This window comes from Zeus faber (genome assembly GCF_960531495.2).
Source record: "Zeus faber genome assembly, chromosome: 21".
Lineage (NCBI taxonomy): Eukaryota > Metazoa > Chordata > Actinopteri > Zeiformes > Zeidae > Zeus > Zeus faber.
In genome coordinates this window covers 9777284-9846793 of record NC_137208.1, presented here as the reverse complement: position 1 = coordinate 9846793, position 69510 = coordinate 9777284, and the positions used below count along the sequence as shown (strand labels likewise).

The 69510-nt window shown below is 49.1% G+C and overlaps 1 protein-coding gene across 1 annotated transcript; it reads right to left on the bottom strand.

The window, feature by feature from the left end:
* Nucleotides 1–27834: 27834 nt before the first annotated feature.
* On the bottom strand, nucleotides 27835–52467 carry mdfic (MyoD family inhibitor domain containing). The gene is made up of 5 exons (XM_080022015.1): nucleotides 52287–52467; nucleotides 51819–51997; nucleotides 48586–48711; nucleotides 35410–35781; nucleotides 27835–29910 (listed from the first exon to the last, which is right to left on the bottom strand). Exons 2-5 carry the CDS (start codon nucleotides 51916–51918, stop codon nucleotides 29660–29662), a joined length of 849 nt encoding a protein of 282 aa, XP_079878141.1. The 5' UTR covers nucleotides 51919–51997; nucleotides 52287–52467; the 3' UTR covers nucleotides 27835–29659.
* Between the last annotated feature and the right edge of the window lie 17043 nt (nucleotides 52468–69510).

The following is a 69510-nucleotide window of genomic DNA, read 5'->3' as shown; positions in this document are numbered from 1 at the left end:
TGGACTACTAATGAGTGAAAAAGCAAATTTATGGTGTGCGGTTATATCCTGGTTATATAATACAGTGTGAATGAATGAACATGTTTGAGGACCAGTGGTCCAAATACACGTTACAATGAATTAATGAATGAAAAAATATGTAAGTATCTAAGTTATCAGACGCTGACCTGACCTCTAAACCATATATCAAGTAAAACAAACACGCTGACATCTCTCTTCAAAATTTAATGCAAGACTTTTTGCAGTTTCAATATAAAAAAAAGAAAAAGGGAAAAGGCCCTCTGCAAAATAATTTTTTTTTGCATTCCACTGTAAAGGTCGAGGTTCTTATCTAATAAGATTAGATAAGATACGATAAAACTTTATTAATGCCTGTGGGGAAATTCCGGAGCTTCAGGATCAATCTGTAGTGAAAAGGAACAGTTCTACGTTAAAAGCATAGCTGATGTAACAGCCTCTGGGGCAGACGAGGGGGCGTGGTTAAGCCACTTTCTGCAGGTGGCGGTGGCGCCGGCTTCTTCCTGCCGCGGCGCAGCTCTACTGGGTCCGCCCATTCAAACTCATTGGCGCTCATTGGTCGGATCCGGCTGGGAGAGCTTTCTTTTGTGTTGTCTGTCTTGCAGTGGGGATTGCGTGATACAAGATGCTGAAACGGCTGCGGGCTAGACCGCGGCCAAGGTGAAACCCGGACACTGATTATTGATTTAATTTTATGTTCTCAATTTGGCCTGCGAGCCTTTTTTTTATGATTATTAATAAAACTCTCGCCATGTCGGCACCCCACTGCCAGAAAGACTCTGTCTCCCTCCCTAAACCCGTACCTGTGGGTAGAGACACCTACAAGTGGTGCCTGAACAGGGACTCCTCCGCTTGCAGCTGGAGCGCCTCATTGCCAGTGTGAGCTCCCAGGAGGACATGACGGACCCGCCGCGGGCGGTAAAACTTCCAGGCCCAGGACCCACACCGGCTCTGCCAGGTCCCCAGACTGCCCCGGTGCCATGGAGAAGAATCTCTGGGGGTCCGCTGCATCCGGCCCCAGGACCAACCTGGGAGTTGCCAGGTCCCCAACCTGTCCCGGCGCACCGAAGGAGGATGTCCTGGGCTCCGCTGCATCCGCCTCCAGGACCCACATGTGATTTGGCGGGACCCCAGCCCCTCCCGATGGCCTGGAGGGGAACGGCTGGGGCTCCGCTGCACTCCTGGGTGCGGCAGGACGCCCCTTTTCTTTCCTGCACGCTTCCCCTCCTGCCGACCTGGGGGAGGGCGGACGCCTACCAGCCGGGTCTTGAGGTGGTGGGGATGCTGCTTTCTCTGCTGTCCCCTCAATGTCCCCCGGTTGCTCCCAGGGCGGTGCTGCCATGGGCCCACAGACAGTTGCTCAAACGCCTGGGCAGGGGTGCTGTCACTGCGAGTGACCCGACCATGATCGGCTGAACTGCCCCATGATGGAGGTTGGACATGTGGTTCAGCTGTAGATCCCTCCCGGTCGGGAGGGATCTACAGGCACTTGGTTTGACAAAGGGCATTGGTGGAGGCGTCATGGGTGGAGATTTGTTGTGTGCATAGGGATATTCACAAATATCCAATGGTGCGGATTGAAATTTGTAAGAAGGGGAAAAAGCATAAGGTGGAGGCTGCGGTAAGGTCCCACCTGGTTTTGGGTACGGATCAGCCATTGTTTGACACTTTAATAAGGGAGGCTGGGTTGGGTTGGGTGCGGCGACTCTGAGGGGTCATAAGTGGTTGCTAAGGGGTCGGGAGCAGAGGAGTCCCCGCTGGGGTCTTCCAGTGGTCCTGTAGTCCCAGTGGTGTCCTCTACAGATGATTTTCTGCTACAGCAGTCATGGGATGATACCCTATACATGGCCTTTGAGCGGGTAGTTAAAATCAATGGCAAATTGGTTCATCCAGACAGCTTGCTTAGACCTTATTTCTCTGTTTTTAGGGAGAGGTTATATCGAGTGAAATCCTTTTCCAGGCGGCTCACCATAAGCCCAATGGGTCGGTCCACTTCTGTGTAGATTACCGAAAGGCGAACCAAGTGTCAAAATTCGATGCATATACGATGCCCCGGGTCGACAAACCCTTTGACCGGTTAGGCGCAGCTAAATTTTTAGCAGCAATTTCAGATTCCCTTGTCGCCAGAGTCCAAGGAAAAATTGACTTTCTCCGCTGCACAGAGGTTATACCAATTTGTATCGCTTCCGTTTGGATTGTTCGGGGCCCCAGCCACCCTTCAGAGACTCATGGACCGGGTCCTGCATCCACACGCAGCATATGCCGCCTTGCATGTATAGCATCGTGGAAATGGAGTGCCTGGCCATCAAGGGGGCAGTCAGCACTCTCCGGTACTAGCTCCCGGGCCGCCCTTTCACCCTCCTATGTTCTGACCACATTCCGCTGCAGTGGCGCCAGCGCATGAAGGATACCAACGTGCGGATGATCCGTTGTTACCTGGCTCTTCAGCCCTTTAAGTAGTGACCCCACTTCCTCTCTTGCTTCCTCTCGGAGGGGGGGGGGGTCTGCAGATGACGGCGCCGGCTTCTTCCCGCCGCCACACAGCTGTACAGGGTCCGCCTGATCAGCCTCATTAGCGCCGATTGGTCGGACCCGGCTGGGAGGGCTTTCATATGCTTGTTTGTCTTGCAGTGGGGATCGAGTAATGCGGGACGCTGAAACGCCTGCGTGCCACGCTGGGTACCGAGGAGAGACCGGGACGCTGATTATTCCTTTTATTTGATGTTCTCGTTTTGGCCAGCGACCCTTTTCGTTTGTGATTATTTATAAAGCTCTCGTCGATGTCGGCGTCCTACTGCCTGTCTCCCTCCCTAAGCCCCTACCTGTTTCACCCCTGACCCCTCCCCTATCTTTGTACACATGTACTCTTTGGCTCCCCGGGCCAAAAAGTACATGTGTCTAGTCGGGTCAAGTCCCCCCCCCGAGACCCACCCCCTCCCTCGCCAACGGGGGTTCGGTCTGGACGTGACATGACGTAGCACGCCGCCCGGTCTTCGTCTCCAGCGCCGGCTTCCTCCTGCGTGTGTCACTCTGCTGAGTGGTCCCAGGTGGCGGGGATATTTTTACGTCTAGACCCCTCTCGCTCTCACTGTTTCTAGCTCTCTCTCTCTCTCATCCCCCTCCCCTGCTTGTTGCTTAGAGGAGTAAACAGGCTTTCCCTCCCCCGAAGCTGTAAAATCGTCGTTAGCCGCCGATCACGGCGCAAAAATACCAAATCCTTCCAAACGTTCTCAGAGTTTCTCAGTGTCGTCCGCAGCAGACGTATCGTCACGCGGTGCTTGTGATTTCTCCCGATAATGCGGTTTTCCAGCGTGCAATCATCGTTTCGGAAATGCAAAAGGGCACCCGGGACTATGGGAGGACTATAGATTATAGACTATAGATAGGATTATAGAGTCGTACAACTGAAGCCTGTGCATTTGGATTTTTCCGAGATACTCTGCACGTTAAGTGGAAAAGAAACAATATTGTGTTACATAATATAAGGGGCCATTATAAGGCATGTAATATTTCCTACTCACACACACACACACACACACACACACACACACACACACGCACACACGCACACACGCACACGCGCTCTACACAGGCAGGAATGTTTCCCATATGTTCTGGATTCTTCCACGGCCGCAAGGACAACACCCACCGGGAGATAACTGCTTCCCGTGGGGAAAACAAACAGCAGCAGATGATGCAGAGAGCGGCCCGGAGGGCCCCGGTTCCGAGGATCTGAAGAGCGCCGACACCAGCGCTTGACACAACACAGGGCCGCAACGACGGCCCGCCATGCGCAGTAAATAACTCCCCCTTCACTCCAACCCTCCTTCCTGCCAAACAACTCATTTTGACAGGATCGGCCGATCAAAGCATCATAGGAATGTCTTAATATCCAGCGATGGAAAGCAATATAAAGCTGGAGTAGTTTGGTCCAGGAGTAAAATACATTGATCTGTACTTTACTTCGGCGTATTCGGTTTTGGAGACTTTTCCACCCTTTAACTTTTACTTTTAACTCTACTGCATGTCACATTAGTTTTAGGATTTATATCTACAATATATATATATCAAAAGAATATCCCACATGAAAAAAAACAGACACAGAATGTCCTATAGGAAAAATATGACCTGAAAAAATAGGATAGTAAAAAATTATATATTTATACTGTGAATTTCGTCAATTATAATATGTATCATGTATATATGTATATGATATGTATTAACACTCGTCTTCAGAAAAAAGCTCCACTTAATGACATATTATAGACACTGGATACAAAAACATTTCCATATACTTTTACCTTTTATACTTTACGTACACTTAAGAGCAAGTACTTATGTATTTTGACAAAAGAAAAAGTGAAATTAAAATGCCAATGTGGTACTTCCACTCTACCTCCAGTCATTATGACTCGGGGTAATTTGTATTTGTACCCCAGTGAAAGGTCCCAGTTCTTCTTCCACCTCTGCTAATATTATTGTCGTGTTCAGTGATACAGGGGGGGAAAAAAAATGTTAAAAAGGGAAGTTGCTCATCCTGAGCGGTGCTGAAACCCAAGGTGCGGGACATTAAAGAGAACATTTTAGATGCTCGGCATAGACTGAAGATTACTCACACGGGGAAAAAAAACTAAACGTGGTCCGTCTTACACAACGACGGACAGATCCGTCCGATGGCGAACGACTGAGGAGCGCTTCAAAGAGCCGGAGACGCCGACGACAGACAAAAAAAAAAAAAAAAAAAAAAGTATTAATTAAAATGAACAAAATAACCATCGTTTAAAAACGAACATGTAAAATTAACACGCGTTTTGTCGCTGATTTCCACGACGTTTGATCCGGCCCCCCTTCCCCAACGCGTCCCCCGCGCGGCGACCAAAGCCGCCCGATTGCATACAAGCGCTTACGTAACGGCGCGGGATTAAAACACATTTCCCTTTTCTCCTCGTGAAAATGCGCGTCACATTTTTTTTTTTTTTCCCTGACAGTGCCACGGGCCGCATTTCAACTAGCGGCGTACTGTGGCGTGTCTTTGAACAACCAAACAACTCAAGTGAAGTGCCTGCGGTCCTCTAAGCACTTGATCCTTAAAGCTTCATTGGCCAAGAGACGGGAAAGGAGGGAAGAGGAGGAGGAAAATAAAGAAAAGGAAAGAAAAAAAAAAATAATGCAAATCCGCTCCTCACCGCGCCCGTTCAAAATAAGTCGAGAAAATAAATAAGAAGAACGCGTTTTTGTGAAACGTTTTCAAAATGGCGGACTCAAAACTGCACTTTGCAAAAGATGCGAGGACAACTGTGAGGGAAGGGGCGGCGGGCGGTGGTGGTGTCGGAGAGATGAAGGCGGGAGGAGGGAGGGAGGGGGGGGGGAAGGATGGAGGGATGTTTTTCGGCGTGGCGCTGGGGACTCCGTGCGTGGCGGCGGCGGCGGCATCTTGTTTAGGAAGGGAGTGCATTAGCAGCCGCTGACACCGCCCGCCTCCCCTCGCTCCGCGCTCCGGTTTTCCTGTTGTCAGGGAAGAGTGTCCCGAGGCAAAAACAGCAGCCACCATCACCCCCATTACACCCCTCCTCCACCTCCCTCCTCCTCCAGCTCCCTCCTCCCTCTTTATGCGGTGATACGCCGGGGTTTAATTTTCCATCAGCAAAGCATGAAATCAGGAGAGAACGCCGCACAACAAGCGTCGCTGCGTGGGCCCCGCTTCGCCCACGCACACACTGAGGCGTACGCACGCACGCACACACGCACGCACGCACGCACGCACACACACACACACGCACACACACACACACCCACACACACACACGTACTGGTATCAGAGTGAGGTCTGAGGAAATACACCCTGTAAGTGAGGACCCCTGTTCCTGGTGCACTTCTAAACCAAAAAAATTATAGTAAAACAAACACACGCACGCGCACACACACACACCAGAGATATACTGAAATATAGAGACAAATGTACAGCACAAACACACAGACACACACATACACACTACAGAAATACACTGAAATATAGAGACAAATGTGCAGCACACACACACACACACACACACACACACACACACACACACGCACACACACACACACACACACACACACACACACACACACACACACGCCCTGGCCTCTAAATAAACTCTCGTTAAGAAAGTGCGCTTGATGCGGAGCCGGCGTGACAATTGAAGGATTACAGATGAAGAGGCCGAGCGATCAGCTGGGAGGCGGACCTCTGCGGCGGGCTTTACACCTTTAACAACCATGTAAGCTTGATGGAATTACCCGGCGTGACAAACATCAAACGTTCCGAGATGTGTTATTACACCCGGCTCATCCAGAACGCGGCAGAATCAAAGTCATGTGTTAATTGGCTGTTGGACGCGGTTTGTGTACGCCGCGAAAGGCGAGACAGGATGTCGGAGAAGGTTGCGGAGGATGTGGTGTTTTTTTCTTTTTCCCCCCACTCGGCCCAAACGGGAAATAAGTTGAGTTGCGTCATATCCACTGTGATTACAAGCCTGTGGACGTTCATCCGGGACACACTGCGTGGATGTGTGCGTTCATGCATGCGTGCAACATGTCAGTGCTTTTACACTTGGTTTGTTTGTTTTATTTTTTTTGTATGTTTCGTCCGGTTTGCTTCGGTTTTTGGTATATATCCAATTTTCATTCTATTGTCTCATTTTTATGACTTTATTTATGATGGTCTATTTGTTCTGATGTGAGCTTCTGAAACAGCAATTTCCTTCCGGGAATGAAAAAAGTACCCATCCATCCATCCATCCATCCATCCATCCATCCATCAATCCATCTGTCTAGCCGTCATCCATCAATCCAATGATCCATCATCAATCTTCCCATCCATCCAGTCATCCAGCCATCCATCTACCATCAATCCAACCATCCATCATCCATCCATCAATCTAACAATCTATCTATCTATCCATCTATCACCCATCCATCCATCAATCCACCCATCCATCTATCATTCATCCATCTATCATCCATCCATCTATCATCCACCCATCCATCTATCATCCATCTATCTATCATCCATCCATCCGTCCATCTATCTATTTATTCAACTGGGGTACGAGAAAAAACTACCGATCGTCAGACAGACGGAGCAATTCCTTTATCATGTCTCTCTTTGTGAGGCATCAAAACAAGACCATGGAAGTGTGGCATGAAAATAAGCCTCTTCCAGAGGCTCCGACTGTCTGTGTTTTCAGAAATGATGACAACTGTCGACCAAGCAGAGACACTGAGCAGATGTTATCAAACACCGACTATATGGCTTGAGCCAACCCTTGCACCCACTGTGAGGAACAGAGCACGCACGCACGCACGCACGCACGCACGCACGCACGCACGCACGCACGCACGCACGCACACACACACACAATAACTCCGCTTTCCCCTCAACTGAAAAACAAGGCGTTTTATTAGGACACTTACAAACACTAGCAAGAGTGGAAAACTGATTCTTACCACACTAGGACACACAGACACACACACACTCCCCTCATAAGCCCCACGTACATGCACACGCACACACGCACACACACAAACACACACACACACACACACACACACACACACACACACACACACAAACTCCCTCACAACACACACATACACACACACACACACACAGAAAAAAAGAAGAAAAAGATCTCACAGTGCTGACTGACAAAGAAGCCCTGCAATATGGATGACAAGAACAAAGCTTCCCATAACAAACTCCAGTCATATTGAGACGATTTCCTTTTCAATAATGAATCGCCATCAGCATCAGGCGTCAACACGAGCTCTGTGCCAGTGTGTATGTATGTACGCGTGTGTGCTTGCGTGCGCGGGGGCGCGTGCGCGTGTGTGTGTGTGTGTGTGTGTGCACGTGCGCGGGAGAAACACAAAATATATCAGCACTCGGCGAGAACAAAACTTCTATATTTAATCTGCGCTGAGAACAAGCACGCATGCAAAGTCAAAAACAAAATGGGGATGGCGACGCCGGGGCTTTGTGCGGCATGCAAATTGCATCCGGATGCTTGTGAGCTTGTCCTACACATCTTTGTGATTGACAGGATTTTTAAAATGTGTAGATTATAAATATTTATAATTGACTTAATATTGGCTGCATTCTCTCTGTTTGGTTGAACTTGTGCGGGGTGGAAAAAGAGGCAAAAGGAAGAGGGGAAAAAAATGCTTTAATTTCCCAAAGTGCACAATACCACAACCCAGTATATCTGGAGCTCTGTCTCTCTTCACATAAATAACTCTTGCATGTGTTTGTGTGTGTGTGTGTGCGTGCGCGTGTGCGTGCGCGCGTATGTCTAGCAGCCCATTTCTGTCAGGGAGGCTAATGAGCGCTGCTTTATTTGAATTTTGCGTGGATGTGCTGCCACTCCGGTTGCGGGGGCCTCTTTGGCTGCGCTCTGAGAGGTCGCATTGAAGTCAGCGGTGCCCACTCTTCCTGCCTTATGAAAGATGGCAGTCAGAAAACACTGGGCTGGATCCTCCCAAAAAAAAAAAAAATAAAAATTTACCCCAATAAAGGCACGAGGAGAGAGCCCAATCACGGCTGGGACGGCGGCCCAGGCGGGCTGGGGGAGAGGCAGGGGTTGGGTTTTTTGCGAGGGCAGAGACTTGGCGGCCGCTGCGTCGGCGCTGGTTTCCCAATACGAAATGTGAGGTTGGAAATCACGGGACGCGAGCACGCGACCGCACGCGCACAGGCCTCCGAGCGTGCCAGTACCCACCCACCCACACACACACACACACACACACACACACACACACACACACACACACACACACACACACACACACACACACACACACACACACACACACACACACACACACACACACACACACACACACACTATAGGTGCCCCTGTGAACAAGTTAGCAGTAATGTGCTGTTTGGAATACCAGTGGCCTGGTGCCCTTCCTGTCTCCATTCACTACGTTCCACGGGGTTTGTTCCATTCACAGGCACCGCCGCTGCTCAGAGAGGACCGTCGGCCCATTTTTTTCCTCGAAGCGGTCTGGGACCTGAGCCGATCACAATACCTCCACTATGAGGAAGGATGTGGAGCAGGGGTGGCGTCGGGGTCGGAGGGGGGAAAGGCAAAGGGAAAGAACGGCACAGTGGCCGTCCCCAAACGGCATCCGGATCGTCACAATCGACACTTTTGCCTCCATTTGTTTTCCCCTGGTAAAGGGTCGTAGCGGGGGGGGGGGGGACACTCAAAAACACACAAACCTGCTCTCACACATTCGCTCTCACACCATTCACACCTATGACAGTAAAGGACCATGTCGACTCAACTTAAAGTGTCACCTTTGCCTTGGCTTGGCTAAGTTATCGAAATGTCGGGTTTTCAATTTCGCCAGCTTCAATAAATCTTGTCGAGACGACATTGCAGTTGATATGACCCAACTACCACAAAAAAAACAGAAAAAAAATTGTGAGACTACTAGAATTATTTGGAGTCTGTCGTTTTGACACGATATACTGTAGTTCATTTAACCAACTTATCCTCGCATGTTCCGGAGGACGTTGGCTGAACTTAAAGAACAGATTTTCCGAAAATGAACTAATTCGAAACAACGAGGAAACGTACGGGGTTACGTTTCGCTGCACCCATGCACAGATCAGCTGGCCGCACTCATCATTTGGACCCGTGGGTTGACAGCCATTAATATCCGCACGGCTGAAGTGGAATTTTGGTTTCTAAACACGGATTTTGCGCCGGAACGTCGGACAACAGCCTTTGCGGGCTCGGAACATCCCCTTTCACGCGCAAAAACGCATGGCGCGATGAGCCCGTCTCGCTGTGTCTCTGGAGGCGGGGTGGGGTGGGGTGGGGTGGGGGGGGGGCCAAGGAGAACGCGCAAACCCCGACGCAGACAGACGGGCGAGACGGGGTTGGGACGCGGGTCCGGCGAGGCTGGCGGCGCAGGGAGCAATAAAGACGGTGAGAAGATGAGGGGATCAAAGACGCCACGGTCCAGCGGCGTGGGCCCCGCGCGCCGTGGTCAGCCGGAGGACGGTCGGGCGGAGCCACCGCAACCAGACGCGGAGAGCGAACCTCTCAGAAATTGAAATGGCTTCGGCCCTTTGATTGAATTGCACCAGGTGAGCTCACCGCGCCGCAACGCTCCGGCTCCGTCTCTCTCTATCTCCCTCTGTATTTTAGAACGCTCCCCCTTTCAGCTCCACATCAAAAAGGCCATCGGCGCTGCAAAGGCCGGCCCGTGCACCATGTGATCCCATCTGGTTCGGGAGCTGCCCCTGCCCAGTGTCCAGACGCGGCAACTGCCCGCCGCGGCCGCCTCATCAATTTTACCCTTTGATTTCATCATTGAGTGGAATGGAAGGGAGGGGGCGGGGGCCATACAAAAGTTATATTTTGTTTCAAAACTGATTATTAAATGAAAATTAAAAAATAAAAAAATAAGTTTTCAAAAGTGAAACAACCTAGAAATCCAAAGCCCAAATTGTGATCGAATCTGAGGGGGGCCAATCAAGTTTCCAAAGTTATGCGAGGGAGGGAAAGGACTTATTTCCCCCTGTTTTTTTTTTGTTTTTTTTTCTTCCCGGCACAGCCGCGCCAAACAAACACAAGGATTTATTTTCAGTCCCAATAATGCAAATCTACAATCCCACAGAGCATTAGGATTTAAAGTGAGCATGAAACACAAACCCTTCAAGCAGATTAAATTCCAAATCAAGCAGGCCATGTAAATGATGTGGTGACAGGGGGCCCAGTGCAATTAGTATGGCTGGCTAGTGTTAAAGCAATTAGGCAAAACAGACGGCTGGAGCACCAGGGCCAAGCATAGAGAGGCAGGAAGGACAGTCATTTCCATATTGTTCTCCAGGACATATGTGTGTGTGTGTGTGTGTGTGTGTCTGTGTGTGTGTGTGTGTGTGTGTGTTTGTTGCATATTATTGGCGTGCTTGCCTCCGTACGTACCCGGTTCCGGTCAAGGTTGCCGTCGCTCGCCAGTCGTCCGTGCGTTTCTCAGAGGGAAACAGGAGGTTAATGGGAACTCATGTTTGTTTACCGAAAGCCAGCGCACTTCATTTTGGGAGACATAAAAAAAAAAAAAAAGAACGACATGTACGACGTGGGGATCCGTGTGTAAAAGAAAAATTAAAAAATTATGCAAAAATGAAAGAAAACAGGGAGAGGAAAGAAAAAAGGGGTCTCAAGTTGCTTGGGGAGAAATCACAAAAAAAACAAAACATTTACTGGTAAACAAGCCCAGAGCGGAAACACTGTGAAGCACGGTGGAGGGGAGGGGAACACACACACACACACACACACACACACACACACTCACACACGCACGCACGCACAAAGAAAGAAAGAAAAAAAAAAAATCACACATTTGGGCAAATCTCTCAGGTGGTGCCATCAAAAGCGTTGTCGGCTCATACACACACAGACTTGGCAGAAAGGACCACCTGGAGACAAGAAGTGACATTCGTTTGAGCGTAAATTACCCAAACAAGCATGCCGGAGAATGGCATTTAGTTCCCTGATGGTTCCCAGTGGGAAACGGTAGTGGATCCCTCCAATTCAAACAGGGAGCGGCGATATACCAACACCGCTAAACACAAACACGTGTGGCGTAGTAAGTTCTTTTTTTTTTTTTTTTTTTTGTAGGATGAGATGTGTGCGGGGGGAAACAAGTTGTCTCTGGAGCTGGTGGGGTTCCAGGAGGAATGGAAAGCGCTCGGAATTTGGATGAGGGCTTCAAACTAGGCCTTCGCTGTTTTTTTGTTTTGTTTTTTTTTTCGAAATGGGTCTTTGATTACATTTTTTTTATTTTTTTTTATTCAATTTTTTCTTTCTCCACCAAATGAGGATATTGGGCCACATCTGCAACGTACCTGAGGCTTTGTTTGATTTCTTATAGCCTAGCTGAGTAGAGGTAAATAGCGATCGGAGGGCGTTTTAAAGCACTTGGATGCAGCGAAAAAAAAAAGAGTCTCATATAAATAAATCTCATATTTGACACTATATTTCGGTGGCGGCTTGATAAAAAAATAAAAACGGCTGAAAAGCGTCATGCTGTGTGATGCTGTGCTCTTCCGGCTCCGCCTCTCCCGGCGAGAACGCACAAAGTATCCGAGCCGTCTCGCGTGAGCAGGAAAGAAAATATGGAACCGACCCGGATCGTTCACGCAACGTCCGTACTCCCGCCCGACGCGTGTCGTTGAAATCATCAGTAACCGGCGGTCGGTCACAAAAACGTCCGACTCAGGAGAAAAGCGTCTTGGGAACGCTGTGACCCAAACCACTTCCCGCCTGATTAATTTCGCCCCGGCCCCTTTGTCCTTCTCCCTTTTCTCAGTAGTCTTCTGAGGTGCGTTACCGCAATTGATCCAAATTCACTCCGGGTGGAATGCCGTGACACTGCGCTAATGAGACCCCTGTTCGGGCCGCCATCTTGGATGTTTCGCCCGTGTAGTACAATCTATCGGAGCATGCAGCGCCATCTGGCTCCACGTGGCCCGCGGGCTCCCCGGGAACCGCGTCGCGGAAGGAGTCGACGAGCGAGTCATGCAGGGTGGGCTCCGCAGAAAGCCGAATTACAATTAGGGGAGACGGAGCCGCCGGAGGCCGTTTGTTTCTAAATGAACGGTGGGAGACGCGGAGTTGCGGGTGGGGGGGGACGGGCGGAGACGCCGCAGAAAGTTGAGCGGAGTTCTCGCTCACCTCACGCGGCGGGGTGGGGTCGGGGATCGATTCCCGCCCGGGCGGGTCGTCGACCGATCGGCGGGGGGGGGGGGGGCCTTTCTGTGCGGAGTTCGCGTGTTCTTCCCGTGTTCACATGGGGCCCCTCCGTCATTAAAAAAAGAAGCACCCGGATTGACGATGAATGAGGGGCCGCCCACTGGTCCTGTCGGCCCCTGGAGGAAGGGCATCAAGGCCAGGTGTGTGTGTGTGTGTGTGTAAGACAAATAAATGATACTTCTTCATCTCTTGCCGACCCGTTTTCCTGTTCTACAGCTGTATTACACATTTTAAAAGTGTAGTGAGCGTCATTCATTCATGATCAATTTCATGAAGCAATTGATGATCATTTACCATACATGAGGCCACAATTTTACTTTTATTTAAATTTTCATTTTATTTTATAAATTAGAACATCGCAATTGAAAGATAAAACTCCGGACTCCCATCGCCTTCCCTCCGTGGTGGGTTTATGCTCCCATCCAGGCCAAGGTTTGGCTTTCCCATGCGGGGCTTCGACAGGTACAGAACCTCTTCTTTCCCCAGCCATTGGGTTGTTTTTTTTTTTAAATGTGTACAGCTTCATATTCATATTATTTCCACATTTTGATGTAGACAAAAATATCTCGATTTATTTTTTTCCGATTTTCTCGCAGCCTGGGACAACAAACGGAAATCGAGGAACACCATCACTCCTGTTTTGGAGTCAAAGGAAACGCTGCGAAAATGATGTTGGCGCGACCGCTGTAACCTAGTGACACCGAGCCAGGGAAACAATGAGTGTGCGTGCGCGCGTGCGTACACCAATACCCAACGAAGGGAATGATGACGTCATGGCAATAATTCCATTGAAGCGTCGCAATGAACCGATATAAAAAAATAAATCGAGCTGGGTAAATGGGATTTTGCTCGCACAATGGTCGTTTGCAGAGGCATTGTGACCCTGAATACATGGACGTCTAGACACTGCATCTCTCCAACCTCAACCTACTCCGTGTTTGTGATTGCTCAGCGGGCGGGAGGGGACCGACGCGATCAAACAAGGCACCGCCCGAATCTACGTCTGCACAACTTACATATATAACCCCGCCGCCACCGCAACGCACCGCTTTCAGACGCCGTTCTTAAATAGAGTCTGCTTTACCAATCAAGAGCGGTTGAATAGGATCCCGAACTTGATTCGTCCGCGGCTCTATTGTTGGTTACTTCGGCGAGCGTAACCTCCGCTCCCAAATTCATTTGGACTTTGAGCCTGAGCGTTCCAATTGGGAAACGTAAACATTACGGCTCCCGGGACGGAAAAAGCGCATGTTTGAGCATAAACGACATGATCAACCGAGAGCGGGGCGGTCTTATTTTGTGGCCTCCGTGACCATTTCACGACGAGCGCTTCCCCTTTTTCAGGGGGAGCTTTTGTTTTTTTGTTTTTTTTGTTGTTTTTTTGTTTTTTTTTGGTTGTATTTCGGTGGCTCGGTTAAGCCCCGGGTGGAGCTGGTTACTCCACTCATACACACTTCAATCCCTCCGCCCGCCTGCCCCCGGCCGCCTGTCCAGCTGAATAAGAAAGCAACCCGTTCACCCCTCCGCCCGGGCTTTGATGTCACCAAGCCGACTGGAAAAGTACAACATTATGCACCGCAAACGGGCCAAAAAAGCAGGGGGGAGTAAACTTGCGGCAGAACAAGTTCCAGCGGACGGGGGCCCCGATTCGTCAAACACAGTTTGTTTAAAGTACACAAATGTGTGGCGCGCCGCCACTCTCCCCTTAATTTCCAAACCCGTCGTCAACAAGGCACGGGGTTTCAAAACAAAGGAGCGACTAACAAAGCTTCCAACTGAGAATTGACTCTATCCTTAGTTCCTATTTACATACTGACAAAATGCACTGGCGGCAATTTGCATAATGTTTTTTCCGGTAGCCACGGCGCTCAGGGGAGCTGCATCGTAACATATTGGCGCCTAATGAACGCCGGGAAAAAAAAATTGATTCATTTTTTTTTTTTCTCACCGAGTAAATTAAGAAATGCATTATAGCTGTTGAAGCAATCTTGGGGGAAATCGGTGCCCTTCCTCCGCTAAACTACGCTTGATAAGTAATAAATTACATGTGACACTTATTTGCTTTTAATTCACGGTAATTCCGCCCAATTAATGGATCACTGCAGTTGTGAGGGCGACCGCTGGAGGTTTCATTATTTATCGGGGGTTCGCCGAGCGTGCCGCGGGAGAGGGGATGTTGTCGTATTTATTTATAGGATTATTTGTTGAGTGCACGGAGGAGTGTTCTGGTCGGAGCCAGTCGATTGCGACTGTTTCCCATGAATTAATAACCTGTTTTAAATTGCACTTTTATCTGATTAAATTTGACATTTTGTCGTGGTCTTTCTGTGGGTTAGAAACAAAAAAAAAGATCCTAAGTGTGCGGCAAAGTGGCGGCACGACCGAGTGTCGCGCCGGGTTTGCGTCCTCACGACCTATGCGGGCGCGCGCTCCCGAGTCTTCCATTTGTTTTTCCGATTTTTATACAATGTATTTTACGCCTCGTGTGAAAACTTTTGAGCTGCTCTTGAGTGTAACAAGCAGCGCAAGTCAACACGTCGGTGTGTTTGTGCACAAGTGACAAACTGAGGACGCCGAAACGGGGGACGGTGAAAGAGACCCGATTCTGCATGGATTCACAGCCTCTCAAGGCTAACATAAACAAATTCAAACAGGGTCAGGAGCACGCGCACACGCACACACACACACACACACACACACACACACACTTCCTCCCCTTCCTCCCCTCCCAAGCCGGGTGAGTCATTGTTTACGGGGCCTCGCTCCGCTGTCCTATCAGCCGGCTCTGACACCGGTTTTCCATTTGATCACAGGTCGTGCATGCGGTGACATGACAGCCAGGGCGGGTCCTGAACTTCCTCTCTGCTGCGCCTCCCGGGGGCCCGTTTCTCCGGCTCCGTACAGGAATCCGACGCCGACGCTGGCTCGCGCTCCCTGATAAAGATAAGAGCTCAAGAGCGCGACGTCAAGTCGGAACCATGGAGCGTGGCACGCGTGGTACCCCCCCCCCCGAACCCGGCCCGGTCGGGAGCTGAGACGGGCGGAGAAGGAGCGGCGCGGTTTCTCTCTCCCTCTCTCTCGCACCAAAAACACCGTTTCCTTCGTTTAAAACTTCCCTAGCGGCTGAAAACCCAACTGAATGCATCGAGGAAAAAACCCCACAAACACACACACGCACACACACACACACACACACACACACACCCTCGCACACACCTTACCGGGAGAGCGAACTGAATCCCAGGCAACGGCAGAATGTTCCCGGAGCAAAAGAATTGGCGACGACGGTGGAAAAAGTTACCGTTGAATAAGGCTTTTGTTTTGCCAGCGTGTAGCGGAGATTAGACCTTTCATTCCTTCCCTCATGACCTGCAGCGGGAGACATTCCGGCTTCGGCAGCGAGCGCAGCCGAACGTTGCACTAAGACGGTTAAAACCCGCAAGGACAATAATGACAGTGGTTCTGTAGTCAAACTAAGTCTTTTTCCAATTTTTGTTTTTCGGCCCTTGTTTTATGCTGCGTTTTATTCCATGTTCCATTTGAGAGAGGCCCACGGCGGCAGCCCTGAGGTAGCGCCGCAACTCACGATCATTTTCGTTATCGATTATTTTCTCGATTAATTGATTGGTCCGTCGATAATTTTCTCGATTAATCCATTAGTTCTTTTGTCCATAAAAGGTCAAAAAATGCTGAAAAATGTCGATCACTGTTTCACACAAAGCCCGACGCGACGTTCGCGAAATGTCTTGTTTTGTCCAAAAACCCAAAGATATTTAATTGAATTTACTGTCATACAGGACTTAAGAAACCAGAAAATATTCACATTTAAGAAGCTGGAATCAGGGAATATGGACACTTCTCAAAAAAATGACTCAAAACGACTAATCGACTATCAAAATAGTTGGCGATTCATTTAATAGTTGGCAACTGATTAATCGACTAATTGTTGCAGCTCGCGACCTCATCCAAACGGGTTTGAACGACTCGCTCTCGTCCCAGCCAGGTATTCTCTCGTCATAATGACTCGCTGTCTCGTACGAACCGCTTAAACCTCGACAGGTTTCGCCCCCCGGCGACTCCGCCCCACCCGCATAACTGTAAAAACAAAAAAACAAACCAAAAAAATGTGGCGGTGAAAAGGACGCGTTGGCCTTGTGAGCCGCCGACCTGGAGCTTTCGGGGGAAATTAGTCGACTGTTCAAAGTATCTTCCCAATCAGCAACTTGACCACCCCCGCCCCCCACCCAACCCCCCGAACCCCAATCTTTCCTTCTGAGGCGCCCCCCAAAATAACCCCCCCCCCCCCTCCCCCGTCGTGGAGAAATTAAAAAGCTTTGCCAGCGACGGTTTTTCCAAGTAAATTACAGAAAACAAAATCTCGCCGATTAGTCAATTAATTGGCACATTAGCCCGGGACTTAATTAAAAGATAGCGTGGCGTGCGGCCTTTAAGGATATACCACGGAGCGACAGGAGTGTTTAAACAGCAGATTGAACAAATGGCACTTATTAAAAAAACTTGACTGGGAGTCACTTGACACCTCGCGTCTCGGCTGCACCTTCAGCTACATAAACAGAGTGTCAGCTCCCCCGGGGGGGTGGGGGGGGGCGCTACGCAAATCTGGGACGAGGACGAGAGGAAGCGCCGCGCGTCGCACGCCGTCACCGGCCTCCGACGCCAGAGACGCCACGAAGCACCCGCAGGGCTTAGAAGGCGCGGCGACCCATGCACGCACGCACGCACACACACACACACACACACACACACACAATAAACAGCTCGTCTTTCACGCTCCTCTACAGCGCTGCAGGATTTTGGGGAATGTTAATATTAATGGTTCATGAGGGGAAGTGTTTCTGAGAGCAAAATGAAGGCTTGTTGAAGGCTTGAGCACACAAATTTATACTGGGAGGTTAGGTTTCCGAGCTGAATGCTTTCTTTTATGAGCACAGGTGTGTGTGTGTGTGTGTGTGTGTGCGTGCGTGCGTGCGTTGCGTGCGGTAACACTTTTGGTTTTTATTTGTCTTGCAAAAAAAGAGGAAGCAGCCACTTGGACCACGCCGCACACAGCCCTGTCATTTCCCCGAAATTGAACAAAGACAGGACCTTAACCCACCAAAAGACCAAAACGACCTCAAAGAGACAACAAAAAGTGTGTGTGTGTGTGTGTGTGTGTGTGTGTGTGTGTGTGTGTGTGTGTGTGTCCGGACACCTGTAGTGACAATCTGCCTCGCGGCGTAACCACAGCGACAGAACGTAAACATGGGGGGCGATACAGTGTGTGGTTTAAATGGTAGCTTTCGGATTTTTACAGTGTGTCCGTGCGTGTGTGTGTGTGTGTGTGTGCGCGTGTGTGTGTGTGTGTGTGTGTCACCCTTAATTAAATCTTTTGTTCTTCTTTCAGGATGAAGAATTGGGGGGGGGGAAGAAAGAAAAGAGAAAAAAAAGATGGCGGCAAGCGTGCAAAAGGCGGTTATTGTGTGTGGGCGCCAAGTTGGGAGCGAGGTGCACTAAAACATCACAGTTCACCGCTCGTGTTGCCGCCTCAGCGTTATGTTTCCGCCCAGAACAATGCGACAGCTGACAGCTCTCACCCGCGAATCATCACGCTAAACTGAATTATTCCTGCCACGTGTTAATTTATTAACAACCTGTGCATGCTCTAATGTAGCCCCGCATTTGCATATACATTTTTAACCTGCGAGCCAAATCGTCATGAATATTCTTTTTTTCGCGGGGGGGTGGGCTGAGAATATTTCAAGCCGCCTTTTGTTGCAGAGCGTTTGAATTCTGAAGGGTGGGGTTGGCGGGGGGCACACACATAAATCTCGCACATGTCCGCAGGGCACGTCTTCTTTAAGGGTAGATATCAGCCCTTCATCACCTTGCAACATATGAGCCGTGGCATCTGCGATCTGAAAAAACCTTCGTCCTCCACCCGTCGCTCCCCACCCCCCCCCCCGTCAAAGAGGCACCTAGCACGGCTTTGAGGGGAGCCGCCTTGTTTAGAATGGCTCCTCAGGACTCGGCGTTAAATAAGGGGCGAGATATGGAATATTAACGCCCCCGCCCCCGCCCCCTGGTGAACTATTCATAATTTGGGGTTTGAAACAACGGATGTTTTTATATGTACACACTCCTCGGTGGATCGGACGCGAAACGCCAGCTGAAGGTAGAAGCGACGACGTGCGGCGCGGCTAGGGGTGTTTCGGAGGATGCATTTTGGAAAAACCCCTGCGGCTGCAAAAAACCCCTTTCAGATTGCACGCACACAGGCACGCACGCACACACACACACACACACACACGCACACACACACACACACACCTGTAAAATTCCCCCGGTGCCGGAAATTCCCCCACGGTGTGTGTGTACAAAACACTCCGCTCCGGTGCCGGGCGTACTTCTATTTAAACCAAACGCACGTGCGCCGTAATAAGCCACGACCCCGGAATCCCTGACGTCCAATCACGAGCCGAAACGGAAAAACCGCGACCAAACAAGGCGTTCCTGCGGAAAACAACAAAACCTCAACGAAAAAACGCCATCACCCTCCATTGTTCCAGGACAGAAACGTTGCTTTGATATCTCCGTCGCCCGCTTAATATTCCTTTTTAATTCCCTCCAATATTTAATAAGAATTTGTTCTCCTTCATGTAGACACGTTTCGGCTGTAGCTCCACTCCCGAAGGTCGGACCCGTCTCTGGGTGTCTTCCTCCCCATAATGTCAATATCATTCGTATTAAGAGCTTCTTCAGAAATAATGGGTTTTAAGGATATTGCACGAGTGTAGAAAATAACTAAATCAAATATATATATTTTTATAAATATATTTGGTTCTAACCCAGCGTGGGAACATAAATCACAGTGAACAGTGAAGAAACTCCAGATCACTCTCTTACAGACCACGGAAACATCCCCCCGGCCTCGCCACGCTGCCATAACAGCAGCGGCGAAACGGATGTTGGGAAAAAAACAAACAAAACAAAAACAAAAACAAAAAAACACGAAACCGTTGACCGGCTGGTCGCGCCGAGACCGAGCGGAGGTCGCGATGTAAATTGTAAATGATCCCTGGGATGATGCACACGTTAGTTTAGGCTGCAGCACCTCGCTCCCCTGAGGATGTGAACAGGTGTCGCCGACACCGGCGCGCGCGCGCACGCGCGCACGCGCACACACACACACACGCACACACACACACACACACACGCACACACACACACACACGCACGCACACACACACACACACACACACACACACACACACACACACACACACACACACACACACACACACACACACACACACACACACACACACACACACACACCTGTAAAATTCCCCCGGTGCCGGAAATTCCCCCACGGTGTGTGTGTACAAAACAATCCGCTCCGGTGCCTGGTTACACCGTGGCGTTGAGTATTATCCGTGGCAAACAAAAGTGTCAAAGCTGGGCGAGTGCGCGCGTGCAGTAAACAAAGATGCAACTGGAGATGGGTTTATTTGTGAAAAATCAAACAATCAAGGGAGGACGGCTGACAGGGAAACAAACACATAAAGAGGTAGTGTGGGGATTCATCACCGCTGTGCCGTGATAAATGTCTTTTATCATAGATAAGACTATATTAGTAAATAGAGGAAAGGTGTGTGTGTGTGTGTATATACATACATACATACATACACACACACACATATACTGTATATACATGTAAGATGTCATCATACTACTAAGTACTAATAAAAACAAGCTACTAATAGTTAATAATAAGGTAATAGAATAGAACTGCAATAATAACAATAATAATTCCTCCCTCTCCTTTCCACCTCATTTACTGGCACAACTATGACAGGAAGAGGCCACGTGACCAGTTGTGGTTCCAGTTTTCCTGGACTTAATTAACTCTGTTTTGTCGACGCATGTTGTTGTCTCATTTTTTTCTGATTATGTTTTTCCGTGCACATGTTGTTTGTTTCTATGTTTATGTTTTTCCATGTACATTCTACATGTATTTGTCTCACCCCCTGGTGATTCTCCCCCTCTTGGAGTAGTGATCAGTTGTTTATGGACCCAAACATGATAAATATAGTTCTCCAAAGAGGGGGGATGGTGGTGGTTCTCTATAAACAAAAAGCTGCGCTCTCGTCATCCTACAGGTCGTCCACAGGACAGAGTTGTTGCAGCAGTTCTTGATGATTTCAGAACAAAGAGTTTCATTGCAGGTTCAGAACTTGAACTCCACTTGAGGACTAACCCTGTCCTAGATGGAATGGCACAAATACTCTGTGTTGTACGCGCAGCATGCTGCCAGCACAGGTTAAAAAAAATAAAGAAATAAATAATAATCACACTAATAATAAAAATAATAAGAAGAAGAAGAATAATAATATTTTTTTGAAATGACATCATTCAATAAGTACATTTTGGTGTGTATTTTTTGGTCCATTGCACTGCTGCCTCACAGCAAGAAGGTCCTGGGGTTCGATTCCCGCCTGGGGCGCTGTTGGTCCCAGGTCCCCGGGCGCGTCGACGAATGCTGCCCACTTGCTCCTGGCTGCCCCCCCGGAGGAAGGACAAGCCAGGATGGGTTAAATGCAGAGGCCTCATTTCACCGGCCACATGACTGACATTTCACCGGCCACCACCATGTGTGTCATTTCACCGGCCACCATCCAAAGCGTGTGCATGTGTGTGTGTGTGTGCATGTGTTGTAGTGTGGTGTGTTGCGTGATAATTAAAGATTCTTCTTCTAGTACTTTACCAGCTGTATATCATTGTAACAGCCAGTTAGACCTAGGAATAAGAATTTAGAGATTTAATTATTACATTATTATCATAATAATAATAATACAATTATTATTATTATTATTATTATTATTAATACATTTATTATTATTATTATTATTATTATTATTATTAATACAATTATTATTATTATTATTATTATTATTATTATTATTATTATGGGAGCACCACTCATAATAAAATATCAACCTCTTGAAGAAACCCTCCAAGTCAATGTGAGATTAATAATAATACCACTGTTAATAATGACACTGTTATCTGTGTGATTGTTGTACGCTCCGGTGTCGTTAGTGCCTGTATCCACTTGCCTGTGTTTTTGTTTCTAGGAGCCTTTGTGTACATGCATGTGTGTGTGTGTTTGTTTGCGCACGCCTGCGTGTGTACGTGTGTGTGTGTGTGCGTGTGTGTGTGTGTGTGTGTGCGCGCGGCTTTGCCTGTCAGTCATGTTAACTCAATGTGAAGAGGCTGCTCCGAGCGGAAAGTTGAGTCCTACATTTCTGCCGGAGTGGTGGGTGTTATTAAGACCTCCATCCCGCCTGTGTTTGCTTTCTGCATGGAGGGAGGTAAGCTACTGGGCACCCGGCTTCCCTCTGGCTCCCGGGGCGGGTGGAGGTCGGGAATGAATACGCATGCAACGGTGGCTTTGCATTGGCCCATTGCAAACAAAGCTCTAAAGACGACTGTTGGTGTTCATGCGTATTCTCCAAGCCTAATTCCTTTGGCCGTGAGACGCTCAATATTTACTAAACCGCAGCTTGTGTGGGTAAACCTGCACACCCCGGCACCGTCTCAATAACGGCACATTTCGCCTGCATGATTATGCACATTCATATCTCCAAGTCTTGGCAGTCAAGCGACTCTTCAGGATGCAGTTACTCTGATTATAGTGACGGAAAAGAAGGAGGAAATACCAAACAAAACAAACTGCTCACCTGTGTCGTGCATAGGGGGAAGCACTGGAAAGTCTGGAAAATATTCAAACAAAGAAGAGAGTGAAGCCCACTGTCCAAACCTGCAGTTAAAATACATTTCATAAATGTATTGATTTTATCAGCCAAGAGACCTTCATCGGGCAAATATTTGCCTCTTTATTCAACAAATGTATTTTCATTTCAAGACATTTAAACGGCGTAGGGGAGTCCCTTCTTTGTTTGGATGTACAGTAAATCGGATTAAACGGAGAAAAAAAAACTTCACTTCTCCGTTCTAAATTTCTAAAACAATCAGTTGACTCATTGGCTTCCCTCGCACCGGGCACGACTACACACGCGGTGGCGAACGTTCAGACGCGCAAAACAGCGCCGGCCGTGGCTGCCAAGCAGCCTGCCAATCACCGGCGAGAGGCAGACAACCGCAGGCCCGTCGGGGGCCCCGGTTCGTTTAAGTGATGTTAAGAACAAACAATCAAAAGCGCCGCTCGGGAGACCGCAACACGTCCACATCAGCAAATTACATGTAGCAATGGTGACATCTAATTTAGGAGCGTGTACGAGCAAATAAACAGGCATCTCTGGTCCTCACGTCCCTCTCAATTTGCTTCTCCCACGGTCCGCCGCCCTTCAGGCGCAGCGCGAGGGAGGGGGGGGGGAAATAGAAAAATACGAAAACTTTAGGGCAACGTCTTGTTTAGAGGCTCCGAACTCCGGTCTCCATTGCCCTATACGGCCCCGAAAAACCTCCAGCCACGAACACCGGAATCCGTTTCTGTGCGGCTACCAACACGAAAACAACAACCCCTTTAGAGCAGCGGTTCTCGACGCGGGGTGCCAGAACACACTGCGGTCCTTGAAGCGGTTCCAGGGGGGCCCCCAGCACAAAAAAGATTAACAGTCAAACTTGAACATTCTTTAAAAGACGTCAGCGCTGTTAAAGAAGGTACAATGATGAGTGTTTTGATCAGAGTTTCACTGTTATCTCTAACTGTAGTATAGACAGGCACGGCAGCTTGGACCCATTTATATCTAACATTACAAATGTTCTCAGGTTGGGGTCCCAGGGACAAATGGAGTAAAACGGTCCATGGTCCGACTTGATTTCACCATGATAGGAAAAAGGTTGAGAATCACTGCTGGAAAAAAATGCAAAATGTGGTGATACTGTATGAGTTATATCCAGTCGACAAAAGAGGCACTTTTACATTGCAGATCTGACTTTGACCACAAAATGTTGAAATTAAGCCCCGGATTTATGCATGTTATGGGTGTGTAAATCGCGCTCCGGCAAACCCCAACGCTGCTCCGGCAGATCTCACAAAAAGCAACCGACAACCCCGGCTTTACCATCCTCTCCGTAACTCACGACCTTAAGTGTCGGGCTACGTCCTCGTGACCCCAGGCGGGTCGCAGGCGAGGAGAACCTTCGAGGAGAAGATTTCTTTATTTGACGTTTCTCAGCACTCTCAACAAAGGGTGTCCTCTGCATTTGACCCATCCTAGACACCGTAGGGGGCAGCCGCAGTGCAGCGCCCGGGGATCAACCTCAGCTCTTCTTGCCGGTGCCTGGGTCAGGGGCACCCACAGGGGTATTAACCCCAGGGAACCAGAGCACCCGGGGTGGAAACCAACGCAAAAACCCCACCCGGAGAGGGCCGGAGGCGGCCGGGGGTTCGAACCCCACGACCTTCTTTGCTGTGAGGCCACGGGGTTGGCCACCGTGCACCGCGTGACATCTTCAAAAATAAATAAAAAAAAACAAGTTCCGCCAGTTCAAACGAATTGTCTATAATGGTTTTACTGTGAGGAAATCGGTGGTGTTACAAACGCACTCCGAAGTTCTCCACAAAAAAGGCGAAGAGAGAAGAAAGGAAGTGATGTGAGAACGCCGAAACGTGTCATCTCCGCTTCTGCTCTCATCTCGCCCCCTCCCCGGCACCCACCCGACCCCCACCCCCACCCCCACCTCCACCTCCACCCAGCCCCATTCACCCGCTTCTCGGCAGTTGTTGTCAGCTTCGTCTTCTCGGGGCGCAAACTTTGAGCCCCGCCGCGCCCGACCCTGCCGCCCCGGTCTGAGGCTTCTGTCTGGTGCCGTCGCTACCCCCTCCCCGCACGGCCTTTGCATCTTTGCAATCGTCATGGCGACGCCTCCAGGTAACAAGGAGATTAGATGCAGTCGGAGGCCCGGGCGGCGCCTTCGCAAAAAGGGGGGGGTGGGGTGTTTTTAAATATTTAAAGTATCAGCACAATGACAACGTTTCCCCTTTAAGTAGACGAGAGGAACAAAGAATACAAATCTGTTACCTGGAAATCATTTACATGTGACTGTTATTGACACAGTTTTCGAACATGAAAATATGCGGTTCGCGGTGAGGAGGAACGTCGGGAAAGAAAAAAAAAACACCAAAACCCCCCCCCCCCCAAAAAAAAAGACAACGCAACGCCATTTGATTGATAAGCCACGTGCCGCACACATGAAAGTGAGCGTCCCAACATTGCTTTTTTGCTTTTTCCGCACAACGGGGATATTTCACCCCTCCGTTAGAAGCATTCCATCACCGTTAGCGAGCTGTCATCACACTTCATTCCCGTCAAGAGATATCAATCCTTTGCCAGAGAGAGGGGAAAAGAAAAACTCAAATAAAATACAAATTTAAACAAAAAAAACGAGCAAACAAACAACGCAGGGCTCAGGTCGGCGGGCTTCCGCGGCGTCTTGTCAAAGTCAATTAGACTCTGCAGGTAATGACCTTATTTGCATTGTAAACCAGGCCCGCGTGTGAGAAGGCTAATGGGGCCACTACCTGAAGAGATTAATTGAAAGTGACATCACTTGAACCCTTTTCTTTTTTTTTTCCCCTCTCTCTTCTTACTCCACCGTATCCCTGTGAAAGATCTTCCCCGTCTGATTTTAATGACATGCCACGAGGACAAACAGGGAGGGTCAGGCCCGGCGGAACTTTTTGACATAAGTAAAAAAGGGGAAGAAGAGACGTGACGGGGAGCCCGATGAGCGCACGGCGTCGGCGGTTCTTATACCTGTATGTTCTTCCTTGAGACAACTTGACTGCAAAACAATGCAAATTGGGGGAGCGATATCTTTTTTAGGGCCGCAATTAAATTGATTGATTAAAGTGAAAAGACTGATTGCGGACCTATGCAACTTGAACCAAATGAACCACACGCATAATGAACCCCTCCACCGCTTTAGTGAATTTAAGATATTTACTTTGATTATTCAATAAAGAAATACAGATATTATCTTTCACATATGATTCAATATATGTTTATCTGTATATTTAAAATAAACACGCCCAGGCTAATTACCCGGCGGTGACTGCTATTATAAATGATTTGGTTCTGCTTCACAACACAAAAGCGCGGCGCACCTCAATGTCAAGCGAAACAGACCAACAGCGCATTCAAAAAATAATAATTTTTTAAAATCGCTGTTAGGCATTAATGCACCCTGCGGTGTAATTCGGCACATTAATTACTCACACAGGCCTCCCTCTCGCGTGAAAAAAATACAGCGACCGAAACATCCGCCGCCCCATTCGAGGCGGGAGCCAACGCCGCGTTTGTCCCCGCGGTCCGAGGGGGGCGGGGAGATGCTTCCCAAATGGGAAAGTGTTTCATCCCCGGACCGCCGAGCGGGGTTGGATGGAGGACGGACGGACGAGTGCGTATACGGAGGGGCGGACGGATGAAAAGAAGAGGAGCGGGCGGTCACAGCCGCAGCCCTAATGACTCATTTTATATTGTAAGAGAAATGACCTTGGGATCAGAGAGAGGGGTGGGGGGGGGGGGCGCGGGGGGCCGAGCTCCTCGCCAGACGGGCAAATAGAAACAATGGAGCCGCTCTAATTGTGACATTAGGACCGGGGCGGGGCGGCGGGGGATTGATTGGAGCGGCGGGAAAGGTGGACGACTTTGTGAAAAGGTCACCGCACACTTCACCTGGAGTTTGAGGACGGCCCCCCCCCCCGCCCCCTCCATAAAAGTGGGAAGAGAAAAAAAAAACAACAAAAAAAAAAAAAAACCCCAAAAGCAAAAAGAAAATCTCCCAAAACTCAGTGATTAGAGCGCCTCTGGTCAGTGATAGATAAATATATTTTTTTACCCCCCCCCCCCCCCCTCTTCCGCTGAACGCATTAGTGAAATCAGACGGTAATTTCTTGGGGGCCAGAGGTGTATCCAGGCAGAAAACGATAAAAAGAAAAAGATGGAAAAGAGAAGCGGAGGAGGGGGAGGGGGGCGGGGGGTGGTGTGAAGGTGTCTGGTCCTCTCTGTCGGGGGGCCGGCGTGGAGGTTAATTGAGGGGTTAAGAGGGGCGGCGGCTGAAGGTCAGGCCGCAGTTTGAGCCGGCGGGGGGGCTCTTTGGTTCCCCCCGTCAGCGCCGTCCGCGTCAGAGCCGCTAACGCGAGAACCTTCTCTACGATTTATGACGATGATGAGGAAGATGACGGATGGGAGACAACAAATGAAGTGCCTGGCAGAGCTACTTGGAAGATATATATATATATATATATATATATATATATATATATATATATATATATATACATACATACATACATACACACACATATTTATATATAATATTTTTTTTTTTTTGCACACCACAGACGGCCGTTCCACCACAACGGGAAAGCTCAGGCTCCTTTCCCATCCTCAGCCGCCGGACGCCACTCACCGATCAACAAGTCAATGTTGATAGATTTTCCCCCTTTCAAGTTTTCGGAATGAAAGTAGCACCCAATTAATGTCCGTGAACACGAACAGTTTATTTTCTTTTGCCCGAGGATTTTAAATGAGGCAAATAACATGAAATCGTTTTGTTTCTTTTGTTGTTTTAACAATTTTAAGCTGCAATTGATTTGTTGCCCCCCCCCCACAATGAAATTTCAGGAATTGGTAAATATTGCAAGACAAAGGAAAAAAAAAAGTGTGTGAAGTGAAGAAAGCCATTCTGCTTATCACAGAAACAACGGTTAATATTTTTGTGTTCATTTTGGTGCGCGCGGGCGCGCACGCACACGCACACACGCACACGCACACGCACACACACACACACACACACACACACACCATTTGATGCATAAAAGACGCAGGCTCTTGCAAACTGTGTATCCCAGAATATTTAACTTGCTGTATTGATTGTCGCGATGGCAAAACTGCGATCACCAATAGGGAGCGGGCACAATCCAAAATGAATTTCTTTTTCTCTTTGTGCCCGTTCACAGAGGGTCGCCGGCGACGCTGTGATGACATCACTGAGGAGGCGTTTTGCTTCTTGGGTCATACTTTATTTTCAAGGATGATATTTTTCCCCGCCGCAGCGATGCAGATAGGGAACGACAGAGTTTGTGGAATGCGTCATGGGAGAGAGGTATAGGGATAGGTAGGTAGAAGGGAGACTGGGTCAAGTACAGTGGAGTATAAAATTTTTTTTTTTTTTTTTAAACGCACAAAACAATACAGTATAAGAGAATTAGCCCCGTGTAACACGCCCCGTTCTAACAGAGGAATCCTTCACATTATCTGCACAGAAACGTTTGGCATGAACTCATGGCAAAGGCAAGTCATGGGCGGCGGCGGCAGTGGCGGCGGCGGCGTCCATCCGGCACACAATAACAATCTGCCGCTGAGATGAGCCGGACGGACTTGACGGCGCGTCGTCTTTGATGGCGCTTGAAAGAAACAGCGCAAATGAAGGCCGGAATTATGCATCATCCCTTAAACAACATCAAAGCCGAGCGGATCCCGGAGACGCGGGGACGCAACTCCTCTCAGCGCTGGTGAATCACCGCAAACTCAAATCGCCCGATACGCAGAATTAAGGAATGAGAGGGTAGAGAAGGAGGGAGGGGAGCTTTCCCCTTCATTAGTTTATGATTTTTGGGGCCCCGACAGTTTGCGATTCCGTTTTGTACTGTGAGTCATTGCGCTTGATACCGCAAAGCCGCTTATAACAGCAGCCGGGGTTTTCGCCGTTTTTTTTTCTCCCCCCCGTAACTCCCTATCGAGGCCTTCGCCAAAAGTGCAGTTTTAACATGTCACACATGAACGGCAGAGATGCGTCGCGTCCGGGAGAAAACGGCGCCGCGGAGGAACACCGCACCGCCCGTCGCTGACGAAGCCACGTCGCGGACACTTAATACTGGGAAACTGCTGCTACGTCATATCCTGAACACCTCAAAGAGCCCCCCCCAAAAAAAGGTGAAGCCCGTGTTAATTACAGAGGGCATCTTTACCGCACTTCCAGTAAAAAACAAAAAACAAAAAAAAAAAACCCCGTTCCAGTTGATTCCAGAGCTGGAGAGATGACTCTTTGGTAAAAAAAATAATAATAAAAAAAAAAAATACGTTCATACACTTAAAGATTTAGCAAATAACCAAGGCGAATAGTTATCGCCGATGTTGTGCAGTCCGGTCGATTACAAAAGTCAAATTCCAATTCACAACATTGTTGAAGACAAGAGGAAAACCACGTTGTGCTTTGATCCATGGAAATCCCCTTTGTCCCCCGGTGCAGAAAGGTAGCAGACGACGGGCGACGATCCCTTACTCAAATTCACAACGTTATTATTATTATTATTATTAATATATATATTTTTTTTTTAAACAGTAGATTATGCGTTATTGAAAAATCTGAGGAAAGTGTGTTGCGGAACGACAGTTCGCGAGTGAGAACCCGCGAAGTATCACATATTAAACCTTAACAGTGTCATGGAGTACAGCCTAAAACATCACGCCGGAGTAGCAACCGCGGTCGAAATAAGTCGAATAAACTTTGCTTAGTGTGTTTGAAAGATAGCGTTAAAATAATCTCTATAACCATCCTGCGATAATAATTCTTAAGCGTTGGTTAGAATACTGAGCTACGTGAACGTCCACTCAAAGCTTTAATGGAATATATTTAGACTTTATACTTTGCAGTTTGGAACAACAGCTGAGTCTCTCGTGGCCTTCGCTAGAAACGGGCAACCGCATTCCCCCAGCCGGGCTGCGAGTCCACCGGGCTGCGGGTCCACGGTTTCCCCGCGCTTCCTCCTCCTCCTCCTCCTCCCCCTCCTGCTCCTATGTGGGGAAGCAGATGCCGCAGCACTCCATGCAGATCTCCAGGCAGTCCGAGGACTCGCAGCAGGCGTCCATGATGCCGCAGTCCATGTCGCAGGGGCAGTTGCAGTCGTCGCCGATGTCGTCGGCGCCGCAGCAGCAGCAGCAGGCCTCGGAGGTGCAGGCGCCGCAGGAGGCCTGCGCCACCACCATGTTGCAGAGCGTGAGGAACTCGCAGAACAGGCAGGCCAGGATGCAGTGGACACAGCAGTCTGGCGCCGAGCCGGGGAGTTTTTTTTTTTCGGGGGGGGGGGGTGGGGGGACAAGAAACAAGCACCGTCTTTAATAAATACTGAAACGCATGTCGACAAAGCAAGGCCGCCTTACAGCGTGCGGCAGTCGGCGGATGTAAATCCACCAGAGCCACGAGAAAAAGCAAAGTATTTGAAAAAATAAACACTACTCGGGTTCTATGGATCATAACATTTTAGTAGTTATTGCGATTCACAATAATTTTTTTGTTGACTTTATGCCACATCATAGTAGAAATGTATAATTGCGTAAACATACACATCCTCCTTATGAAGAAGAGCCAGGTATTGACATTAACCATAAATATTCCACTTAATTTTCCTCAACTTAACGGATGGAAATGCACAAAACGATGGCAAATACCTCAAATAATTGTGATTGGGCAGTTACGACAGCTCCGTGCGGCACAAAAAAAACCTTTGAATTGACGGAAAAAAAGAGAGAAGGGGAGCCGAGGCCCTCAAGGAGAAAAGGTCACCGACGGGTAAAGGAACATAAATTCTGATTATAACATCCACGACTTGGCGAATCTTCTCTTTCTGCGCTATAAACCCCAGCGTCTCAGCCTAAAAGTCAGATCGGATTCTCCTTGCATGTTGCACCGGTACTTTTTATGGCGGTGACCTTGTGTAAACCATTAGAAGTAGACTGGCACAAATAATGATAGCGTGAACGCTGGTGCATCCTTCCCCACGTGTTTGCGGAGCAGGGCATTAGCGGTCGGTCCGTGCAGGCGGAGGAGGCGAGTGTACGGCGCTGCAGCCGAAAAAATATGATATCAGAGACATAACAACAGAATAACTCGGGTCATTTGAGAGTTTTGTATTATTCCATCCGGCATGCGGAGTGAGTGAACGGGTACTCGCGGCAGAATCAGGGAAATTCAGAGAAACGAATTCCACTCCCGCGGTTTTGATTAGTGGACTGTTAAATAATTGTGGCATTGTCATGCAAAGTCGCCGGCTTAATCACGTAAAGATGATTAGCGAAGTCCGAAAGATCTCTCCCCCGAGCAAATTGCCGCGCTGACGCCGGCAACGCTCACGTCTCTGATTAACATTTAACCTCCCTCTAGACCCTCGCATGCGGTCGGCGGCAAGTTTGTAGCTTCGCACCCTTGGAGAGTTCCCCGTTAAATTACAAATGGGTCAATTAATCATTAAAATCTGTTGCCATGCTTCGGTGCATTTTATTATATATCTACTTTTATATGTATTATATGTATATCTCCTGTATACACATACAGTTTATGTTCACACACACACACACACACACACACACACACACACGCCACACACACACACACACACACACACACACACACACACACACACACACACACACACACACACACACACACACACACACACACACACACACACACACACACACACACACGCCACATAGAGTGGCGGGAGTATGAAGAGATATTTTCCTTAGAATGAATACCTATTCATTTAATCCAATACTTAAAATGAATCGTCATTAATACCATTTGTACAATATTAAAGACCCAATTAAAAGTCACCTGCTATGTGCTTTAAAAGACACACACAAACACATACTGTGTGCCTCTCAACACTCGCCCCAACGCAGTTTGTCGCGGGGCGCAGAGAAAGTCTCCAAAAGCTCTGGCGAAGTCAAACTTTGGAGTCCAGAGGGGGAGAGAGAGAGAGAGAGAGAGAGAGACGTTCAGCCGTGCCGCGGCAGCGCTCACGAGGCGGCATCACAATCACTTAATCATAGCGGCTCGTATTCAGCCGGGGCACCGCCACGCAGCGCTCGCAGCTACCTGCCCTTTTTGAACCGAGGCCAGCTTGAAGCCCGTTACTTTGGAGTGTTAAAAAAAAAAAGCCACGATGAGGACGGATGCAGAAAAAAAAAAAAAAGAAAAAGAAAAACTAGGAAAAAAAAAAAAAAAAAGGGGGAGCATTACAAACAGGGCACATTTGCATGACTTTCATCAGCCCCATCTCGAGCCGTCAGAAGGAGCCGTTACTGATTGGACTGAAGGGAACGGGAAAGGGAGGAAGAGTGTGGAGGAAGGCAAGCTGAAGACCACTGGATGCTCATGTTTGATTAATCAAAGTAGCTTTTTTTTTTTTTTTTTTTCTTTTTTTTGGTAGCGAACCGGGCTGCAGAGCTGACCAGAGGCACTAGCTGACTAACGTGAAATATGTGTGTGTGCGTGTGTGCATTATTCGCAAGCCATCTGAATGCATCTTAATTTTCACATGTGGGGCCGCAGCGCTTGAGAGTATCGTGGAGAGAACCAGGTTTCCCCCATTTACCAATGAGTGTATGGTCTTTTCAAACAAGCATTTGCTTCCCTCTAGGTATATTCAACATCAGATTTTGTTTTTGCCCCCCTAAAATTCACGCACCTCTAAAAACGTCTCCTGAAAAAACGTAAAATGGCTTTCGTGGGAAACCCGTCTACGGAGACGGGAGCGCAATGAACGCCCGTCGTCGCGACGGATTCAATTGCAATTCCGTGATGAACGAGCGTCGCGGGCTAAACGATGGCGGTGAACCAGGGCGCAGGGCGGCCTCGCCGCGGTTCCCTTGCAAAAACAACCCCCTCAAAGTTTGGGGGGAGCAGCGCACGCTGAAGGAGCCAGAGGCTACGAGTTTGGCAGCGAGGCCGGACTGTGAATACCATCTAAACACAGTACACAGGCATTAGGCAGCGGCCGGCCATCTCAGCTATTCACTTGGATGTATAATTTAACACCAGCGATTAGTCGGAATCTCGTCGAGCTGGAGGAAGACGCCGGGAGTGACTGGAGGGATGATGGGGGTGCTGGGTGAGTACGGGAGAGGAGGGGAGTGGGGAGGGGGCGGTGTCCTGTACACAAGAGGGCTGGACGCGGGCTGCCTCTCCCCTAAAATGATGGATGGAAGGAGAAAGAAGGAGAGGAAGGGGGATTTTGGACGGACGGAGGCAGCCGAAAAACAACGCACATCGACGGAGGCCAAAGAGGGGAAATAGCAAGAGAAAAGAAAATGCTGATAAGAAAAATGAAAGAGTAGCCATCACCTCTGAGAACGAGGCGTGATGCATCCACAAGAGCTAACTATAACAGGAAAGGTTGAAAGAAATTGAGCATTCTGACATGACACGAGCCTGATGGCGCTCAGAGCGGCAAGCCGTGCAAAGTAAATAAATAAATACAAATAAAAATGGATCCAAAAAAAGAACACCAAGTCAAAGAGAGATGGACCAAACGGGCGGAGGAGTCGTTAAAAGGCCAAGGGAAATGCACGGAAAGCGCACGGTGGTTAGGAGGGCGGAGCACGGAGGCGGCAGACTGGAGACCCACCGCATGCAGTTTCGAGAACTCGGTCTATAATGTGTGACTGAGTGAGGAGCGTTAGGGTAATGCCAACAGAATATTACCAACAGGGCAACCCCCACCCAAAAACACACACATGCAACTGTAAAGCCCTGTGCAAAGACGGAAGCGACCCACAGCCCCCGCAGCCTCTCTGGGCCCTAATAGCTTCCAAATGAGACCAAAGGAGCTCAGAGACCCTAATTGATTACACACAAGCGAGCAAAATAAAGCACACGAGCTGAATTACAAAAGAGGCGAGCGGACCCCCAGCACCCGACAAAAAAGCGAGGTAAGCGGCTCCTCGGTTGCTGGAGTGTTATCACAGATTGGACGCGGTGCCAACAACATGTGCCAAGAAACGCGGCGAAATCCCCAGAGCTATGGCGCTCACTGGCTGGCGCCTTTTATTTCCCGCGTTCCGGGGGGCTGTTTAGGGGGCTAATTTCACAGGCAAACAGATTATGTTAATCCATGTAAACATTCAAACACAACAGCTTGGCTGTTTTCCGGGGGGAAATAAATACTTGAGAGCGAACATATTGATTCAGAGAGCGAGCATCTGCAAATAAGCAACACTAAAGCTATAATGAAGCAGACTTATTGGGCTTCAGTCTGTCTTTGTTTTTTTCCCCCTCTTCAAATCAATCTATGTTCTCTGTTCCCCAATTAAGATGTCGAAAACATCCCGGAATATCTCTGGTGAATCCCACCTTTAATCAAGCATTTCAGTCCTACAGATGTATCTATCTGCCTACAAGCCTTATGAGCTGCCTCCTCAATCTGTTACGGATTTCAAGTACGCCTCAAATACAAACTGAAAACATCTGAATGCTCATTGTTTAATGCTGTTTCTCTGCCATCCCAAAATAGATTCAACCGTTATCAAATCTTATTTTGCTGTCAACTTTGAAGACCAGCCCATGCAAAAAAGCAAATTGAGAAAAGACCATGGTCGGGTAGAGTGGGGTAAGGTAAAGCTGGGTAGGGTAATGTAGTATAGGGTAGGGTTGGGAAGGGTAAGGTAAGGTAGGGTAGAGTTTGGTAGGGTAGGGTAAGGTAAAGTAGGGTAGGCTAAGGTAGTGTTAGGTATGGTAAGTTAGGGTAGGGTAAGTTTGTGTTAGGTATGGTATGGTAGGGTAGGGTAAGGTAGGGTAGGGTAAGGTAGGGTGAGGTAGGGTAGAGTTTGGTAGGGTACGGTAGGGTAAAGTAGGGTAGTGTTAGGTATGGTAAGGTAGAGTAGGGTAGGGTAGGGTAGGGTAAGGTAGTGTTAGGTATGGTAAGGTAGGGTTAGTTAGAGTGAGGTAGGGTAAGGTAGGATAGGGTAAGGTAAGGTATGGTAAAGTAGGGTGGAGTAGGGTAGGGTAGGATAAGGTAGGGCAGGGTAGGGTAATGTCAGCTAAATTCAGGTAAGTTCAGGTAGGGTAGGCACATCAAAGTTTGCATAACGAAGCCCAAAGCCCGAAAACACACAGCTAGAAAGGAGGTGTGCAAGAACACAAGCCCACAGCACAACCAAACGCCAAAGCAACAGTAATGAGGGCCACGTTGTTGCTGGCCTGATGGCAGGGGATCCAGCCCGGGCCCAGAGGTGTGAGGTGCCGACAGGGGCCTATCGCGGGCTGGTTACAACACTTAATGGGCCCCCCACACTCCGGTGCCTTGTTATAGGGTCGCACCCACGCTCCGGTGCCTTGTTAGAGGGTCGCACCTATCTGCCTAAGGTAATCCGCCACCTTATCGCCATCATTACCGGACTCGCCTCGGCCCTGCACCTGACATAGTGACAGCTTACCCGCATGGCGGAATGAGTCCCACGGTTGTCGAAAAGGGAATCGCAGCAGAATGAGACGTACTGCGTGGGACAAGGTGTGCAATACCAGCGGTCCCTCGGTCCCATCATTAAAAGGTGAGAGAAGCTTAGAATTCAGTGTCGTTACGCGGTTGTTGTTATTATTCCGCGGTACCTTCCGAGGAGAGGGGACCCGCTCGGAATGTTAAGAAAAGGAAACGGCGATGAGAAAGAGAGTTAAAAAAAGAGAGGTCGTTGGGATGCATGCGCGCGTTCCTGTTTGCGTTTGTGTGTCTCCCCTTGGACCCTTGGGTCTTCTATTAGCTACTCACCTTCTGGTAAAGGAGGCTTCTGGGAGCCCGTGGAGCTCCCTTTGCTGCGGCGGCTGCTGTCACTGTTGACCGACAGGCTGGACCTCAGCTTCCTCTGCATCTTCTGCGACACGGGTGTGGTCGGCGGCGGCTGCTGCTTCCTGGGCTGTTCTGTCGTCGTCGCGGACGTCGCTGTTGTTGTGGTCGACGATGCTCTCCTCGAGCCGGAGGCCTTCCCGCCCGTGCCATTAGTACCCCGGAGGCTGGCGCCGCAGGTGCACGTGTGCGGGTGAGGTCGGGCGCGGTCGCCGGCGCCGGGCGTGGTCGTGCCCGCGCCGTCGCGGTAAAGTCCGTTTCGGTCGTCGGGCTGCGAGGCTCCCGGCTGCGGCTGAGCTGGAGGAAAGACGTGACACGAGGCCAGCGGGTCGGTGACCAAACTTTGAAAAACTCTCTCACCTGGCATTCATTCCAGTATCAAAAGGAATCGAAATTCAACCGAGTGCATCGGCGATCCATCCAGGTGACACCTGAATGATCTCCATTTGAATGACTTTCAAATGACCAAATTAACTAGTGAAAAAAAAACAACTTTAAAAATGGAAGAGATGTTCAAGTTCAATCAAAAATAATAGAGAATAATCAAATGTGGATCAAAGTTTTCCCTCCCCACTATGGAAAATATCACAGCATAACGTTGAATACTGAATAATTTACTTTCTCGATGTATTCTCGATGTATGTATCTCGGTGCATTCAATGTTCCCTGTGTTAAAATACATATTCCCACGGGCACCGGTGCTTGTGACGTCGCCGTATTGCGAGCGCCAACTTTATTTTTCGACTCGGTTGAGGTAAGAAAAGTTTGATGAACTGACTTCCCCTGCGTTGATGCAGCGTCTAACGCTCCATTCCGACGCGCGGCGATGACGCGGTTTTCGGGCAAAGAACATAAAACAATAATAATGCCCGCAAAATCTCGGGGAGAAACCTCAGATCTCTTGCCAGCGGATCCCCTCAGATGGTAATAACCATCGATTAAATGGCGAACGCTTCAAACGGCAGGCAGCCGAGAGAGCGGGGCGGGGAGCCCGGCAGCGGCGGGATCACAGGAGGCCTGTGATGGCGGCGCTACGCCAGGTGAGCGGAGAAGGTGTGTGGAAATGAGAGGAACAGACCTAATAACACTGTGCATATACATGTACAAAATAGGCGCTGTCTTTGCAACTAATGATTTCCTTTCCCTCTAGAAGCCCCCGCTCGCTGGCCTCGAGTCGCGGTTGTGAGCGAGCGCGGTGACAGCCACCGGGAAGTCGGGAGACGGCGACCCCAGCTGATAAGAGGGAACGCGACGGGTGTGAGGGAGTAACGACGCCGGCGCTTTTTTTCGGGAGGAGAACACCTGCACATTCAGCTCTACTGGGACTCGCATTACCTCCCTGAGACATCAGAGCCAGAGTGTGTGCGTGCGTGCGTGTGTGTGCGCGCGTGTGTGTGTGTGTGTGTGTGTGCGTGCACCGTTGACATATTGAAACTTGTAAATTAATCATCCCCTCCCCAAGTCAGTCTGTTCCAACTGTACCTACTCCTTAAGTCTTTGCTATGCAGCCTATATATGCGATAAATGCATCCTTTTCTACCAAATTGCAAATCCTCCACGCCTGAAAGGAAAACTCCACTCTGGATTTTTCCACACAAGATCTACTTCTCGATAGTTGGGAGTCCATTAAATCAATTTAGTATATTCAGAGAATTCAATATTTAGAGGGTAGCATCGGCCTTCCGCCGCTCGACGGGGGGAAAACACCCGTCGCCGAGTGAGGCCGGGGTTGGAAAAACGCCCGAGCTCTCCTTAAAAAAAAATTTACATTTAAAAAAGGGGGAAATTTCCGAGACAACAGCAAGACGCACTGAACGCGACATGACAATTTTTACTCCTTTCCATCTCCACATCCGTCAATTTACCGACGAGTGTAATTGCAGTTCACAAGAGAGACGGAAGGAGAGAGACAGAGAGAGAGAGAGAGAGAGAGAGAGGGGAGTGGGCGAGCGAGCGGACAGGGCCCTGGCGCTCTTTAAGCACCCCGTCACCCTGGGAGAAGTTGGGGTGAGAAGGCGGCTGCAAAACAACACAATTAAGAGCAGACAGACAGGCTCTGCCGCCGCCGCGTTCGAGGGGGTCCGCACGCCGCTCCAATAAACAAATACAGGCTTTAGGGATCGCCGTTCCGCGCAATTTGAATTAGACAATTGGGCCCGCGCGAGAGAGAATTCATTATGCAGCTATCTGCGGTCGGACTGATGGATCTTTTTCGCCGGGGCGGGGCGCAGGCTAAAATATGGCTCACAGGGTTTTTACATCTGCACCACACACAGGTGCAACGCACTATGAGTGTTCTGTTACAACGTGCAGTACTTTTCCCCCCCCACTCCCAAAATGAATCAAGTAACAGAGCAAACAGAACGGTCAAGCAGGAAGCCACGGGCACAGCGACGAGAACTTGGGACAATCGAAATAAAACACACACACACACACACAGAAGCTACGCTGGTGCTTGCACAATCAATTTCAGTTGGGGGCTTAAATAAAGTCTCCGAGGCCATTTAGGGTTAATCGAGCAAAAACCTGGTCTGGTTTCTCACGCAGGACCCGAGAAAAAAAATACAAATAAAATAAAATAAAATAAAATATCCAAACTGAGAGTCGGCAACTCCAACCGAGATCCCGAAACAGGTTCCAGGACGCAGACCGCGAGACGGTCTGTATTTTTATCCGGACGAACACGGTGACGGAGATGAATGGACGGGGGCGCAGTAATATTCATAATCATTGATCATGATAATGATGATACTGTCAGAGATGGCAATGACGGAGTCGTACAGTCCCAAGCAGACAAATGAAGACGTAATGGGATAAAGTGGAAATACTGTAAGCCTCGGTGGAATTCGGGCTGCAGCGGTTGACGTTAAACTGCGTTCAAAAGTTCTCCAGATTGTCTCCGGTCCTGCAGAGCGGAAACAATGAGATTTGGGAGGGCAGAGCATTACGTTTTAAACCAGTTTGAACTCGTAAATATGAAAAATTTAATAAAATTAAAAAAAAAAAAAAAAAAAAAAAAAGTGAATATTCCGGAAAGAGCGGATTCAAAAAAATAAAAAAATTCAAAATTCAGTTCATGGGTTCCAGTATTACTGTATCTTACGGATTACGGATTTGAAATAAACCGTGCCCATTCTGGCACTTAAATAAAAAAATATGAAAAAATATATTATGTAGGGTACATCCTTTCTAGCACCGCTTGGCCAAGGTTTACGCAACAGGCATAACAGCCAAACATCTACAATTTAGATATACTCCAACGTCAGCATACTGGTGATTGAAAAGTGTGTCCAAATTGATTAAACTGTATACAGAATCAGTAAAAAGGCAGTGGATATGCACATTCAATGCACGCACACACACACACAAACACACACACAAACACACACACACACACACACATATACACAGTATATAAACATATATATGTATTGAAGAGGTTTCTTGCAGACTAGAGCGAGGTTAATGACAAACTGTGCACAACCAACTGTGTGGTGTAGACAACAAAACTGAAAAACGAACCTTGAACATCTTGAACAACACAAGACGTCGATATGAATATCCGAGAAAAAAATAATATAAAATAATAAAAAAGAAAGCGTGCACGAAAAATTGACACCAACATTACACCAACAACTCCCAACTAGTTTTGAAAAGAAAAATCAAGAGACAAATTCATAGGCGGTGAGGTTAACCACGAGCCAGTTAAAGCACCCCGAGACACAGCCACTGTACATGCACGGCCTGACAGGTTGCATGAAAAAAAAAAAAAATATATATATATATATATGCAGCGGGATGGAGACAAACACGCCCCCACCGCCAAATAAAAAAAATAAAAAAACACAAACACTTCAAATTGGACTTGTAAACGCCCTATTTCTACCACATCAGAGAGTGTTGAGGGTGTACATTTGTAGTTGAATAATACATGGTGCTCCCCTGCACACGCCGTCACACACATCACAGTGTGGAACTAGGGGCTGAGTGGTTCCAGCATCGTCTAAGCAGCATCCCAATTTGGTCCCCGCTAGTGCTCGCTGACAGCCCTCAAATATCTGGGGAGCATTTTTAAAAGGCCAGTGTTTGATGGATTCCTGAAGAACACACAGATATAATTGCCATTTGTCACGGAGTCTTCAGCGGCGTGCGCCACACAGGGACCGAGCGGCGCGCGGCGCCTGGAGAGCGGCGGCGGCGGGGGAGGAGGGGGATCGCTCTGTATGTAAAACCCCCGAATATAAACACCTCCGCTTGTGTCACGGAAAATAGGTCCTACAGGAGGGAACTGGAAATTGCACCCCAAAGACACACAGGAGTCTATGTTATACACTCTATATATATATATATAAATAAAATATAGCACGGGGAAGACCACACAGGCATGTTCACACACACACACACACACACACACACACACACACACACACACACACACACACACACACACACACACACACACACACACACACACACACACACACACACACACACACACACACACACACACACCTGAGAGGAATATGTATGCTTGCACGTCAACCGAAACCGTACAAACAAGAATTCTAAAATAGTCTGGTACATGAAAATATAACACAGAGGTCAAACAGGCCGGCCTGGAGATTCTCATTTGCAGGTGTAACGCCGGGCGCGGGATTGAGCAACTGCAAGATTTGTCTTTCCAAGGCTCAGCCCTTTTTAATATTAATGCCCCGGAGACGGAGAGAGAGAGAGGGAAAGAAAGAGAGAGAGACAGAGAGAGAGAGAGAGAGAGAGAGAGAGAGAGAGGGAGAGGGGGGTGTTTGCCTCGCCCTATTAGGACGCCCATCATAAGAAGCGGAACAGTTATTGAAATTCCACACGGTGTCGGCCAAATAAAAAGCCCGACTCAGATGGCGTCCCACTCTCCTAATGGCTGTTATTACACGGCAACGCTGCGGGTGAAGGCGCGCTGACCGGAACACGCGGCGAGACAAACAAAGTAAAGAAAAACACCAAAGAAGAAAACACTACGAAAACACAACCTTTTTCCGGGCTCCGGCGCGAGCGACAAACGGACGGGATAAACGCCCGGCGTCGGGTCGCCTCGGATCATTTCACCGAGGCGCTCGCTGTTTTGTTGATCTCTTTTTTTTCCGTGCCTCACATTAGGGGGGCGGAAAAAAAAATAATAATAATAAAAAAATAGTATATTTTTCTGCTCGGCCGGCCGCGTACCTGACTGATTGAAATGCTAATTTGCAAATGTGCAATGACCTAGCCGGGCTGCCGTCGCGGAGCCCCCCCTCCCCATCCCAAACAGCCCCAGGTAGCGTCTCTCCTCCCAACAAACAGCAGCGGCTGGAACAGTCCCTGCCTTTCAATCCAAAGGGATATATTTTCTCATTAGAAATTATACATCCCCGTCCATATTTATAGACGCAAAACCAGGGGAATTATACTGCGGCGGGAGGGAGAGCGTGCACGAGCGAGCGAGAGCGAGAGAGAGAGAGAGAGATAGAGAGAGAGAGAGAGAAGAAAAAAAAGCACAATGAATGTTATTACAAAAGGGCTCCGATTGAAATTTTCCTTGGGCGTATCAAAGGCGCGTCTATACCGTTTGACCTTCCCAACTCCGGGACAAGGACTTTCTTCATTGTCTGGAGGTTTCGGCGTTTGGAGGAAGGACCGGGCGGGCGGGCGGGCGGGCGGGCGAGAAAACTGGAGGGACTGGGTGGGGGGAGGGCTTATCATCCGAGGGTCCCGTCACAACAAAACCCCATCCCTGTGATTATCATCAACATAATGCAGACCCGGACGGCGTGAAATGGGAGTAAATGGACTATGTCAAGCGGGCGGCGAAAATCAGCGTTTGATTAGAAAATTTGAACGGCGCAGTGTAAAGACGTGGGTGTCGTCCAGGTTTGTCCAGGGTGGATGGCCGCGTGACAACAGGCTAACACAAATGTCACTTGTTCCAATAAATCTGGCAATCTCAGCAATATCGGTCATGTGTGAGGTATTAAGCACGTAACACACACACACACACACACACACACACACACACACACACACACACACACACACACACACACACACACACACACACACACACACACACACACACACACACACACACACACACACACACCTGTATTTATCCAAGGCAGGTGATGATGGCGATGATGATGACGGGCCATCTGGGCCTTTTGAGGAGCGCTAAATTACCTGCTCTGAGATGAGAGCCCTATCAGTGGTAGTGACAGAGTGTGTGTGTGTGTGTGTGTGTGTGTGTGTGTGGGGGTGTGTGTGTGTGAGGATGGTACCCTATGATCAGCTGCTGTGTGTGTGTGTGTGTGTGTGTGTATGTGTGTGTGTGTGTGTGTGGGGGGCAGTGGGTCGGTGTGCTCTAATCATCAATTATCCGGCGATTTCAAAACTGGAACATTTTCCCAGATTAATACGTCTGACTGCTATCTAAATCATTAAAAAACTCCAATGAGATGCCATTTTCCCTCATATGAATCACGCTGAGGAGAAGCCATTCATGTTGCGCCGCTTCCCCCCCTCCACCCCCCTTAGCCCCGGCCGCTCCAATCTCTCATCTCCTCTCGTCGTCCTTCTCCGCTCTTTTGAGGAATTTGGCACGGCGCTAATTCGAGCGGCCCTAATGTAGCAGAACGCAAGACATCAAGGACAATCAGAGCCTTACAACCTGGCGCTTGGAAATGACGCCACGCGACGCCCATTTCGCCGTTGTCCCCTTTCTTCAGAAAATTAATTTGGACGAGCCTGTTACGGTATTGGGTTTCATAAAAGTAAAGGGGAAAAGAAAATCAAAAAAAAAAACATCAGTTTTCCACCTAATCTGTTTCTCCATTGTGTTCAGTTCACGGGGGTGAAATACAAGCTCTTCCAGGGTGCATAATCAAACTTTTTTTTTTTTTCCAATGCCCTGACGCTTTCGTTGGACAGTTTCCATCCGTCACCTTTTTTTTTTTTTTTACCCCCAACAACTGAATAGAGATTTAAAATGACACCAAAATGATATGTGCCTGGCATTACGCCATCAAGCAAGCGATGTATTTAAAAAAAATTAAAATAAAAAAAAATAAAAAATCCCGCAGTTTCCAGGCTTTTATTCTAATTTCAAGTGCATTCCCAAACCTTGAAATCGCAGCACCAAAAACCCGGGCGCATTTCAAAATCTTTCGAGAGACGGTATGAACGGCGGTTGTGCGTCTGCAGTGTTTTTCGCTTTGTGTTTTTGTCGGCGGCACATCTTGCATGGGTTTAGGCTTCACGCAGCCAGCTACCACATTCTTCTAGAAAGATCAATTATGACGTGACTCAGAGCAGGCCTGAGGGAGCTGCCAGGCTCCATACTCCAAAACCCTCCTCCACCCTTCTCCTCCACGACAGAGAACCCCCCCGAAAAAAAAAAAAAATGAAAAAGGGCTGAATGAGAGGAGAGAGAGAGAGAGAGAAAAATAGAAAGAGAGGGAGAGAGGGAAGAAGGTGAAAGGGAAATGGGAGTATTTTCAGTTTCAGTTACATCGATGACTCACAGATTCCGCCGATTAAAAAAAAAAAAAAAAAAAAAAGCTCATTGCTGAAGAAGTTTCCCAAGAAAGGCACTTGTTTCGAATTGAATGGCGAGCGTGCCACACACACACACACACACACACACACACACACACACACACACACACACACACACACACACACACACACACACACACACACACACACACACACACACACACACACACACACACACACACACACACCTGTCAGGCATCCAGCTGCCCGTGCTATAATACGGCAGTCACTCCGGGACTGAGAGATGAAGATCTGAAAGTGGCGCCCCCACCCTCCACTCGCTAAAAGCTGGCCTACAGCTGGGGTCCGTCTCCGGGTCAGCGTGGGGGATAGACAGTCTATCAAAAACACCCAGAGACCCAGTTCCTTTATTTGCTCAGTATCAATCTCGGCATTAACCCTCTGCTAATGGTACAGCTGTGGGTCAGCGCCTCGTGTCTTTGGGGTGCCAATCAGGGCCCTAAGCTGGGAGATCAGCCTCAGGGACAGGGGCGCTCGTCTGCATTTGAGTGGCTTTCTAAACGCAGAGACGGCCGTATCGATTTTCCAAGCCCCGGCCCCGAGCGAAGTGACTATAGGGGGTGGGGTTGCTGGGCGGGGGGTAGGGGAGGGGTGTGCTGGGGGGGGGGGGGGGGTCTTCCTTGCCGGGGCCTGTGTCAACTGTGGCTGGATGGTTGCCAGCCCGGGGTCCCTGGTCACCCTCCAGTGATCAGAGGCCCTGACAGAATGACCTGGCGGAGAGGCATTGAACCTGCAAACATGAAGGGGCCAAGGAGCCGGGGGCTCAGGGGGGCGGTCGGGGACGGAGATGGGGATGGGATGGGGATGGTGATGGGGTTGGGATGGGAAGAGGGAGGGGACAGGCTGGGGCAACATCAGCAAAGATCTCTGTAATAGAAAAGGGTTTTAACCTTAATGTCGGAGCCAAAACCCTGTTAGAGGCCAAGTAATCCCACCTGCGCTGATCTCATTTGAAGTGGCCAAGCCCCCCCCCCCTTCCCCGCCACTTTTCGGTCGGACTGTTTAGTGAGAGGCACCGACGCCGCCTTCAGAGCAGGCCGGTTTGGGAGGCGGAGAAGTGGGTGCTGCAACTGGGCGATATTGGGACGAGGCTGGGACTGTGAACGTACCGCCCCTGATTTCCCTGCACCGAGGTTCAACACGGGAATCCACATGAAATTCCAGAAAATAACAACAATGATATAATCACTGGGGCTGGGCGATTTTTTCACAAAAACTTAACTAAGTCAAATATCACGATATCGATAATTTGGCGATATTTTGGGGATGACCATTGGTGCTTTCGTAAGATATATACACACAGGAAATATTTGGGAAACAATCATTAGTAGGGTAGATATTATGACCAGGTAGAAGGATTGATCAGAACAGTCTATGAAGTTCAGAAATGTTAACATTATTTTTATGCATTTCAGCCTAAAAACACAACATTTAACTACATCAGAAAGTTACCATGAAGAAAATCCCAGATGACATCTAGTCTCATATTACAATATTGATATAGTCCCCAGCGCTAATATTCAAAGCATAACACCAAAGGTAATATATACACTGGTATAATTGTGAACTATGATAACAAAAAACTATTTGCTATTAGATCTGTATGGATAAATGATTTAAACATTTACTTAATACAGAGAAAAATGAAATATTCCAGCACTTTGCATCTGTGTTTTCAGGCAAAAAAATAAAAATAAATGAATAAAATCAGAAATAGGTCTATCCATTACTAATTAAGGTGTGCATATCTAATGATGGGGCTCAAGAATTTTAAAAACGCTTGAGAAACTTGACTGAAAAACAAAATATATATGCTGTGAATAGGCTTGGACACTTCAGGTAAAATATTCTAATTAGCGTGCTTGAAATTTTCCCCGATGAAATCCTTCTGAACCAAGACAATGAGAAAATAATTACAACAGAGGCAGAATTACAATAGCCATTTTAATCAACCTCTGCACTAGCATTTCACCCTATTTATACAGTTTTTGATTCCGTGACCCACTGGTAAGTAATCACTTGAAAATTACGCTTTGGTTTATAATAGGACCATCCCTCAGACACATTATTTCTGCCGAGACAGGGGTCTGAGGATTACAATAAAGATATGAATCTTGCATAACAACAATCACGCTGATGCCGTCGGTGCAAAAAAAAAAAAAAAAAAGGTTTGTGGTTTTGAAAAATGGTATTGCAAAACACCGAGGAGGAAAAGTGGGATGATTTGCGAAATTTGATTCAATACTCATGCAGCACAAGTCGCGAGATAATAGTGTTTAGAATGATGGCCTGTTCCGTTTTATCTCTGTGTAACCATTTAAATAAAAACCCGGGTTTAATATCACCGCGCGGTACAGTTGCACACATCATTTTTAATTGTTGCAAGACCGCACCCGTCTCAGCGCAAGACAGATGCAATTATGTGATACTCGTCCATTAAACAATCCATCTTTAGTGCATTTCTCGAGTGTCACATATTCACTTGCGAAAGGTCAATTCGAGCACCCAGGTAATAACCTTGAAGGTTTGCCACTAAAGAGCTCCATCAGGGATTCACACAAAGGCCAAGCCAACGTCTCCCTTTTCAAAGGGAGAGCCGCTGTACGTTGTTTGACCTTCCTTCAGAACCACAGCATTTCCCTCAGATTAAGAAAAAAAAAAAAAAAAAAAAAAAAAAAAGTTGTTCTTCACTAGTTAGTAAGGTCATCTTTATCCACTACGGAAGCATTGGGAATAAAAAAATAAAGTATTTGACAATCTAGTGAATAATGTGACGATTAAATGCCTAAAAGTGGCGTCGGGGTCGTGGCAATTTATTTCCTGGCAGGGCTTGGAGAGCCAAAGCCCTGTGCGGAGGAGATATCAGCCGCATGAAAATCCTGAGAGGTCTCTCGAGGAATGTCTGTCCCCCCCACGAGATCCTCGCCCCCACCTTCCCCGCCCCCACCCCCCTCCCCGTCCCCACGGCGGCAGAGCCACGGACGACCCATACATCGACAGGGGTCCTGCAGTCGGGGCAGGCGTTTAACGCTTTCATCCAATAAGCCACAGCGATGAATCAGAAAATTAATTTTCAAGGCATCTTAACCGGCCGCCGGGGGGTTTGAAATTGAAAGATTGACCTGCAGTCGCTCGGTGGTGGGGTTGGCGGTTTGCGTTTATTCATCTCATTGTTTTCACCGCTGGTTCCGATTTGGGGAGGGTAAACTAACAACTCGACGAGGCGCAATAACTGCAGCGAAACATCCCAACACACATACGTACGTAGGCCTTGACGTGCAACCCTGCAAACCTTTAGGTCATGCTTCTAATGGGAGCTGTTTAATTCTCTAGTGTGTGTGTGCGTGTGCGTGTGTGCGTGCGTCTCTCGGTTTAATTACTCGCCCCAGCAACCTTGTGTTGACTTTCGATGTTGGGTGGAAGAGTTTTTAACAATGGTGTTATAGTTGCCGTGTGCGCTGCGTGACAGCGAGACACACTTTGTAAAAATGCAGAGAGCGACGGGGGGGAGGGGGCTCCGAAGCTCGCGCGGCGGCGGCGCGGCTTCCTTTTTTCTGGCGAGAAATAAGCGGAAAAGTCGCACGGGCCAGGCCGGGCTTTGGCCCTGATTGAATAATTTGGAAGGAAAAACAAGGAGAGGGCCGGGAATGCGGGACAGCAGATGATCTCTTATTGATTTCCTGTTACTGCACTGAAGGGGGCTCTCAATTACTCCCCCGCCCTCCGCCCTCCCCCCCCCGGCAAGGAGCTACCCCCCATTGGTCAGTTTCAGGGAACAAATCCAAAGTAAGATTGCTTGGTTTTATGTCACAAATAAGCTGGAGTGGAATGCTTTGAATGTAAGCCTTTCCAAGTTACGTCCATCTATCTGGAAGCAAAACACCGTCACGGAGCCCCTGCGAGGAGCACCCCGACACTGAAACTTTGGGGTGTTTGCACCGTCTACTGCTAAGGCTGATTTGGAGAATCTCATTATTGTGATCACTCACTGCTCTAATCGACACCCCAACCTGCTCGCTCATAGTATCCACCAGCGCTAATGTCTGGTTCTCAAATCGTTGCATGTTAAATATCTTTTGAGGCATTGGTCAAAAAAATAATAATAAATCATGATTCTCTCTCCCTCTCTCTCTTTCTCTGAAGAAATCAAAGACAAAATCGGTCCTCGCCAGGAGTGCACGACTCCAGGAACCAGTAACCGCTCGACTCTTTTCCTAAATATCCTCCAGTAAACAAGCCACTGGCAAGTCCGTTACGAATATAAAAAAAAAAAAAAAAAAAAAAAAGAAAGAGGCGTGAGAAGGCGCCCCGAAAAAAGGTTTTCAGTCTGGAAGCAGAAAAACAACTCTTCATAACTACACACTCATTATGGATGGACTTAAACAATCGGCTGCGCTGAGCTTCCTACTCTGTGCGCTGCAAAGCGCATGTACTGTATGTACGTTTCACCGTACAACAGCAGATCAGCAGTGACTCAGACGTGTTACCGCAGGTTATCCAAAGTTTAGCCATTTCCGAAGCGCAGCAATAATATATATATTTTTTTGGAATGCATGAGGACGGAAAGTGACTAATGCCTTTTGAATGGAACAGGTTGCTTCTACTACTTTACCGAGTTCAAATGTGTCCTGTTAAAAAAAAAAAAAAGGGGTGTAGCAACTACTTTTCCATGTGTGAAAACAAATGGTCAGATCCCAAAAATAAAAAATAAAAAGTTCCATAAAAGGAGGAACTTATACAGGATACAGATGCAGGTTGCAATTATGTAAACAAAGAAGAGATAAAACACAGGGGGCATGCAATGACAAGCACTGGAAATGGCACAAAAAAAAACAAAAAAAAACAAAGACAATGGAAACAAGCATAAAAAAAAAAAAAAAAAAAAGAGCAGCTGCCTCAATCCTCTTTCGGTTTTCACAGGGGAAACAGTCGAACTTTCAATAGGGAAGGCAGCTTCTGCTTCTGCTTCTTTCACAAAAGAGGAAGGTTTCAGGCCGGGCGGCCACCTCGAGGAGGTAAATGTTTGAAAAGGGAGGGGGAGACGACATTGTGGCTTAGCTGCAATCAGCGCGTAGAGGCTGACAAGGCCAAAACCGCGACAGGATTTCCTCACCGCGGGAACGGCGGTGAGAGGAGAAAAGCCCAAAATCTCGGTCGCTCTTGCTGGCGGAGGCGGCGCGCCGGCCGGCCGCCCACCCGCCCGGGGCCACGCCTCTCGGGTTTCGGGGCTATGGTGATATTACGGCCCTTGGAAACGCTGAGGGCAATTACTTTGGTCGGCCCAACGATCACTTCCTTCCGCGTACATGCCGCAACCACAGCGGTGGTTAGCTGAAGCCCGAAACGAAAGGTTTTTGAATACAGCTTTCTTAGGTGTTAATGCATTTGAACCCTCGCGGCTCCAGGGGCCGTTTTATTCGTTTCGCTCGCTACTCGCCGTTTGGACGCCGCGCCGCCCCGCGGGGGCCCGGCGGCTTTTTCCGGGCTGTTGAAACGTACTTCTCACGGGCCCACGGGGATCGGGCTCCTCCTCGGTCACGTCGCCCGGCGTTTCGGCGGCAGGCTCGCTGGGGGGCGGCGCTCTCGCTTGTTTCGTGGATCCTGGCGTGTCGCTGTCGCGACCATCTGAGGAGAAGAAGAGATGAGACGGCTGCGTCAAACACCGGCGGGAGAGGGGAAATGTCCTGTAGTTCGGCGGTCGAATACGGCGTTTGTGTATTTTGCCAGGGAAGCGAGAGAGAGAGAGAGAGAGAGAGAGAGAGAGAGAGAGAGAGAGTGCATGAGGAGAAAAAAAAAATTGTTTATTTCAACCATCACCCATTAAGAGCTCAACTGTTCTAAATTAAGGTGCATTACGTCCACCCTTCCAAAAACAGATGTTGACTCTCGACAGCGCGGCCCCGAGCTCGGCGGGCGTCGTATCGAGGACGGCCGAGCCGGCGGAGCAGGGGCCACGCCGCCTGTTTGTGCCAGGGAAAACAGAGGCCCCTGGCATGCGGCTGCACAACACGGCGGGGCGGTTCAGGAGGCCACCTCGCCAGCTCTCTGGATCTCATTTTCTTTCCCCTCGGCTCCCAGGCGCGCTCTACCTGCCAAGCGTCTTTTAACAACCATAAAGGCAGCATTCATGTCAATTGGAAAAAGTACGCCCGGCAAAAAGCACCGGGCCCGATAGCCGCGCAAGAGACAGTTTCACTCATCTGTCTCTCAACAAGAGCCCTTTTGGCACCTCGACACCGGGACTTACTGGCTTCAACCCATTGCACAATGCCGCTTTGTTCAATAAATAAACCAGCCGCGGTGACTTTATTCGTTGGTTCAGAGCCAGGCGGCCGCTCGCAGATGCTGCATGAGGTTTCACCCTGCGCCGTTTGGCCGCGGCACAGTCAGAGTGTCCCTTCGCGCCGATCGAGCCAAAACCATGGGGAACGACTCGGCAGAACATAACACCCGTGTTTACCAAAGCTGGGTGTATTGATGGATTTGTCCCGGTGCATGGCCGTGCACTGCCTTTATTTGTGAGCACAGACGGACAGGCGAGCAGAACGGCCAAAATGGACAGATATGGCCCAATCCGGGCTTGGCTCTGATGTGTGGTGGATCTTAAGCCCCCACCCCGGCGTGAGCCGCTCGGATCGATGCAGCGAGGCCTACCGGTAGCGGCAGTCGGCGCGGCTACAGTACTGTGTGATGCATCACGGTATTTAGTGATCACGGTTAGAAATAAATTGGCCTATTCTCAGTACATCCACAGTCCCCCGAGCGGGGAGATCCAGACTAAACCGAGAGCGCCTTTGAAGGTCCGGGGAAAATCTATTTGAAATCCACCAGCACCCGGTGATTGCTTACTTTGTCCTACTTTGCTATTTTTTGACAGTGCCATAATGACGCTCGGTATAAATAGGATGGTTAATGGTTTATTGCTTGTGTGTGTGGAGGAAAATGAAAAAAAAAAAAAAAGGGGGGGGGGGGGGGCAAGCTTATTTTACATGTGATCATTTTATGGGCAACCAGAAAGTTAATTAAAAACTATAATTGGCAGTGGTTACTGTTAACCGTGGCCGGGGCGTTTCTTCAGTCTTTATTGTGAAGAAAGGAAAACATTATCGGCGCTTGCACTGGGACAGATGTAGGCCTGGTGATGTATGGGCGGCGGACAATCGAATGGATGGTTGACACTGCTGCCAAATAATTACTGCTGTTTTTGATATCATAACCCTTGTCAAAATAAACTGTTACAGCCCCGTCGCTTTGTTTCGACAAAAGCCAAAAGGGACAACTCGGCAGACCCTCTCTTTCGATATTTTACGACAACTCAACCCAAATTGTATTAACAACAATACTCAGTAATAATAATTATGGGGTTTTTGAGTAGCACTTCAAAAAAAAAAAAAAAAAAAAGAAGAGTGTTTATGGTGCGTACAGATGCTGGTTTTATCCCCCTTTTGACTTGAGGATTAATGATCTCAGCAGACCTGAACTCCCAGTGCCTGCTGCTGGAGTCACTCTCCTCCTGAAATTAGTAAAACATGGATGACATCACTTCCTGGTGGCCAGCAGGCCTCTCTTTCCTGTCAGTGCGCTATATGCGGCACCTGGCAAACCGGGCGAAAAACTCATCCAGCTTTCAAGCTGAAGTGAGAATAAACCTCTCGGGTCAAACGATGCGCTTCACCGTCGACCTGAGAACGGCGTCCAGGCCCTCTCAACCGCCTTCTTTCTTGGACTGTGCGTTTACTTTACGCCCCCCGTCTTATCTCGCGCCTTCCCGTCGAAACGTACGTAAAGCGTAAAGTTCTGAAAGCTGCTGTTATACATTCGGCCTCGCATGCATCTCACACGCGTCGGTGTCTACTGTATACTGACGAGCTGCTTCGGATTCTAATTGAAACCTTGACGCTTTTATAAAATCAATAATGTGTGTGTGTGTGTGTGTGTGTGGGCAGTGGCTCGGGAGGTAGAGTGGGTCGTCGAGCGATCCGTAGGTTTCCGGTTGGGTCCCTGGCTCCCGCTGCGAGCGCGCTGAAGTGTCCTTGAGCACGACACTTAACCGCTAATTGTTCCCGATGGCGGCGTCCACCGTCGTATGAATAATTGTGAGTCGCTTTGGACAAAAGTGTCCGCTAGACGACGACTCAAAAGATGGAAAATAAATGACGGTGTCGAAAAGGAAATCCTCCCAGGTGCCATCCTGTTATCTCATTTGGGCTTGGTGAGGTAAATAAAAATATATATATAATAGTAGAAGTAATAAATAACCATAATATCGTAATCGTTCACCACAAAATAGTCACCGGATTTCAACACACCTGAAAGCAGAAGCAGAACAGGAAAGGGAAACAGGAAGTTCACCATCAACGACGACCAACCAGTAGAGAATTGTTTCGGTGCAGTTTAAGAGAAACCACAGGCTTTAGACCCGTACGGTTGTCAACCCCTTTTTCCATATCGAGCAAGCCTTCATCTTGACAACGTTTCATAAGACCTGCTCTCCGGGACCCCCGGTCCGAGAGGAGTTTTATTGTGGGACGTGAGTCCGTCCAAAACTTCCATCCCTGTCTGGGAAACAACAGTGAAACTAGAATCAAAACACTCACCATTTGCACATTCTCTTCCGGGCGCTGACGTCTTGTAAATGAATTAATGGCAGAGTCGATCCATTAACCGTTTTCCTGGGGGACCCCCCCCCCCGCACACCCACATTTAGAACCGCCGCTCGATCGGCCCCTTACCGTGCAAATGGGACAGTGGGGGCCTCGTCTCTCGGTGGGGGTCCTGCTGCCGCTGCTGCCCCGGGGGCCCATCCGGAGGAAGGACGGTCTCTCTGGACATGAGACGGCTCGTCTGGTCGGGACGCCGGCAGAAGAAGATCCCTCCTTTCCTCAGCCCTCCGATCCGCGGACATTAAGGTCTATTGAATGCCATTGACCGCAGAGAGAAAAAAGTGAGGGAGGAAGAAAACAAAACAAAAAAAAAAGTTGGGAAAGTTAAAAAAAAAAACAAAAAAAAAACGGTGACGTCAAAGCGCATGCGTGTCGTTAAAAATCTCAGTGGAAATTTCCCCCCAAACTCTTTTGCGCGTAAACCCCCCCCCCACAACACTTCTATTTCACTGTGACGTTTTACGCGCGCAACTTTTTTTTCGCGTCGCGACGTTACGCGGCGGATCCGAAACGTTTCCAAGAGTCGTGAAAACCTACCTTTCAAACATGACAACAGCCCGTTTCAAGTCCGGCCCATTCGCACCCGCGTCCTCCAGCTCCGGGAAGAAAACTTTTTTTTTTTGGGAGGGGGGGGGGACTTTAAAAGCAGTCGCCCCCACCCGAGAGCAAACAAATAGAAACAAAGGAAAGAGCCTGCGGAGGGCTCACGGGGGGGAAACTTTCCAATTGACCGTTGCCTTCCTCTCCCGTTTGTCTCCACAACGCGCGGACGGGGCGAAAAAGAAAACAAGCCCCGCGCCGTCCTCCGCAGCTCGCTGTGACGGCTCCTCTCTCATCATATCCGGATTCCTGCGCCTCAGCCAGTGGCGGCGCTGCGCCGGGCGTGCGCTCCCGGAGCGGCGGCGCCGCCCGACACCGCCGCGGGCTGCGCCGTCGTCACGCCCGACGCCCAAGAGCTTTTGGGATGCGGGTTTTTGGCGGCGGCGGCGGCGGCGGCGGGGCGGGCGAGCCGGCGGTGAAACGCGTGGCGCTCCACGGGTGTTTGGCGGGGTCAGAACCGCGGCCGCGAAGCGCGCCGGGGCGTCCCGCGCGGAAAGCACACGTCGGTCGCCGTGGACGTGATACGAAATGGTGGAACGCTGACGTTAGGTTCGGGACGTTTGCGGTTCGTGAGGGGAAACGCACGACTTTGTGTCAAAGATTGGGACAGGCGGAGATCGGGCCCGACAGATGATTTGATGGAGGGAGGAAAAAAAAGTCGGATATTAATAATAATAATTATAATAATAATAATAATACATTTTCATTATTTTCAGGAAAGTTTTCAGTCTTTTTCTTTTCGACATGCGCCCAATCGCTGTTGATAAATACAGCTTTTCTTGAAGAAGGATACCACCGTCGCGTTGTGTCGCATGGAGGGCTCCACCTCGGCCCGCCGGATCATTTGGGGGGAAAAAGAAAAAAATTGTAAAAAAAAACATTTTCATTGGAAACTTGAGAACATTCAGCCATTATCTATATGTGCGCAATTAGTATGAACAGGCTAATCAAAATAAACTAGAGTGTAGGGTGACTAACAGTGCATGTGCCGACACCTCCGACCGTGGTGTGACGAAGAGTGTAATATGACGCTCCTGTTTTTTTTTTTGTTTGTTTTTTGTTTTTTAATCGACCAGTTATTGATTTGATTGGTTAACCGGCCCAACGGCGACGACATAAGACTCTATTCATCCCCGGGGATAAATTCAGGTGACAGTCGATTCAGCTGACACAACTCACCGCCGGACCCCTCACCCCGATTGACCTCTGCGACCGCCGCCCCGCCCTGTGGCCGGGGGGGGGGGGTCTGAGAGTCAACCTCTCTCCAGCCGACGTGTAAAACGTTGCTTCCCGAACTGCAGAGCGCGCGGACCCTCTTCCGGGAAGCGAGCGTAAAAGTTCGAAACACAACCCGAGAGCCGCGCTTGAATGTGACGTAGCCGGGGAGGGGGCGGGGGTGGCTACGGCGCCAGAGAGAGGCCTACAAAAGATCCTCATCCGCAATTCGGACCTAATTCACTTTGGATAAATGGCGACGGGAGCCTCACGCGTGGGGGCGCCCCGCGTAGTCAGTAGGCTATTGTTAGTGCGCTGCCTTGCTGATTGCCATCATAGCCATTGAACCCTATTGGTAACAGTATAAGTGAGATTTAAGCCCTAGTTACATGAGAGTGTGGAGGTGATTGATGTGAAATATGCCCTCCCTCATTGACTGGCTGAACTCCATTTTCTGCTCCTAATGCAGAAATCACTCCGGGTCCCCGGCATAATGATTTACGATGAATCTGTGTCAATGTTGAACTCGGCAAACCCCGCGTAATCCATCTTGCAGATATACCTACCTACCCCGCCCTGCCCTGCATGCCTCCTCCTGCACGCCCATCCCTCTGCCTCGCGATGGGGGGGGGGGGGGCGCCGCCGCCAACACTCTCTCTCTCTCTCTCTCTCTCTCCTTCCGTCTATAAGTGTTGAATCCATTACAGGGCTGATGTGTAATCACTGACGGCCTCTGTGCCCCCTTAGACTGTAATTACCTGGATATAGATACCCCACCCCCACCACCCCCCGCCTCCACCCCCCGCCCACACCCCCCAAGAGTCGCTCAAAGCCAAGAACTCCGTTAACCAGCATGCAGCGCCTTCAGCTAGCCTGCCCGTCTGGGTGGCAACCTGGGGGATATATTTGAGAGATAGGGGGCCCTGTAAGAAATATCACGGATAAAATTTCATTTAAGTAATGGGATTTTGACCTTGCAGCGCGACGCCGCGGTTCACCCCGGAGATTGAATCTGTGAACGGCGCGAATCAAGGCGGGGCCGGAAAAAAAAAAAAAAACGCGCCCCCGGCTGCGATTCCGGCCCCCTCCTCCGCTGAGCCGGACCCGCGCCGCCTCCGTTGCGGCGGTCGGAGCGGGGCGGGCTGTGCACACACGGCGGGCTCCCGCACTGTGTCGAGCGGCGGCGGCGGCGGCGGCGGCGGCGGCAGGGCTTCTGTTGCGGTCGCATCCCGGAAGACGCGAGGAATCTGTTGCTCTCTGTTGACTCCATCTGTTTGTCTGGCAGCCGGCCTGATCACTGGAGTGTTTAGCGGTGAGGAGAGGAGCCGGTCTGATCCCGCTCCGATGAGAGCGAGGACGTCTGGCTCCAAACACACACACACACACACACACACACTCCATCCAATCGTACCCTCCCTTCCCTCGGCGGTCTTTAGTGCCGGACTGGACTGTTTTCAATGCCGTTTTAACACGACGACCCGTAATGTCACCGACGAGGCCGATGACTACGCTCGGGACCCTCCGAGTGTTTCGGGGCGACGCGTGCACCTGCGGGGCCCGCACCTGCACCCAACCGTGGTTTTGCCGAGGAGTGAAACTTTCCGCAGGGAGGAGGGAAAAATAAAAGGGGGGCCCCGGAATAGAAAACTGGCCATTACCCCTAATGATCTAATTCTTCGGCCGCCTGTGATTGGAATTGAAATATGAAAGTTAGCCCGTGTCGACTTTAATGGCCATGCGAGCGAGGCGAGGTGTCGCTTTGAACCGCCGCGGCGCACACCCATAACTGATCAAATCTTCAAAAGATTTTACAAACACACACACACGCGCGCGAGCGAGCCCACACGCACACACACACACACACACACACGTGGGCGCGCACGGTCTGAGAAAAACTTAATAAATCAGGCTTGCGGAGATGAACTTCCGTCTTGAGCCGGCCACGACACTGTCTGAACCCTGGCACCCTCGCATGATTAATGGGCATTACGGCCAAGGGCTTATTATTTATTTAATTACCGTTATTATTTTTTTATTCATGAGTCCCTCTGATCAAAACATCGAACCTTCACCAGCCCGGCGCTCCGAGAGGACGGGCGGAAGGACGGGCGGACGGACGGACTTCGTTTTTTTTCGCCAATTTGCGTTGCGCCGTCTCCCACCGAAAATGACACAAGCCCGAGATGTGAATTGAAAGACTCATTAAAATCACCTCTCTGCTTTTGCCATCACAATGGGGCCTGTTACTGTAATTGAGTGGTGGTTGGAAGCAAACAAACAGCCTAAATCTCGGGGGGGTGGGGGGAGCGGGGGGGCCGGAGGAGGCAGAGGGGGGCGGGTTGTCGTTGACTAATGAGTGACTCTTCGCTCGCGGGGGCTTCCACATCTGGGCCCCTAGTTCGGAGGGAGAGACGAGCGCGAGTAATCAGTAGCAAATGTCCTCGCGGGCCGCTCCAGGCCTCATAAATATGTATCCCAGCGAGGCAGAGGAGAGGACGCCAGGTGATTGAGGATTAATGGCAACTTAAAAAAAAAAACCAAACGAGCCCAGATCGGCGGGGCCTCGGAGCTAACTCAGGCCAGGCGATGCAAAATCCACATGTGAAGCAGGCGTCCGAGCCACAGCTTGAAAGACAGTTTGCCAAACGGTTCCAGTATCCCCCCGGCTCCCGAAAGGAGAAGAGGAGATCAAAGCCGACAGCCATGCGGGGCTAATTTAGCCTTGTTGACGCCCGTCCAAAGCCACCGAGAGAGACGACGCGCCCAGCGCCGGCGCGCGGGTTCGGGTTCCCGACGACGTGCGGAAATCGGAGTCACCGCCGAGGCGGCGACCGATCGATATGGCAGACCCAAACACGTGCGCAAGCACAGGCGCAGGGCCGGCGCCGGGGAGTACGTTGCTCCACGGCTCACGCCTCACGCGGCAAGCGGTGGGGGGCGGGACGGCAAACCACGGCAATCCGTGGAGGTTCGCCGCCGGGGAAAACACGGAACGCCGGGTTTTTTCGTCGCGTGGGGAGAGACGCGGTGACGCCGTGGCCTCTCGCCCGCGATTGCGCGACGGCGTCCTGACGGGATGCGATCCACGTCCCCACGCCGCGCGGCAAAACTCATCTGGGCCTTTCATCCCGATTGGAAACACATTCAGCCTGTGCCACAGATGCAGAAATAAATTCCTCGAGAAATGGTGTTGAGCTGTTTTGTTGATGACTATCACCCTTTTCCTTGTGCGTCGGAATAAATTGGTCCCTACAGGTTATTTTTTCCCCCCGCCTGAAACTTTTCGACGCCCTTTTGCCGTCTTTGTTGTCGGACGTGAGGCGCTAATCCGAGGCGTTGGTCGGTTTGGATTTCCCCGTGATCCGCCGCGGATCTGAGATTAGCGGCGAGGCGAGGCGGGGATAAAGCGCCGCCGGCCTCGGAATCACAGCGGGGTCGTTATTTGTGGAGGCGTGAGGCGGCCACGCGGCCCCCCGCCCGCCCCGCCTCCACGTCCCCGGCCGGGTGTAAACACGGACCCCCGCCCCCCAGCGCGGCGCGCAACCTTAAGAGGACCCCCCTGGCGGAAGCCTATTCGATTATATCCACGCACGGGCAATCTCCGCACACACGTACGCGCGCACACACACACACACACACACACACACACACGCATGCACAAACACCCCCTTGTATGCGGCCTACAAACACACCTTCCCCCTGATTAATTGGATGTCCTGCCTAAGCTTTCCAGATTAGGCTTCCGCACAGGTTGTAATTAAATAAGGCAAATTCGAGAAGTGCGCTGAATCTCATTTCTCATTTCTCGAGCGGAAATATGTGAGTTTTAATTTACCTCACGCTGAGACGGGCGGCGGTCGCCTACGGAGAAACCAATCCACGGTGCATCGCTCGGCGCATGATGTCTGGCTCGGACAGAACGCATTGTTAAAATACGCCTCACACACAAAAACGCACACACAGACACACACACACACACACACATACACACACACACACACCCACGCCCAATGCCAATTTATGGAGCACGGTCAAATATTTGTCCAGTTGATGAGCTGGACTGACAATAATTAAAGACAAACCCGAGCTAAAGGTGAGCGGCAGCCATGACATCACTTTACGGGGGCCGCGCAGATGGCGGGCCGCACAATACGTGGCTTTGTGGCTCCCAGAAACCCGCTCAACCGTTGGCCGCCGTTTCCCGTAAGCGCCTTTTGATGGATTGCGGGTAAACACGCCTAATAATCTCGGCCCCAACCGAGGCCCTCGTCCCCCCGGCCGCGGCGGCCAAGGAGCCAGAAATAAACGAGCGCTCCCGGCGGATCCAAGCTTAGCGCCCTGTTCATCACTGTCCACCCTCCCTCACCGCAGTCAGACTCCCAACCACGTCCCGTGTGACGTGGTGGAACCTCGCTGTCGCCTCCTTCCCTGGAAATCTGCCGGGAAAAAAAAAAAAAAAAAAATAGGATATTTGCCGTGGCCGTCGTGCGCACAATAGATTTGGTAGATGTCGCTTTCACTTCGGGGCCTCGCTCTCTCTCCCCGAGACACCGGTGGAAGTCATCGAGACGTAGCGGCGGATCGGGGGTGCGCGGGCGGGACAGGGCGGGCGGGCGCGAGCGCCCGGGGTTTCTCTCTGACAGGGATCACGGCCCGAGGAGCCGCCGGGCGCCCGATGAGCGGCGCTGAGCACTGTGGGAGGAGAGAGGGAGCAGAGCGGCTCGGAAAATCAATGAAACCGCTGGAGCACTCCGCGGTCTTCATTGAGGAATAACAGCGTGCGATAGTCGGCGTCTCTCTCAATCTGCCCCCCCCTCTCTCCACGTGAAGACATCTATGCAACTGTATTTCATTCACTCTCACTGTTATCCCGTATTTATCGTCCCGCATTTTCCGTGCGTTCCATTTTATATGTGTTTTTTTACAATTCAGTTTGCCCTTTGAAATGTCAAATCTAATCCTCGGACCCGCTGCATTAAAGGCAAAAGGTGACACATGGTAACAAAATCGGGACGGGAGGAAAAAAGGGGGGATTTGGCAAATCTCCCATCAAAGTTGTCTAATTATGTTAATCAAGAATTCCCCAAATGTCAGCATTGCTGGAGAGGCTGAGATTTGGAGGGAGCAAGTGATGAGTCGACCAATCAAACGAGCTGCAGTGATAATGACGTTAATTAATTTAAGTTGGACGTACAAAAGAGGGCCCACTTCAAGAGGGCGAACGTGAAATATTATTAGGTATTAATTTGATACAAGATAAATATTTCCTTTTGCTGAATCAGCACGATATTCACTTCTGCTTCTGTCTGTTGAGGATTATCACGAAATGGAGTATTTTCCCTCCGCGCGGCTGTTCTAAATCAGCACAGAATTAACAGACAAGTGTCTTGGTAGACAAAACCCTGTCTATTTTGGAGATCTTCAGTACTTTTTTTCTTTTCAAATTAGTTGTTGTGTAAGTACAATTAGTATAACATATTAAAAAACAGGAAGGATGTCAAATTAAAGCCCTAAAAAAGTATATATTAAAAAAAAAAAAAAAAAAAAAAAGTGTAAAAACTTGGAAACTTTAATTTTATTTTACCATCACAGCCTCGCTCCCTGCAGAAAACAGAAAAAAAATGGAGAATTCTCAAAGACATTCGATTTGTTGTGCTTCAAGGCAAAACGGTCCCCTGTGTGCGTTTGGAAAAAAGTCAGTTAAAACTGTTGTGGAGTTGGGGGTTGCGGTGGTGGTGTGTGTGGGGGGGTTGGCGGTGTAAGGGGCCTGCTGGGACGGGGAGGGGGCGCGGCGGCGGGGGGCTGTGGCTCCAGGCTGCAGACGGTAAAAAAAACAAAAACCGAGCTATCTGTTTATTGTGTTTGCAATAATTAGATCTCGAACAGTGGGAGCTTTATATTTATTTTTTTTCTTTCCCCAGGATTCTGTAATGTGATACAAGATCATTTCATCAATACGCCGCATGTAAACCACACGGGGCGAAATCATTAATTTAATGTAACACTTCATTCAAAACTCCAGGGGGATCTCGGGTAAGTGTCGCGGTCTCTGACTATTAAATGGATGTTGTTGTTTGTTAAATGATGAAACAAACAGCAAACGTTTGATAAATGGGATCTGCGTCAAAAGGAATTGGAGAGTTTATGATGGATGTGCTGTCGGACTCTTACAAATACATACTGAGTATAATATACACTGTAGGATATCTGGTACATTAATCAGACATCATTTAATACAATACCACGATACCATTTGGCATCTTTTGCAAGCATTCTTTTGACAGTTCAGCTTCTTCCATCATTTAAATTGTGCACGAGGAATAATGTATAAAATGTAAACGATTTAGCATTTATCTTTCTTTTTCCATTGTACCTAACCATTCCAAAGACAAACTCATATGGTTGCTATACCTTATTTTTCCTTCACTTTTTAAAATAATATTAGTGACCCTTAAATAAAATGAAAAGCTTATTATCCTATTGAAATATTTGATTATTGTTTAGGATAAGGGCTTTTCAAAAATGTTTAACACGTTGAACACCCCCCAAAATATATATAAAAACACATTTGATTAGATATATAAATGTGTGTGTGTGTGTGGCCGGGTGGCCACTCGGGCTTCCTGGCGCTGCAGCTGGCCTCCTGCACGGCTGTCGAGTCCCGTACTGTGAATCCTCGCTGCAAGACAGACAAATATTAATAGAGCCTCCGGCCCCGAATCGGACCAATCAGCGCTGATCGGCGTTAATTTGGCAGATTCAGGACAGCTGTGCGACCCCAGGAAGGAAGCCACGCTGCCGTTTACAACCACGGCTTCACCGCGCCCCTTGGTCCGCCACTTACCCCCACCGGATCTGGAGCACCCTTTCAAGTTAAATCAGACATGGGGCTGGTTAGTCCGAAAGGTTGGGTGCAAACCTCCTATAGTAGCCATCCCCGAGAACTGCTTCCCCTCCTTCTTGGTATTGGGTCTCGGCGTGTTCGACCCGTGTTCGGGTCGGACCGGGCCTTCCCCCAAGTCGTACCCCAGATACCGTACATCCCTCCGTCCCACAGCATACTTCTTTGAGTTGCTGTTGATCCCCGCCCGGCCTCAGAGACTCGAGCACTGTTTCCACAAGATGCATATGCCCCTCCCAGGTGTCGCTGTGAATGATTATATCACATAGCTAGCTATATGGGGATGTAGGATCCAGTCCATGAGTCTCTGAAAGGTGGATGGGGCACTGATCAACCAGATCGGAAGTATGCGAAAGTGGTACAACCCGAACAAAGTTGAGAACGCAGATTTTTCCTTGAACTCCTGAGACAAGGGAATCTGCCCTTGCCCTTGGTTAAATCCAGTCTCATGAAAATGTCGCACTTAACCAGTCAGGAAGTTCCTCGGGTAGGCGTTGAACTTTGACACCACGTTCACCTTTCGGTAGTCTATGCAGAACCGGACCGACCCATCGGACTTACCCACCAGCGCAATGGGGGTGGAAATCACTCGTAGACTCCTCTATCAGCCCCATGTCCAGCATGGCCTCTAATTCCGCCTGCAGGATCTTGCGTTTACTGTATGTTCGGGCAGGTGATACAGGTGATGTGGCAGGTGATATAGCACCTTCACCCCGGGGGCCGTCTTCACATGGTGATGTATGAGGGACGTGAGGCCTGGCAGGGAGGAGAAAACATCAGAGAAGAGATGCTGAAGCGGGGCCATGTCCCCCCCTGGGACAGAGAGAGATGGTCACTAAACAGGGCCGCGGTATGAGCAGCTGCCTTTGGAACCTCCGACGTCAACTCATGCCGCTCAGTGAGTGCCGTGGCCCTCTATTCTTTTAAGAGGTTCAGGTTATAAATCTGCGTCGCCCCTCTGCCTGTCAGACCATTCAACCTCTCCAACCCGCATTGTGACCACAAAAGGCCCTTGCCACTTTGCGAGCAATTTAGAAATGGAGGTAGGGAGCAATACTAACACCTTGTCTCCCAGTGAGTATTGTTGGAGCCAAGCCCCCCTGTCAAATAAATGGTGCTGACATTCCTGAGCCTGGAGCAAATTTTCCCATGACAGCGACCCCAGCGTGTATAACTTTGCTCTCAGGTCCAGAACGTACTGTACCTCGTTTTTACTGGTACGAGGCCCTTCCAGTTTTCCTTAATTAGGCCTAGCATGCCAAAGGCTCTCCTGCCAAAAAGGAGTTCAAAGGAAGAAAATCCTGTGGAGGCCTGGGGAACCTCCTACACCGTAAACAACAGGCGGTCCAACTACCTGTCCCAATTGCGGCTATGGCCGTGAAAGAATTTCCGAATCATCGTTTTAAGCATTTTATTAAAGAGCTCCACCAGTCCGTAGGTCTTGGGATGGTAACCGCTGGTCCGAATTGAGTGGACAAACAGTAATTCGTAAAGTTCCACAAAGGAGTGTGACATAAAGGAAGTGCCCTGGTCGGTGATGATTTCCTTCCGAATCCCGACTCGGGAGATGACCTGAAACAGCACCTGCGCCACGTTTTTGGCCGTTATACTGCGCAGGGGCACTATTTCGGAGTATCAAGTTGCATTATCGACGAGGACTAATACAAAACAATACTAGTGGGAGGGGCCTCAACTGCGCTCTTGGTGTAGGGGGGTTGACCAATTGGCACTCGGACACGGGGCAAACCACCTGCTTATATCTGCCAAAATACCCAAGGAATAGAAGCTGGCCATTATCCTCTGTAGTAATTAATTATGTGCGAGGTGACCAGCCATCCCGGAGGCTCTTAGGGCTAACAACTGGGTAGTTTCTTCCCCTGACTGAGTGTCATGGTTCACTCTATACAACCTGTCCCTAATCACCGAAAAGTACAGGTGAGTGAGCGCGGCATCTTGACGCACCAATGTGGCATCGATTTTAGCTACCTGTTCAAAGGCCACGCTCAGGGTATCATCTTGCAAATGCTCCAGTGGAAAATTGTACATGGTGAAGGTCAGTGGGACTGGGGACCCATTGTGGCCACCGCCGACCACTCCGGGTCACTGCGGGCCACGCAACACTCACAACAACGAATGCACTCTTCCAGCTTCCCTCATTAACACTTCAAACCCCAGCCAATCTGTGCCCAAAATCAGAGAGTGCGACAAACGGAAACTAACCACCGCCTCATAACCATCTGCTTTTTCGCCTTGTGAAGAATTTCGAGCCGGACCATCAGATACATGTGGATATCCTCCTATACACAACTAATTTCCACCCATGATGTCTCCACCAAACCCCCGGGTCGAACCAGTATTGCTGGACCATTGCTGGACCACGTCTGTGAACCTGAGTCCAGCAAAGCCCGATGTCTACCCCTTGTACTTGTAGCTAGTACTTCCCAACTGGGGGAGGGGCCAGGCGGCCAGTGATCCTGGCCACCTGGCCGACTTGAATCAGGGGGCAGTTCTGGCGAATGTGGCCAGGCCACACCGCCTTGGAAGGGCCGGGGGGACAGAGAACAGAAAGAGGGAGAGAAGGGACCCGTCAGGTATCCGTTCGGCCGACGGGAAGGGGACCGGAGTAGGAGAGAGGAGTCTTTCCTGGCCCCCAATGTGGCTGGACCCCTGGTTGGCCTGATGTCCTGGGTACCGGTACGGGTCAGAATCCTGCTGGCTCCCTCGGCGGCCCCCAGTGGTAGACTGAGGTCTGCTTGTAGTCCTCGGCGTGGGCAATGGCATCGTTCAGGGTGGCGGGTCAATGGCAACGCCCCCAGTAGATGGTCCTGGACGGCAGGTCCGCGAGGAGCTGCTCCATGATAACAAGGTTGATGATGTTGTCCAGGGTCCAAAGCGATAAACAATAATAATAATTAATCAGGGCACAAGAGTGAAGCTGGCTCGGGCTCCTTGCGCTGTGGCTGGGCTCCTGCATGGCTGTCAAGCTCTGTACACCGATCCTTCATTGCAAGACTGACAAACATTAAGAAACCTAATACCCAAATCGAACCAACAGCGCCGCTTGGCCCTAATTCGGCCAATTCCGGACAGCTGTGCGAACACAGGAAGGTCCCGCTGCCGCCTGCAGCCTCTGCTTAACCGTGCCCCTTGGCCCGCAATGTATTTTTAACTAAATCAAATATATAAGAATATGTAACATACGCTACTCACAAAAAGTTAGGGAAATTCGGGTGAAATTTCAGGATGAACCTAAAATGCACTATAACCTTTACAGGTGAACTAATTTGACCTTCTCTAAACTTTTGAATGCACATGTCCAACTGTTCAGTGTTTCAGTACTTTTTGCACAACTTGCTGTTCTCTAACAAGGAGCTGAACTGCAAAATTCACAACAGGTGTTTGATCCATGAATCGACCAATACATTTCCTGGTTCAATTAGAATTGGTATTTAAACACAGTCCTCTTCAAAATGCTGTTCACATTTTGACATGATGAGACCAAGACGACACCTAACAGCTGATCAACAGTACCTCGCCATTGCGAGGCTTCAAACAGGATGTTCTCAGAGGGAAGTGGCCACTGAGCTTAGAGTGTCACAGAGTGTCATCAGCAGGTTGCAACACAGATACAGAGACTGGAAGAGTCACAGAAAGGCATAGAAGTGGACGTCCTTTGGCCACATCCTACACTGATGAGCGCTTCATTGTGAACAGTGCCCTGCGGAACCGGATGATGATGCCACTCAATTCCAGGCACATTTAAGGGAGGTGGGAGGCACCCAAGTGTCACGTCAGACCATTCGAAACCGTTTACATCGGCGTGGTCTGCGTGCTAGACGACCTGCAAGGGTACCTGACCACACCACCAGGCACAGGCATCATTGTCTTGCACGGGCCAGGGAGCATTTACGCTGGACTAGGGACCAGCGGCCTCAGTGCTGTTCTCTGATGAAAGTCGATTCACGTTGAGCAGAAATGATGGCTGCCAACGATGTTGGAGACGTCAAGGAGGGCGCTATGCATCAGCCACTGTTGTCACCAGACGAGCCTTTGGTGGTGGTGGTGTTACAGTGTGGGCAGGTGTGTCTAGTCAATACAACTGCCCTACACTTTGTGAATGGTACAGTGACAAGGCCATACTACCTGAATAACATCATTCATCCAGTCATTGTGCCCCTGCAAGAACAACAGAGGCCTAATTTCATCTTCATGGACGACAATGCTCCAGCTCATGGAGGTCGCATCATTAGGGAACGGCTGCTGGAGCCTGGGGCACCTCAAATGGAGTGGCCTGCACTTTCTCCAGACCTGAATCCTATAGAAAACCTATGGGATCAGCTGAGTCGCTGTGCAGAGTCTCGTAACTCTGTACCCCAAAACCTCAATGACCTGAGGGCCCCCTTCAAGAAGAGTGGGGTGCCATGCCTCAGCAGAAAATAAGTCGACTTGTGAACAGCATGAGACGTCGTTGTCAAGGGCACATGACAAGTTATTGAGACATTGACATTTTTTGTCGTTGTAAACCCACCACTGTTGTTGGCTTTTGTTTCAATAAATTGTTTGAGATGAGGAAATCACCATTGCATGCTTCTGCTTAAATGCCCTACTTTCACGATATAATATCACTGTAGCGTGAACTTTTTACATTTTCCATAAATTTCATCCGAAAGCCAAATATCCCTAACTTTTTGTGAGTAGTGTATATATTTTATTCAACATATTTTAAAATAATAGATTTATTTAAATTATCGAAAATATAACTTTGCTGTGGACCCCCTGCAATTCCTTGAGAGGACCCCTAGTGGACCCCTAGTTCCCCCAACAACCCCCCCTGCTAGAGGACATACTGTACATCGTCTATAGTTTTTGTCGACGTGACCCTAAATGCACACCGGGATGAGACAGACACAGAGCAAAACACTAGCCACCATTTGCATATCATTAGGAAAATAGAGGGCGGCAGACCCCTGCGGGAATTACCCCCTTATTAATATATTTAAATATATAAATATCATGAATGCATTAATTGACATTACCCTTATGCCCCGTCGATAAGAGGCTGCTATACCACGGTGTGCAGGGACGGGCACCGATACAAAGACGTATCTGCATATTCATAAATGACCCCTTCGCAACACAGCCCTAACCCCTGAATTACACACACACACACACACACACACACACACACACACACACACACATACACACAAATATGATGCTCGCTCAACAAAAACACATCATCACCGAGGTCCCTCCTGAACGAACCCTCCCTTCATAAAACTCTCGTTCTGTCAGGCTCTCTCTCTGCTGCTCTCACTTTTCCCTCATTTCTATTTTTCTCACCCCCCCCCCTCTCTCTCCCTCTCTCTCTCTCTCTCTCTCTCTCTCTCTTTCTCTGTTTTCACGGTTCAGTGAAGAGAGCAATTGCATCAGCGTCGGTCGGGCGGCCCAGAGATGAAGCGCTGGGTGGCTCTGGGCAAACACCTGGCCACGGTTAGAGGAGCAGGACGCCGGAGGTTGGAGGCTGTTTGTGTGTGTGTGTGTGTGTGTGTGGGTGTGTGTGTGTGTGTGTGTGTGTGTGTGTGTGTGTGTGTGTGTGTGTGTGTGTGTGTGTGTGTGTGTGTGTGTGTGTGTGTGTGTGTGTGTGCGCGCGCGTGCGCATGAGGTTTCCTTACAATTGTGCACTCTTGGAAAACAAAGTACAGCGTCGTTTCTTGAGGGCTATGAGGTCTCGTCACATCGGCAGTTACCTCTTATGCAGTGGTTGTCAACATGTGGTCTGGGGACCCAACAGGGGTCCCTCAAGAGATTTCAGGGGGTCCCATGTAAAATGATTAAAGTTACACAAGACCATTACTGAATGTACAATAATGACTGTTTTTTTTTTTCAATCATAGCTTCACTCCTAAAATAGCATAGATAATATTGGAAATTTGGTCATCATATCTAACCCGAGACAAAATCTAATGAAATGGGGTCCCTGGCCTATTGAGTATCAAATTGAGGGACCTGGATGTGAAAAGGGCTGAGAATGACATCATTGTACCCTTGGCATGGATACAAGACCCCTGGACTTGTACATATATCTGTATCTCTGGCAACAAATAGTGTGCAGAAAACAAGTCGTTTTCAAGTCCAAAAATGGTAAAAATTTGCAGGGCCAGACAATATATATTATGTGTGTGTGTGTGTGCGCGCGGCGCGCATGTGTCTGTGTGTGTGTGTGTGTGCTTGCGTATATTTGTGTTCAAGTACGAGCACATGCACAGTTCTGCGTTCTTGTGAGGCTGTGCTGTTTGATGTAGCCCAAACTTCACAGTCCACAGAATGTGTGTGTGTGTGTGTGTGTGTGTGTGTGTGTGTGTGTGTGTGTGTGTGTGTGTGTGTGTGTGTGTGTGTGTGTGTGTGTGTGTGTTGCAGGTGTGTGCATGCATCTGTATGTATTTGTGTGTGTGTGTGTGTGTGCGTGCGCGCGCGTGTGTGTGTGTGTGTGTGTGTGCGTGTGTGTGCAGCGAAGCCGTACAACAACCATCATCACAACCATCACAACCATCACAACCAGTTAACATTACAATCCTTCACAGCAGTCGGAACCCGGCTCCAGGATCACCATCAGCTCTCCAGTCCGTCTGCCCCGGTCGTTCCACTTATTGATAGAGTCACGACCATTTGCATTACAAAGGGAAACCGTTAGAAAATATGCGCAAAACATGTCATCTCTGATATTGCTTCAAAAACGCTTCAACTGCACCGAAAGGACGACATGAAACACTGGGCTGAAATGAAAATTGTAAAAAAAAAAAAAAAAAAAAAGTGCCAGAGTTGAAAACACTTACGAAAACAGCAGCTCCTCTAATCTGATTTTTGGGAATATCGAAAAGCTACAACTTGACATTGTGAGATCAAGACGAAAAAGTGACAAAGGGAGAACGTGAGGGAAGACGCACGGAGGGACGACCGAGAGGCGGAAAAAGAAAGCAAGGAACTGAAAGGTTAAACGAAAGACAAGGAGGGAAGAAAGAAAAGAAAGAAAGGGAGAAAAGAAAGAATGAACGAAAGAAAGAAAGAAAGAAAGAATGAAAGAAAGAAAGAAAGAAAGAAAGAAGAAAAGAAAGAAAGAATGAACGAAAGAAAGAAAGAAGAAAAGAACGAAAGAATGAACGAAAGAAAGAAAGAAAGAAAGAGTAGGATATTATGAGACGGACGTAGAGAGATAAAGAGAAAGGAGAGAAGGCGTGAGAAGGAGGAGAGAGAGAGAGAGAGAGAGAGAGAGAGAGAGAGAGAGAGAACAGAACGTGTGGAAAGAGAGCGCTGGTTGTGGATCAGGGCCGTGCCGTTTGACCCCAGTTTGACCTCCGAGGTCCGGGCCAAACATGTGGCGGCCATCTGCCCGGCGGTGCCGTTGACTCACCGTGCCGTTCATTTCTGCCATTTTGCGATAACCGGTCCATACCCGCGCCTCCCATTCACTTCTGCACCGTCTCCCCCATGCCTTGGATCTCCATTGCTTTTGCGCCGAAAAAATTTAGGAAACTGGTGAATTCATTCATAAAATAACAGTAATGAAATTTGACGACTATCTGAAGAATGTACATGAAATATGAATCCAGGCTTAAAGAGCCATTGAATGCTGCTTTCATTATTCAAGATAATCTACTGTCAATGATGGCTGCTCTTCAAATACGAAAGGTCTCGAAAGATCGAATAAACTAAAAAAATCTAATAAAATGTACATTAAACATTTAAAGAGACTATTTTGAGAGTTTTTTCCAAGTCTGGATTGAATAAGATTCTACTTTTTAACTCAGGGGTTCCCGACCCCGTTTTCCTCAGAGGCCCCCTTCATCGATCCGATCTGAGTCCCACTATTTAGAATGCACTTAGATTAAATAAAATTAATTAAATAAATAAAATAATAATAATAATAATAATAATAATAATAATAATAATAATAAATGAAAAATAAATCATGTGTGGATAAGCGGTTGGCGGCCGTTTTTGTCTGAACTGTTTCCATTTTCACAGCAGACAGAACGAGGGTTTTAGGACGTAAAACACGTGATGGACGTGGATTTCTGGTACAATCTATCCCTGAGCTGACACTCATGTCGATGTTTGTTCAACCAATGATTGACCCGTAGGAAACAAGCCATCGTAGCGTCATAGGCCTCGCGCACCCTCCCCGCGGATCACCCCGGGGCCCCCCTGCGGGGCCTCGCCGTCCCCAGCTTGAGAAACACTGATGTCGGGTAAACCCCTGGCCCCGGCGGCGTATCGATATCATCCTCGAATCTGCGATGCGGAGGCACTTGTTGCAGAGGAGCGTGGGGGGCGGTGGTGGCGGGGGCGGCGAGGGTGGCGGTGGTGGCGGCGGCGGTGGCGGCGGCGGCGGCGGCGGGGGCGGCGGCAGCACGGCGGGGGTGGCGGCAGCACGGCGTGCCTCCTAGCCAATTAACAGCAGAATAAACCCAAACAGATTTCCAATTGATAAATCTTTAATGATACCAGGGATTTTACACAAACGCACACTTGACGCCGCTAATTTAAAGCAAATAGGAGGCTTGATTAAAAATTCCCGCGGCATAATGTGGGAAGATAAATGTTTGAATAATTTATCATATTTAATTGACACGACGGCGATGTTGTAAACAGAAATGTTTTGGTGCTCATAATGCATTTTGACAGGATGAGGATATTTTTTTTGCGAAGGTTCCGGAAACGAGAGCGAGGGGAAGGGGACGCGGGAAAAAGGGGGGTGGGGGGGGGGGCATCCCTAAAAAATTACAAAAGAAAAAAAAAAAGTGTGTGTGTGTGCATGCGTGCGTGCGTGCGTGTGTGTGTGTGCACCAAATGAACTTTGGCTACTCTCTATTTACATATTATTTTACGCCAGGCGGCCTGTTCAACAGCCGGCGGGTGTTTCGTGATAACTAATTACAGAAAAAAAAAAAAAAAAAAAAAAGGAGGACAGGCACGGAGCCCGGCGTGATAAGTGGGGAGAGTGTTCGGCAAACATGATCGCACCCGGGTCCTGGGAGCCGGCCC

Coding starts and splice junctions, on each gene's coding strand:
- mdfic (XM_080022015.1), bottom strand. CDS start 51,918: ATGTCCAGAGAGACCGTCCTTCCTCCGGATGGGCCCCCGGGGCAGCAG. Junction 35,782..48,585: donor TCCCCGTGGGCCCGTGAGAA/GTACGTTTCAAC, acceptor TCTTTCCTCCAG/CTCAGCCGCAGCCGGGAGCC. Junction 29,911..35,409: donor GAAGCCTCCTTTACCAGAAG/GTGAGTAGCTAA, acceptor GCTCGGCGCCAG/ACTGCTGTGTCCACTGCATC.